This window comes from Ochotona princeps, chromosome 17 (assembly GCF_030435755.1).
Source record: "Ochotona princeps isolate mOchPri1 chromosome 17, mOchPri1.hap1, whole genome shotgun sequence".
In the NCBI taxonomy this organism is placed as follows: Eukaryota; Metazoa; Chordata; class Mammalia; order Lagomorpha; family Ochotonidae; genus Ochotona; species Ochotona princeps.
Window position 1 is genome coordinate 47,639,448 of NC_080848.1, and position 71,144 is coordinate 47,710,591.

Genomic DNA, 71,144 nt, shown 5'->3' on the forward strand with positions numbered 1-71,144 from the left:
GGTGTCAGGAATTCCAGCACTTGCTCCGTTCCCTACTGCTTCCAAGATGTATTAGTAGGAAGCTGTATTTGCCATAGAATAGCCAAGATCCAGCAGGTATGGACCACCAGTGTCCTAAGTGAGGGCTTGGGCCCGGCACGGTAGCCTAATGGCTGAAGTCCTTGTCTTGAACATGCTGGGATCCCCTATGGGCGCTGGTTCTAATTCTGGTGGCCCTGCTTCCCATTCAGCTCCCAAAGCCTTGGGACCCACCATCCATGTGGGAGACTCGGAAGAGGCTCCGGGATCCTGGTTTTGGATTGGTATAGCTCTGGCCATTACGGCCACTTGGGGAGTGAATCAACCGACGGAAGTCTTCCTCTCTGTCTCTTCTCTCTCTCTCTCTCTCTCTCTCTCTTAAATGTCTGTTAAAATCCTCGCCCCCTCCCTTTTAAAAAATGTTTCTACTATAGACAAAAAATGACAAGTTTTCATGAGGCAAATGATTTGTTAATTAACTTCATGGAATCTTTCCATCACAACTCAAAATAGCAACTCATTAGAACACATACGTTTGTCAATTTAAAAATTTAAAAAATTGAGTGCATTAGAAAAAAGCCCTACATATGTACACACAAATACAGCATTCTAAACTTTCTTGCAAACCTACCAAACCAGTCTTCCAGGGTGTGGCCCAGGAGAATCTGTGTTGGTAACCAATCAGCTCTAACTGATTTGGAAATATCCTCCAGGGAGTGACATTTGGGAAGACAGGGTTGTGACAGGAGAGAGAGAGAGAGAGAGAGAGAGAGAGAGAGAGAGAGAGAGAGAGAATTGAGAAACACTGGACAAGAGCCAGAGACTTGATCAGGGCGTAGAAGAAAGTTTCCCTCTGAAAGCTTGCAGGTTTAGGGCGTCAGGTGTTGGGTGACATGTGGCTGAAAGGCTGGTCTGTGGATGTGGCAGCGGGAACAGAGAGCCTCACAGGTGTGTTCGTAGATCTGCGCGCATGTGACTGAATTCACACGCACATTTTCATATGCATTTTCTACCAAATGCACTCCCACCATTGAAACTGTCCCCCCTCCCCGATTTGCTCTGCAACTCCAGTCTTTCTTTTTTAAAATATTTATTTATTTTTATTGCAAAGTCAGAGATATATATCTGGAGAGAGCGAGAGTGAGAGAGAAGAGGAGAGACAGAGAGGAAGATCTTTCATCCAATGATTCACTCCCCAAGTGACTGCAACGGCTGGAGCTGAGCCGATGCGAAGCCAGAAGCCAGGAGCTATTCTGGGTCTCCCATGCGGGTGCAGGGTCCAAGGCTTTGGGTCATTCTTGACTGCTTTCCCAGGCCACGAGGAGGGAACTGGATGGGAAGTGCAGCTGGGATATGAACCGGTGCTCAGTTGGGATCCTGACACATGCAAGGCAAGGATTTAACCACTAGGGTATTGCACCAGGCCCCCATGCTCATCTTTATTAACAGAATTTTTCTCAAATGTATGGAATCACTCTGCTCTGTTTTGCCTCCCGTCCGAACCCCTCCCAAAGCCACCGAATGGCACATCGTGTCTGCACTCCACTCAGCAAGAAAGCTGGAAGGGAAAGGCCAGATGGAGAGAGAAGGTGAGAGAAGAAGACAGAGGCAGAGGCAGAGACCCTGGAGCATCGCGATGCCAGACATGTGAGTTGACATGTTGCAGGAAGTGGGTATTCCCAGCCCAGCCGCTCTCGCTTGGTGCCATGTAGATCAGACACATCGCCCGCCAGCGCCTTTTCTGAATTCTGGACCCTGAAGTGAGATACAGACATTTTGTGGGAGCCACACAAGTCCAGCTTGGGGTGCTGTGCTCTGCAGGCCTGGGGCACAGGCTGCGGGAACCTGTGGAGAAGGTGCCAGGAGAGCAGCACATGGCCAGACATAGTCACAGCCTCCGATAACTGCTCTCCCACCAGGGGACCTCCCTGAAAGTGTTCCTTTCATGGTCTAGACAAGCCTGGAACAGCATTAGGAAACTGAGGAAGACCTAGGTGGGCAGGTGTTTGGGATAGCAGGTAAGGTGCTAGTTAAGATGCTCCCGCTCGGAGTGAGAGCAACCTGGGAGGGAAATAGTGGGCTCCTCCCTCCTGGGTTACCACTCCCATGGGAGGGCACGAAAACTGGGATGGGGGGCTGGGGTGGCTAGACAGAGAGGCACTCAACAACAGCCATGAGGGCTGGATAGTTGAGCTGGTTAGATAGAACTAAGCTTCAATACCCATTGACATGTACAAGAGCCAAATGGGATGTGGGACAGACTGGACTAGCCTGCTACACATACTGGCAAACCAGGGTAGCGGCGGGCCTGGTGGGGGTTATTGCGGGTCGCTCTGATGAGGCTGCAGCTCCCACTGGTTTACGTGAAGGCCAAGTATGTGCTGGGCAGAACCAGGATGGACTGCAACATCCATTGGTTCCAGTGGAAGTCGGGACTGAAAACAGAACCAACCCAGCAATTGCAACTACCAGCTGATTGGGGGTGATGGACTGTGCTGGACCCTGTGCTTGCTAGAACACACAAGAATCTGGTCTGGGAATACCTCAAAGTTTCTTTGGGGATCTCCCCAATCGAACTGCTGGACTCAGAACCCTAACCAAGAAAAGACAGAAGACAGAACAAGTCAATCAACCACCTCAGCTATATGTTGGCAGCGAAATACTGGGCAAACAGAGACTCTAAGATGGACTATGTCGATCAGTGGATTCTTCAATGACCTCATCGTGCTCGGAGTGGCGAGATTGGCAGCGATTCATAACTGGTGAGCCATCAAAACCACTTGAGCAAGTATCTCAGAGCATGCCTCACATCCAGGACTTGGGGTGGGTGGGAAACTGGGTGGGGCTTCTCCCTCAATATTCCCCTTTACCTCAGATACATGAAGGAAGCAATGTGGAAACAGTAGTCTTACCCCTTCCCTATAGTCCTTGAACCTTTTTTTCCCTAATTAACTATGTAAAGATTGTTAAAAATATAATAAAAAATCAAATTAGAAAAAAAAAAAAAAGATGCTCCCGCTCTGTATCAGAGTGTCTGGGGTCCAGTTCCACCCCTGTGCCCAGTCCCACCTTTCTGCTAACACAGATAGGCAGCTGTGATGGTTCAAGTAGCTGGTTTCCTGCTTCCCATATGGGAAATCTGAACTGAGCTCCCAGCACTGAATGCTGGCTGTTACTGGCATTTGGGGAGTGAACCAGTAGATGGGTCCTCTCTCTCTCTCTCTCTCTTTCTCCCTTCCTCCTCCTCTCATCTGTTTCTCTGCTTCATGTAGAGCCATCATGTCAAAAGGCATTAAGAACCAATTTGCCAAGCTCTGACAAGCTAGAGAAGGTGCAATTTGGGCAACAGAGCTGCAGGCACCAGTGTTGTGGCATAGTGGGTTAGGCTGCATGGCTAACATAACATGTGAGCGCCTGTTTGAGTCCTGGTTGCTCCCTTTCCCACCCAGCTCCTTGTAAATGCACCTGGGAAGGCAGCAGAAGATTGCCCAAGCGCTTGGGCCCCTGCCACCCACACGGAAGACCCGGGAGGAATTCTTGGTTCCTGGCTTTGGACTGAATCAAGCCCCAGCCATTGGGAAGTGATTTGGGGGGTAAGTAAACTGCAGATGGAAGGTCTCTCTTTCTTTCTGCAACTCTAGCTTGCAAAGTAATAGTGAGGAACTCTTTGAAAAACAACTTCAAAGTATTCACAGTAGTCCTTCCTTATCTGTGGTTTTCCCTCTTTGGTTTCGGTCACCCGCAGTCAACCAAAACTATGAAGTAGAAAGTTCCAGAAGGACATAGCTCAGAAGGCTTCAATTGCACTCTGATGTGTGCGATCTGTCCACCCAGGACATGAATCATTGCTTTGTCTGGGGTCCCCCAGGCAACCTGCACCACCAGCCCATTTGCCAAGTTGGTAGACAGCCCTGGACAGTGCCGATGGTCTCTTAACTCTGTGTTACCTAATGATGGCTCCTAAGAGCAGGCTGACAACTTTACTGGAGCAGTTTGCCATAACTGTTCTTTTTTTTTTTTAAAGATTTATTTATTTTTATTTGAAAGGCAGATGTACAGAGAAGAGGAGAGACAGAGAGGAACATCTTCCATCCACTGGTTCACTCCTCAAGCAGCCTCAACGGTCAGAGCTTAACTGTTCCGAAGCCAGGAGTCAAGAACCTCCTCCGGGTCTCCCACTTGGGTGCAGGGTCCCAGGGCTTTGGGCCGTCCTCGACTGCTTTCCCAGGCCACAAGTAGGGAGCTGGATGAAATTAGAACCAGTGCCTATATGGGGTCCTGACGCGAGAACTTAAGCCACTAGGCTACCATGTGAGACCCAATTGTTCTATCGTATCATTAGTCATTGCTGGAAGACAGCTGTGTGCCTAATGTATACATACAGCTTTGTCATGGGTTTGTCTTTTTAAAGGAAAATTCATAACATAAATAGAGTAGCATGCTATCTGAGGTTTCAGGCATGCCCTGCAGGTCGTGGAGAGTATCCCCTCTGAATAAGGGGGTGCTACTGAAAACCTGGAGGTTCACTGCAGAAGCCCTGTAACTTTAGCCCTTTCTGGAGCTTGCACGAATCCTGCTTATTTCTTGGAAAAACAGTAAGTGAAGGAGGAACAATGCGACGTGTACTGTACTTTTGCAAGACCAAGATCATTGATGCCTTCCCACTTACATATTCCAGGCAAAAAATGAAGAGGGACTGAGCGAACGACATCTTCGTCACCTGCAGTTACTCATGAAATAATTCTGCGGTTGGTAGGTCACCAGCAGCTGCTGACGTCACAGCAGAAGACACAGCTCCGAACTGCATGCCTCCTGAATCTTACAGTACATCTACGGACAAACAAACTCGGGCACACTCAAGGCTTCGGATCTGATGGCCGAGTTAGAGGGGAACTGAGGAACTTGCAAGAGGATCATTGTAGAGACGGACTTAGCACACTCCTCACTGTGGAGCAGGCAGTTTCTTGGTGGATGGAAAGCCTCAGCATTTGAGAGAGAGACTTGGGAGGTGGGTCCACCAGCTGCAACATGTGGATCTCACTGGAGCTCTTTCTCTCTATAACCCCTCATGGACTTTTCATTACTCAAAGATCCCACCAAGCTTCGGCCAATGGTCAGTTCTTGCCCTGCCTCCAGTCTGGATGTCCAAGACAGAATGGCCCTGGCCCTCTTGCTGTTCCATATTTCCTGAGTTGAGTCCATATTCCCACCTCCCCACCACCCTTGACTTACTCCATTGGACATACGGGACCATGGGAGTGTCCACTAGGGAGTGGTGATGAGTGATGGATCCGGGTCCCCCAAAACCAGCATAGGCACCCAGGGGGAGAATTAACAGACCTCCGACCAAATACATTTTTCTCTGGTTTTCATATACAATGTGAATGTGCAGGTATAAACAGACAAAAACGATAGAATGTACACGTAAATGAAGGAGCAAAGTGGGAATGTTCTAGGACAGGTGCCTGTGGGCTGGACACCCTGGGGTGGCAAGTGCAAAGACCTTGAAGCTCAGGGCACTGAACTGGAAGCTTAGCAGTTAGGTGGGCCCTGGTCTAAGTCCTGGGTCCCGGAGGCAACAAACGCAATGTCCAAGGTGGCATCCGGGTGTGTAGAGTACGTCCCACCTTCTTTATTCATTCTCTCCAGAACTGGCTCCCGTATCAAGGTTCCTGCCCATGTCAGCCTTCTCATCTCATCCATTCAGACACACATGCTAACCTCTGGAATTGTCTACCCTTATAGACATGTCCTGGTTAATGCTCAGCCAGTCCCCTAGGTGTGCCTTACTTCAGCCAACTGGTAATTCAGGCAATTCCACTGAACCAGAGATAATAAGCCAGGGCCTGTGTGCCCGGTGACCACCTCCCCCCGCCAGGGCTTGTGTGCCCCGTGACCACCTCCCCCCACCGGCACCGGGATGGGGACAGGAGGGAGAGCTGGGTTGAGGGCTCTGGACTGAGTGGCCTCTCCTGTGGAACCAGCCTACAGAGATGCCCCGGAAATCCTCCTCTTAGCCATTCATGTGGTACCTTGTCCTTGGCCTCTTCCACCCACAAACTGTGTGTCCACTAGGGCTGTGATTTGATAGTTGGAGACCAATCTGCAAAGCCACATGGCTGCTGATTGGAGATGGGGCCTCTGGAGGGTGACTGGTAGAGGAATCAAGGGGGGAAATGAATTTGCTGTGAACATGAGCCATTTCTGGTGCACCTGCGCTTGTCCCACCACGGGAAGTCTGCCACCATGCTGTGACCCTCACTGAAGGTCAGGCATATGCCAGCGCCGTGTTCCTGGACGTCTCCCATTCCAGGACTGCAAAAGAGGAGTCAAAAGTGTCTGTTCCTTTTAAATTACCAGCCGCAAGAACCAGGCTGAGACAGTGGGCAACTCATCTAGCTTCTGCACCCCCTCAATGTTATCGTTTTGTGCGATGGGGACTTAGAGCTCAAGGAGCCTGCTTTTCAGGCTTGTCTTAAACCCTTCCTTCAGGCATTGAACATCACACAGAGAGTGGATTTTAGTGCCTGCTGCTGGCAGGGCCTGGATATGGGGGACCCTGAGCCCAGCTCTGGGGGCCTAAGCTGCTTGATTCATTCTGCCCAAACGAGGGGACGGGTGGGAGGTGGCAGGGAGGACGACAGGGAAAAGGCAGGCAGGGTGCACCAAGGGGTTCTGATAGTGTTGAGGTCCAGTCCCTAAGTCCCAAGGCACACCTGCTCGGCTCACTCACCCATGCCCACAGGCAGTAGAAACTGGTTGTGAGTGCAGGCGCACGTTGTGCTGACTCGTGGGGGAAATCTGCTGCCCTGTGCACCTCCCTAAAGCTCACAGCCAAAGGCCTGGCAAGCCCGGTGGGAGGAAAAATACCCTGGGTTGTAGATTTCCTTTTTCCAGGCTTGGAGTCCTGCCACGAACAGCAGACAGACAGACGTGGTTATCATCACGGCTTCCTGAAAGCAGCATGGGGAAGCACCGGCAGGTGTTGGGAGTGATGTCCCCTCAGGTGGCTCTCTAATCATCATCCTGACCCACTGCAGGTGTAATGTTAGGGCTCTAAGCAGGTTAAGGAGTCACTTCCAGTGTCAGGGAGCTTGCAAATTTTCTAGCGGGGCTCTTAAGTCCACCTGCCACACTTCAAACCCGCTCCTGCCCCTGGCCATTTGTGTACCCACCTCTCTGCTCTCCACTCCCTCATGCACGCATATCCATCAGCTTTGCTAGGATGGAGGACAAGAATCATATTAGAATGGCCCAATCTAGCTTCCTCCTCCTCACCCAGGCAGACCCCAGAGCATTGTTTTACTTTTATTTTTTTAATTGATTACATTGCATTATGTGACACAGTTTTATAGGCACAGGGATCCTCCCCACCCCACCCCACCCTCCCCCCGTGGTGGATTCCTCCACCTTATTGCATTACCACAGTTCAAGTTCAGTTGAGATTCTTTCATTTCAAGCATCTACCAAGCATAAAGTCCAGCATCTTATTGTCCAGATAAGTTCAACAGTTTCTTGGGGAGACCATCTCTGGTCTGAAGGTAGAGCTGGCAGAGTATCATCCCATTCAATTAAAAGCCCTGACATAACATCAGTAACAATTTATAACGTTATGGAATTAGTTGACATGGTATTGAGTAACCAATATATTAAAAGAGAAAAAAAAGAATGCAAGTTCTGAACCACATCCTGTGACTTCTACATTGACATTTCAATTATTAGTTTATATACAACTGGGTTCTATACACCTTAAAATGGCTATAGATTACTATTCAGCTGTCTCATGTCTATTTTAATTTTAGTGTTTAGCAGTTCATAGCATTGAAGCATGATTTTGCTGAACCTGGTTGTGTTTCATGTAGTCTAACTCTATAACTCTAACAAGACATATGTCAACAGTTTAGGTGAACAGTTTTAGGAGGGGTGTGGAGAGAAATCTTCAATACTCCAGTGAGGAGTAGCTAATCTTTGTGTCCCACCCAATGAGTTATAAGTGCATCCCCACTGTTTCCTGTCTGTTTCTAAGCTTCCTCTATCTATTCTAGTTTTTTGTTTGTTTGCTTGTTCGTTTTGAGGGGTTTCTGGAGCGAACCTGATGGTCATTACGAGAGAGAGTGGGGACCCAAAGTCGGAACCAGGCAAGGACCAGGGAAAGCTCCTCTCCCTAGTCCCGAAGGAAGTTTACTGTTCTTCTGTTTCTGCGGACTGCTCAGTGCTCCTGGTTGTTGTTCCGATGACCTCAGATCCTGCAAGGCAGGATTTGGGCTTCTTCCATCCCATGTAGTAGATCCAAATGGGGGTGGGTGACCTCAGAGTTCTTGGCCTCCGAAGGCACTCCATTTCTCCGTGGTCTCCTTGGCAGTTGGGATGTAGTCCTCGGTGCTCTTACTGGCAGTCCTTGGTGAGGATCTGGGAGTCTTCAGCGTTGGGATATAAGCCTGCTCCTGTCCGCCTGTTCCACTCTACCACAGAGCATTGTTGGAAGTCCAGGCCACAATGCCTTCCGTGACTTTGTTCATGATACTTCCCTGGATCCAAGTCCCCTTCACTGAAGGGGAAAGGAGCTTGCTTTTAGGGCTGAATGGGGGCTGGTATTGAGACACAATGAGTTAAACCTGTGATTGCTGCATTCCAATAGGTGCTGGTTCTGATCCCAGATACTCCACTTCCCGTCCAACTCCCTGCTAATACATCCGGGAAGGCAATGAAAAATGTCCCAAGTGCTTGGATCCCTGTGTTCATGTGGGAGACCTGGATGGAGTGCTTGGCTCCTGGTTTCAGCTTGATCCAGACTGCTGACTGCTACTGCCAACCGGGGAGCGAATCAGCAGGTGGATGATCTCTGTTCCTCTCCATGTGTCTCTGTCACTCAAAGAAATAAAACGAAGGAAAAATAAAAAAAGAGGCTGAGGGGTTTGCTTTCCATGTGCAGGGACAAAGACACTTTAGGTCAAGGGCAGGGATTAGAGGGATGGGGGAGTGGTTTTGGAGGAGAAGATCAAGGAACCCGGAAGACAGGGAGAAATGTCTCAAGGGAATGCCCAGTGCAGCTTGATGGCTCGGCAACTCCCAGTTGTCTTCAGCTGCCAGATATCACCACCCACTCTGCACTGTGTCCTCGTTGAATTTGGATAATCGATCAGGATTTTGGGGAGTTGCAGGCAAAACAGGCTTGAAGATGTGCCTTCCGCCCATTCTCAACCATGCATGTGTCCACGGGGAGTGGGTAAAGTTGGCTGAGTCTTGAATAGCCCATGGGTATGTCCACGGTTCTTGCTGGCAGAATTCTGGGAGCATAGAGGCCCAGCCTGGGCATCCACTCACATCTACTAGGGACGTAATAGCTGGCATGCAGGGGCCTGTCTCTACAGAGCCTGAGAGACACATGACCCTGGCCCTAAAGAAGTGGACCACTAGCTTCGTTTCGCTCTCACTGCAAGTGCCTCATAGGATCTGCTTTAGAGCTCAGAGATCCCTGATCATGCAGTGCCTGGGCCATAGCCCGGCACCTACTAGGTATTCACACTCCTTGGGGACCAAAAACACTGCCACCAGCCACATCTGGACTTGAGCAATGCCTCCTTTTGGAGCCTGTTGAAGTCACCAAGGAGGCAGAGAAACAGCTAGAAGATGCAGAGGAAGGAAGCCCAGCAACCGCTGATGTCACAGTGCCCCCATTCAGCCTGGGACCTGGCTTCCCAATCACACCCAGGAGGCAAGGCAAGAAAAGGATGGCTGGTGGTAGCAGGCAGAGGATCCAGGGGACAGTGGGGTCGAAGGCACAGGGGACAGCTGGAGACAAACTGAGCGTCTGGCGGGCGAGCCAAGAAAGCATGGGGAAGCACGGTAACCTCTCAGGTAATGGCGGCTGGGGGAGCAGGGCAAGTCCAGGGGGAAGGTCGAAGGCACACACCCAACCACCAGGGGTTCACACCCTTCTTGGGAGTACCTGCTTGTGAAAGGATCCCCCAAACCTCTGCGGTCCCCAGTCCTGGTCGCCAACACCCGGGACTCTGTAGATGTACTGATATTCAACCCTGGTTGCCTACCCCCAATCTCTGAAATTCTGATTTCCTTTGTCTGCAGAGGGCGCAGGCCTTGGGGATGCTAACAAATGGTTTTACTGGTTAATCAGGGCTGACAAGCAGGAAAACCAACCAGCCAGGCATACGTGAAAGTATACTTGCTGTCATGGTAATGAAATTCCCACTGTTGGGTATTTCCTAAAGCAAAGAGCCTTATTTGGGTCACAGTTTTACAGGCAGGAAGACCAAGACTGTCTGACCCCATTGGCTTGTCTTCCCATGAATCTGTCCTTGGTGGCAGCACAGTGTAGCAGGTGCCAGCTTGGTGGGAGAGCACACAAGAGCCATCCATCCATCCATCCATTGCATGGTGGACAGGAAGGAGCAGGGCCCATAGGGTCTGCCTCATTCCTTTGGTGACCTGCCACCAGGGTCTACCTCCCACAATGTCACCATATGGAGGATGGAGTTTCCAGCACAGGAATCCTTGGGGGACACACGCATACACTCGCTAGACCAGAACATCACAGCTCAGAGTCAAGCAGTGGCCCACTAGGATTGTCACATGCCTTTATTAGTCACAGCCGACTGTGGTTGGGGGGAAGCATTTGGCCTAGTGGTTAGGATGTCCATGGTCCCGTATCAGAATAGCTGGGTTTGATACTCACCTCCAGCGGAGCCTCTAGGGGGCGGAGCCATGATGGTGCATGTGACTGGGTCCCTGCCACCTGTGTGGGAGATCTAGGTGGGGTTCCCAATTCCTGCTTCTTCCTGGCCCCAGCCCTGCTCATTGTAGGCATGTGTGGGTAGAAACACACACACACACACACACTCTCTCCCCATTTATTTCCCTCTCAAGTAATTAAGTACAAGAAAACTCACAAAGGCATTGTTTACAAGCCGGAGCCACCCCACTGTCCTATAGAATCAGGCTGATGTCAGATCCATGGGAAATAGCCTAAATTCGCAGCCCCCTCCTACGGGGCTTCTTCTCCCCTCCCTGTTTGATCACACGCTTTGTTTCAGGAATGTAGTCTGTATGCTTGTTCCCAGGCTTGGGCAGGACTGCCCTCTCTAGCTGCTCCCTCAAAGCCTGAATGCTCTCCCTTGACCCATGCTGCCACACAGGCCTCATAGCCCTGTGGAGAACACCTGGTGCAGGCCCCGTGGGGTTTAGTTCTGGGCTGCTGCCTCTTCTCTATCATGGTGAGAGCCTGTGGCTGCCATATTGAGAGGGGGGTGTGTGTGTGTAGCATGGCATTTGTGTGTGTTGCTGTATGTATTACTGTGTGTGTTGGGGTGTTTGTGTGTCTGTGTGTTGTTGTGTGTGCTGGTACCTGAGTGTCTATATGCTGGTAGGTGTGTATTAACGCACCTAGATCTTGGTATGTGTTAGGGTGTAGGTCTGCCTGGGCCTAAATGTTGATGTGTGTGTTGGGGTGCAGGTGTCTGTGAGTTGATGTTTGCTGTGTATGTTAGGGGTGTATGGGGGTGCATGTGTCCGTGTGTTGGTGCCTGCATTGGTATGTGTATGTCTATATGTGTATGTTGGCATGTGTGTGCGTAGGTGTTAGGTGTATAGGTGTGTACATGTGCGTGCGTGCATGTGTGCGTACCCGTGCCCACTCATTCTTCCTGGGGCCCTCTCCAGCTATGTCTTTCCTTCCAGTTTGCCCACTGGCATCTGCTCAGCGCTGTCAGCAGCTCTGAGGATGGACGCAGGCTGCAGGGCCCCTGGGAGTGAGGCGAGAGCAGTCACTGCTATGGCCATTCCTTGGGGACTTCTGGCAAAGGCAAGGAGAAGGAAAGGAGAAGGAAGGAAGGCCAGAGGCCAAGGCAGGAATATTTCAGACAAGAGACTTGGGACGTTTGGAAAATGCTGGTGAATGGGGCTGAAACTGACCGCACAGGGTGGGAGGAGCTGGGGCCAGAGTGCAGGAGGAGGCTGGCAGAATGGACACTGATCGCATGCACACCCAGCCCAGGACTGTTACCCAGCGAGCAGGCTGCTGATGCTCCCAGCGTCCGGGGCTGTGGCTCAGGAGCCAGTAGCAGCCCAGCGAGGACGCAGACGCAAGCAACAGGCTTTGGAAAGGCAGCAAGTGCTGACACCTCCCAGTTAGACACTGCCTCTCAAGCATGCGTGTGTCATGTCCACTTTCTCACTGGACTTGGTGGCAGGTGCCAAGCCAAGGCCAGGAGTTGGCTGTGCCTCTGAACAGGCGCCAGGATGCGTTCTGGACCTCTCCAACTTGGCCCATGGGCCTCCACCATCCTTATCCCCAACCCCTTCTTCAAGGTCATCAGCACTTCACCAGAGGAAAGACAAGGCCAGGAGAGGTCGACAGTTTGCCCCGCATCTCCCAGTTTGGCAACTGCCAGAAGCAAGACTTGAACCTGGCCCTGTTTGCCACCAATGTTCAAGCTCTGAGATTCCATGTCAGACCCCTCCTGAATAGTAGTGGGTTCCCAGTGTGCTGTTCCACCTCTGATGGTGTCGCCTGATGATCCTTGCAGTATTGCTTTGCCTGCTCTTCTCTCCTGCCTCCCTGCCTTGGATCTTTAGCTCACTGCACACTGGCCAGCCAGTTCATCTCAACCCAGAGTTTTATCTACTATCGGCCCCTGGGCTGGACCCTAGCCCTGGAACCAGTACTTCCTGAGCTCCACTCACTTCCCCGGTCAAGTGCCAGTTATCTTCAGCCTATCTGTAACTCTGATAGAAGGACTCAGAAGAGGGGGTTGAGAAGCAGGCATTTGAGTTGGGCTTTGTCAAGGCCATGTTCAGTGGTCCCTGGTGAGTGGAACCTTTCGTAGAAATGGCTGGGGGAACAGCATCTGTGGCTCAGCCATGGTGGAAGCGAAGGTTGACAAAGTCACCGTGGAGTGTCAGACATCAGAAATGTGCAGTCGGGTAGACTTGCTGCCCGGCACATTTGACCTCCACTGACTTTCAGTTTTCATTCTTAATTCTTAAAATCGATGTTTATTTTACCTTTGTGATTTTCTTAAGGTTTTTAGGAATAGGGGAAGAGGGACTTAGGTTTTAAACGTTTCTTTTTGATCTTAGAGAGACCGGGGCCAACACGCTAATGGCACCCTCCAGTTAGTGGCTGACGACCACGCCCATCTTTGTTGGTGCAGTTCTGGGTTCTCGGTTCTGCACCCTACCACTTGGCCCATTGCTTCAGTGACTCTCACAGAAACTCCAACAACCTCTCTCCCACCCCTAGGGCACACAGAGTCCTGCCCTGTTTCCAATCACACCTGAGACTTCTGCCAGGCCCAGTCCCTTCATCTCAGGCTCCTAATGGACACTAAATAGACTTACTCATCCCTACTACTCCAAAGCCAACCCCTACCTACACTCGCGCCCACAACCACCTCCACACCTTTGCTGGTAGCCCCATGGTCATGGGCGGGTCATGGCTCACATCCAGCAATTCCAGGCAATCTTCTGTTCCCTTCTGGTAGCAGTTGTTGGTCCATTTCCACTCCCTGCCATTCTATTCTCCTGCTCTTCATCCTTTGACTTTGAAAATCTACATGAACCTGTGCAAAGCCTCAATAGGTTAATCCTCCACCTTGCAAGGATCCCATATGGGCACTGATATGTGTCCTAACTGCTCCACTTCCCGTCCAGCTCCCTGCTTCTTATTTCCTGAGCAATACAGTCCAGCATTGGTCGGCATGGCGTTGCCTCGGGTTCAGTGCTGTGATGCAGGGATGATCTAACATATACAGGAGGATGTGCATGATTCTACACACATGCCATGCCAGCTTCTGTAGGGTACCTGAGCATTGATGGATTTGGGGGTTCTTGCTGGAGGGTAGAAGGGTGTCTTTGCATCATCCTGTGGCTCTTTAATCTCTCAAGTTCTTGGTCCCCTTGGTTTCTAAGGGTGGGGTAGGGGATAGGGAGTAATGTTTCAAGGGCTCATGGACCAGAACACAGAGAGGCTGGTGCTGTGGTGTTGTAGGTTAAGCTGCCACCTGCAGTGTCGGCATCTGACATGGACTCTGGTTTGAGTCCCAGCTGTACCACTTCTGATCCAGCTTCCTGCTAATGTACCTGGGGAAGCAACAGAGCATGGTCCAATCCTTGGGCTCCTTGCACCCATATGGGAGACCTAGAAGAAATTCCCGGCACGTGGCTTTGGCCTAATGCAGCCCTTGCTATTGCAGCCATTTGGAAAGTAAATCAGCAGAAGGAAGATCTCTCTCTCTCTAAAGAGAACTCAGACACAAAGCTTGTCTTAGATAAAAGCTGGAAGGAAGGGGGCTGAGCGAGAGTTTTTGGCTGGGCTGCTACGTTCCGGTAACCTTGCAGTGCCAATAAGGAATGGAAGTACACTTCTTAGGTGGAAAACTATAGGTTTCCGCCAGGGGACTCTGTGCAGAACAGAGCCCACACTGCCACTCCCCGAGGCACCTGTGGGATCCAGAGGAGGTGGGCAGCACACAGCTCCAAGCAGGGCCTTGTGCTTTGTTTATACCCTCAGTGCCTGCTGCCCCCCTCTCTCCTGGCCACCTATACCCTTGGTGGCGGCCAGCATTTTGGAAGTCCCTTACGCGTCCCTTGCCCTTCTTCAGCCTGGGACTTGGGGCCGGTATGTGGGTTGCACTCCTCTCCAGTTCATCTTGGCTCTAGGCTTTAAGCTTCAGCGTTACAGAAATAGAGTTTAATTCCTCCCAGGACTCCAGCTCCTCTTGTCCTGAGGTGACCTGGCTCTCTCTCTCCTAGCACCTCGGCCAATATTTCTGTCTGACCATGATGCACCTCCCAGCAGTTTCTCAAGCGTGGCACCGGGGCAGGATTTTCAGCACGGGGGTGGGGGGGGGGGCACACAGTGATACAAACGGTTTCACGTCCAGCGTCCTTCTGGGACCCAGCGAAGAGCCCTCGGGCCAAGCAAATACTTTCTTTCTAGTCTCCAGAGCCAGAGGAAATGGGGTGGAGAAACGGAAGTAGTTAAGCAGTCGCAGTCAAGAGCTGTGCAAGTTGGAGACTGCATTCCATCCAGCGAGCAGCGCTCACAGGTTTTGGTTCAAACACTGGATCCTGGGCCTGAGTACAGAGCTTCCTTTCTTCCTCCCGGAAAAGCAACTCTTCACAATATGCTGGCAGGGAGAGGAAATGGCAGGTCCCATGGCAGTCCGGGGGTCCCTTGGCTTCCTCCGCCCTGCACAAGTTCAGGGTCAAGGCAGGGCTTTGCGGACAAGTAGAAAGTCCTGGAGGGGAGAGGAAGTTTGTGGGTTTGCCAAACTGCTGCTGCCAGCAGTGCCTGTGTTTCCATGGCAACGGAGGAGCACCCTGTACTGACCTCCTGGCCAGCCCCCCAGTGTGGCTTGTGCAACCACTCTCTCCTCCCTGCCCCCCGCCAGGGCTGCTGCCCCCCAGGCTGAGCCCCCAGAAGGGAAAAGCTGCTGGGCTTAGATCCCACTGGCTCGACATTCCAGCCCGATGAGGGAGAGAGCCTAGTGTTTACTCTGTACAATGTTTTCCTGTGTCTGCCGCGACTGGGTGTTAAGTCCTTCCAGATTTCTGGCTTCACGTCGTTGTCGTAACTCCAACAGGACAGAGGCGGGTGAGCCACACCACAGTTCCTTCTGGGCCTCCCTCTTGCCTGCGGACTTGGCGCCCCGTGGATGGTAGGATGGTAGGATGGTTAGCGCCACCCGCTTGCCTGCCTGCCTGCCCGCACTGGGGAACTGTGGGTGGCTGTGCCTGGGAGGGCTTTGTTTGAGTCTTCCGCAGGCTTGTGTTTCACACCCCCCCCCCCGCCCCCTTAGAGGGCAAAAGTTATTCTCTCTCTCTCTCTCTCTCTCTCTCTCTCTCTCTCTCTCTCTCTCTCTCTCTCGGCATCCAGAAACCTGAACAGGCTGAGTTCTTCAGATCAGCCTCGGCAGTGTTTTTGCCAGCGTTGGGATCAGCCCAGGAGTTGGCCTCATAAGGAATTCATTTGGTGGGAAGTTAAGAAACCTCAGTGCATTCCAGGCCCTGGGGTCCTCCCGCTGTGCGGGGTGGGGGTGGGGGTGGGACACCACATGAGGTCAGAGCCAGCAGGGTGCCTGGGTCCCTTAGACTCCAGCCTCTGTTTTCACCAAGGCACAAGGGGTTGGATGCAGAGCACCCTGGGGACCCACCCCTCTCGCAGCCGGTTAGATCTCTGCACTGCATTGTAGGTCACTTGCTGGTGATGACTCTGGGATTGTGTTATCTCCCAGGCACAAGGGGCAGAGCCAACAGTCTCATCTTCTTCCTGAGATGTTGATGAGTTAATGGCTTCTAACAGACTTGAGAGAACCAGGAGGACCAGTTGAAAGGTTCACTGTGTACAACGGGGAATTCTTCATCTTGGTATGCCTGGGGGCCATGTGATTTGGGGAGAGTTTTTGCAGGATTCTCCCCTGAGTGATTTGGACTCTGTGGGGTCTTCAGTGAAGCTCTGGGCTCTTAATCCTCATCACAGCAGCCTTCATTCAATGAGGGCACAGAGCAGGGACAGTACCGATATCCGCCCCATTCTGAACCCCCGTGCCTTCAACTTTAGAAACCATTCTCGGAATGTTTTCGTGGTCAAGGTGTGTGTGTACATGTGTCTATATGTATACAGGCCTATGTGTGTGTGCACGTGTGAGTGCTGGCACACATGCACAAGCAAGACAGGGAGACTTGCTGCACCCTCCCTGAATCTTAAGAACCTATGCAGAGGTCACACAGTGTTCCTGTAGTGAGGCTGGATAAAATACCTTCATGACAGGACCCGATGGTTTGGTCCGTGTGCTTTTGACAAAGCCATTTTGATCCCAAGGTCACTGACGCTTTGTCTTTGAAAGAAAACATGTGAATTCCAACTGCCCGCACCTCTCTGGTCTTAACATGCCTTACCCCAGCCCCAACCTGCACCCCTCTGGTGACATCAGTCCACCCACCACCAAAGATGGCCTGATGGACATTATTGCTGTTGTTGGCTATGGGCTCAGCAATGTTCCCTCTGTGAGTTACTTTTTACTTATTTATTTATTTTTGGTAGACATCGCCTTGTGCCTTAGAGATGGGAATGGAATGGGGAGGGAGGAACAATTCAGTGAATTTTCCCCACAGCTGCCAGAGTGGGAAACCTTCCCCCCTCTTAGTCTCATGGGTGGGACTTCCCCTTGGAATGTCTGGTGGGGGCCTTGTGTTGGTGAACTCTTCCTGTGTCTAAAAACAAAACAAAATGCTACTCCCACCCAAACTTAGTCACAGAAACACTTTTTATGCCATCAAGTCTGTGGGTCATGGATTACATGCATGTGGCTTGACAGCCTGTCTCAGGCTCAGGGTTTGCCCACGGAACTGCAGTCATGATTTTGGCTAAGGTTGTGGTCTCATCTGAAGGCTGGACAGGAGGAAGATCCATGTTCAAGTTCACTCTCTTGGTCATGGGCAAGATTCAGTTGTCACAGACTGGTGGATTTTGCCCAGAAACATTCTTTGGATCTTGGCCTCATGGGCCTCCTCAGGGGCAGCTGGTATCCTTCAGAATGCATGCATGAATGAGAGAGAAAAAGGGGACTCATTGGGTCATAGCAGCATTCCGTTTGTTAGGAGTGGGGGTCATTAGAAATAACTCACACTCAAGGGGAGGAGCATTCACAAGGCTCTGAACTTCAGGAGCCTTCTCAAGGGCTGCCTACCACGGGCCTTCTGTGATCAGCCACTGTTGAAGTCTTTGCATCTGTTTTATTGTGGGTCCTCACACCCCTATCATTCTGAGAAGCAGTGGGTTGTAGGGGGAAAGATAGGACAGAGGATTGCTGGCCTAGCATTCTAGGCTCTTCTCAGGGATAAATAGCTGTGTTTCTAAATCAGGTACACAGAACCTTCACTTTCCCTTCCCGCCCCACTTCTGCTCCAAGGACTGCAGACAAACCCAAGACAGCATCCACTCTCATGGCCCCCTCTCTTGGGTCTTTGTTGGGATCCTGCCACTCTCTTGGGTTTGATCTCCATTTTAACTAGGCTGCCAATGTCATTTTAGCTTTGTCAGGATGAGCCCCTAGTCATGAACCAGAGAACAAAGTTTGCACAGGTGGTTCAGGCTTCCTTGTCTTGTCCTCCAAACAATGGCAGACATGAAATACTTCCATCTGCATTAATGGGTCATCACAACATTCCGTCTTGGATATGAGGAACTGACACTTAGAAAGATTAAGGAACTTGATGCAGATTAGGTGCACCAAGTTGAGTTTGGATTTCCTAATTTTTTTTCTTTTTAAAGATTGATTTTGTTTACTTGAAAGTCAGAGCCACAGAGAGAGGGAGAGAGCGAGGGCAAGAGAGAGGAATGTTCCATCCACTGGCTCATTGCCTTGATGATGGCAGCAATGGTCAGAGGTGGGCCAAAGCCAGGAGCAAGGAGCTTCTTCCAGTCTCCCATACTGGTGTCAGGGGCTTAAGCGCCTGTACTATCCTCTGCTGCTTTCCCAGGTGCTTTAGCTAAAAGTTGGTTAGAAGTGGACAAGCCGGGATGCACACTTTTGTCCATATGGGATGCCAGTATTACAGTCTGTGGCACACATCTGGATTTCAAAGCCAGTTCTTCCATTCTGTCCTCCATCCTGCATCCCCGTTAGCATTGCTTGCATATCTACGTGTCCAGATTATTTTCAGTAGGCATCTGGAAAAAAACTTGTTGACCTGGTTTTGTTCATGAAGTCACTCTGTCCACAGCTGCAGTGATCTGAGGCAAGAGTGGTTGTAAAGAACATCAAAGGTGTGCAGGGGTCACGGCAGACATGGCTGGTGACCCTGGAGAGTTCTACAGACGCATGTGTGTAGATGTGGTCTGTCGGCATCTCCTGGTGCCAGTGACTAAATGGGTGTCCTTTTCAGGGCTATGAACATGCAGGTAGACATATGAGTGGAGAACGATGCCTTAGACGGCGCCTGAGCTCAGTAATGAGCTAGGTCCTACACTCAGTGCTTACATGAGCTATCTCACTGCATCTTCATGCAGAGCCAAGGGCAGCACTTCTTACCCACCTCTGTTTTACAGGGGAGAACACTGAGACCCACGAAGCTAAGGCATCTTCCTCCCATTCACACGGCTAAGTCATTGGCCTCCCCCGAACACATGGTTTTAGTTCCAGGCCACATTTCCCTCAGAACATCACCTAATGAGTGCAGCTTAACCATATGGGGAACCATATGGGAAAACTCTGCTGTTGACTGGCTCCTTTATGGATGGAAGTATGCACACAGTCGGACTGCAGTTAGGACAGTAAGGAGAAAGCCAACTTTCTCGCAATACTGCACGCAGGTGTCTCTCAAAAGCTAGACTTCGAGTGGGGAGAAGGTGATCCTACAACGCCCTCTGTGAAACGTGAAGGGCCTGTTCCCAGATTTCAGAAGCATTTGCTTCATTTCCCAGCTCTGCCAAGAACACACATTGAAGTCCTTCCTGTTTTACTGGTGTTTTGACTGAACAAACATCTCTTTTGTTGGCACTTGAGCACTTCTGGCATGTTACCCAAGCATGTTTTCCATGTGATGGCAGTTAAGTTTCATCACATGCTATCTGTATGTTTGCCTGCCTAGAAACATCCCTTTGAAACTAATCATTACAGATTTCTCCCCAATGTTAAGTGACCTCTCAGAAAGGGGAAGTTGCAATTTTCATTTTTAATCTCAGCAGGCCCAGATGTCCTATGTGTTCAGCTGTCCATTGGCCCTGAAGTCATGCACTCTGGTTTACATTCAGTGCAGTATTGACCGTTTACCTTCCTTCTGTGTTTCTCAAAACCCTAGAACCATGAACAGCGTCAGGGACTTGCGGCAGCTTCCATCTGAGAGGAGTGAGCAAGAGAGGAGATCATTCCAAGGTAAGCTGGGCTATCGTCTGTCCTCACTGCTGGGAGACCACATGTGTGCCAAGAGTGGAGTGGAATGCAGAGAGATTGCTTTTACGACTTAAGAAACACCATTTAAGGAAAGGAGAGAGACCTGCGCCAATGAAATAATTCACTATTCAATAGATGTTCCTGAGAGATAGGGTACAAACGAGATACTGAGGAGCACAGAATGGGGCACTTGGAGGCATGGAGCAGGATCCTAGAGGGAAGGGTTGTTGGAGTCATCTTGGAAAGACAGACAAAGGGAGCAGAGAGTGGGCGCTGCCTGCACACGTGTGGGATTGTTCTGATGGAAGGAAGCAAACCCGCTGTGAAAAGCCACAGCCACTAACAACACGTGGAGGATGCCCCCCTGCTGTAGTCACTGCGTGTACAGATCCAGTCATGCTCAGTGTGAATGCAGGAACCACAGCCCCACTTTGGAACACATGGGAAAGGACATGGAGGTTTGGTAGAAAAATGAAGGAGGATTCGAGTTGGAATTTGGTACACTGAAGGCCCATTGAGTTTTTTAGTATCAGATGGGATTTCATCGCACCTGTCAGTAATGCCTGAATCCAAAGCAAAGGCAATAGTGTGTGTGGAGGACAAAAGAGAGTGTGGAGAGCAATAGAGGATGATAGGGCGTTTGAACCACAAGTGTGTGTGGCATGTACGTTTACATGTATGTGTTTGCACGAATAGGCATGTATGTACATCTACCACCATGACTGTCTTATGTCTGTGGGTGTATGTGGAATATACATGTAAGTATATACATGTGAGAGTATAGGCTTGCCTTGTAGTTGTGAATATTTATACCAGTGTCTATGTGAATTTCTTCCTGTGTATGAATACATGTGACTGTGTGCACATATTGTTGAATGCACTGTAGTGCACATTTGTGCAAGTTATGTGTGCATGTTTGTGTGCATGGATGCCTTTTTTACATGTAGCACACATGTGGGTGCTTGTACACATGTGTTTGCATGTGTGCACATGGATGTTTGTGGAGACTGTGTAGAGCGAGTCTTGTTGGTAGATGCTTGATTTGGGGCGTGTTTGTGGAACTAGATCCTACCGGGTCTTGTGCCCTGGTGCCAAGGGCTTTGCATCCTGTCTTTCTGGCAGTGAAAACATTGTAGAAGAGTATGTTGTGAGCAGAGCTGCTCCCTCAGTTGGCTTTTGCTGCACAGGGCCTTGCATCTACTGTTGCACTCAGCACACAACCATCAGTCAGCCAACATCTGTGGGCCACATGAACGAGTATGTTTAGAACTGGTTATTCTTATAGCTGCTGTAGGGAGAGAAATGAAGTACAGGTAAGAAGACACGCTCGGGGAGTGGAGTCCAAACTGGGGTGTCAAACGGAGGGAAGTGCTGAGTCCCCGCGTGGAGGGCGGAGCGGGTCAGGAGTCTTGTCGGCAAAAGCAGGCCATTAAGGCAGAGGCAGTGTGGGTAGATAATAGTCACTACCATAATGTAATGGAACTGGAGAAACAATGTAGAAGGCAGTTGAAAAGAATAATCTAGTCTCAGAGAGGAGGTGTGTCCTAGGGACATATTTTGGTAATTATCAAGGTCCCAGTGGTACTGGAGACACTAAGTGATAAGGTTTGGGATTGGGGAGGGGGGCGGGAGGTGAGGAACACTTCCAGGTGCCAGAAGAGTAATGTTGATGTTCAGAAAGGCACCTTGAAGGGATTGTTCTCATCCACTCATACAGAAAGCCACCTTCTTGATTCATTTGCTTCTCCGGGACTAATTAGTGATGGTTCCAAATCCACGGGTACTCCCTTGCACAGCGCTGGAGACACTGTGCAAACCTTGGGAGGTGTTTCCCACACTTGCTTGCTTTCTGAGAAAAAAAAAGACATCTTTATTGGGATATAATGAATCTAGGAAAATCTTCACATGTTGGATGTTTACAATGTGATGGGTTTGGGCCAAGGTATGTATGCTTCCATGAGACGATCACCACAATCAAAGTGGCAGATATTGCCTCCAAGACTCTGTGTTTCCTTTAAGAAATGGTGAGATTGTCCTAGAGTCTTTAAGCACACAGTGCTACGCAGCTAACTACAGGCAACTACAGGTACAACAGCTCTCTAGAGCTGACTCTATTTGCATAACTGAATCTTTATACTCAATGGATGATCTCCCCCATCTGCTTCTCTCACAGTCCTTGGCACAGCCATTGTTCTAATCTCTGTATCTAGGAGTTTCAACTACTCTAGGTACAACAAGTAAAGTGGAATTAGACACTCCTCTTCTGAACCTGGCTTACACAGCTCAGGGACTTAGCTAAGAACACCTATGATTTTTTTTTGTATAGGATTCATAATAAGGCCAGAATGGCTTCAATCAATGAGGGAGGATGAGGATAAGGGGTTATCTGTTCCCTGAACGATTTAGCCTTGCTGTGCTTTCATATCATGACTTAGTTTGCTTTTCATGGTCCTTGGGTCTCCCTAGCCATCTCCCCTCAAATAAATGAGAATCCAGTTGGCTGGAGTAGGGTGTATCTGGTTGTCCAGAGGGGATTCTTGGTAGCTTTGAGGGTGTATAGTAGCTTTCTTTCCACCCCAATGCCATTGCCCTGCCATCACACTGCAACACGCCCAGCCTCCCCATCCATCTTCCTGGAACATCACAATGCATGAAGCGCTTCTGAGGACAATCTCCTTGACCACAGCAGATGGTGGCCACAGGGAGCTGATTGTTTTTAACTTCTTACCTCACTAGTCTATGACTGGAGGAGTCATCGGAGGCATTGGGGCTGAGAGGATGACTTCTGCCACAGTTCTGTGATCTGCAGTCGACCTCACTTTGGCATTGGGAGCCAGCTCACTCACAGTGGCCCCCTTCTTGGTGGACTGAATTGCAGTGGGTGGCAGACATTGGAGCTGATGGATCAGAATCCTAGAGACCACAGGAGAAAACATCTTACCTGCTCTTCATCCATGAAGACAAGGGGGTTGGAGCAGAGTGGCTTTGGAAGTCTTGAGGTCTTTAGGGGATTAGAAGCATCAGCAAACAGAATTTTCTGACACCTGGCTGCCCTGAGGGGGCATGAGTTAGTCCTGTCTCTTAAAGGACATTGCCCATCTTTTAATGCAGCTAAAATCCGAAATACCTTAAGATCCCAGAATGGAGGCAGGGCTATCTGGTTCATTCATGTGATATTCTCCTGAATATTCATAAAGAATCTTTTAAAAATATTCATATTATTTTTATTGGAAAGTCTGATATACAGAGAGGAGCAAAGATAGGGAAGAAGATCTTCTGTCCAATGATTCACTCCCCAAGTGGCTGAAATGTCAGAGCTGATCGATCCAAAGCCAGAAGCCAGGAGCTTCTTCCGGGTCTCCCACGTGGGTGCAGGGTCCTAAAGCTCTGGGTTGTCCTCCACTGTTTTTCCAGGCCACAAGCAGCAAGTTGGATGGGAAGCGGGATTACTGGGATTTGAACTGGTACCCATATGGGATCCCAGCACATGCAAGGTGAGGGGACTTTAGCCACCAGGCTGCCTCACCAGGCCCCTCATGAAGAATCTTGAGTCAAATGAGACAATATGGCAACAGGGTGGAACCACAGTGAAGGATGGCACATATATGTCTGTTGTGGGATCCCAACCATGTGATAACTGAGTGGGATGACAGATTTGTTCACAAAGCTCATGCTTTCTCCAAGCTTCTGTAACATTGTTGTATTACCTCCACTTTAAAAACACATGCAGCACAGTATTGACGTGGAGCTCTGTTACGTGATGACATGGGCAAGCTCACGGCCGCATCTTGCCTGGACTGCTTTCCCATGAGTCAGGGTGATTGGTCTGAATTCTTCCTCATAGACTTTTAGTCGCTGTGATGGCTAAGTAGGGGAGGAGCATGGGAGGACGCTGCTAATGGTTTGGAGTTTGGCTCTGCACAGCATTGGAGTAAGTTTCTTTTATTCTATTCTTTCTTTTTAAAAGATTTATTTATGTTCATTGGAAAGGCAAATGTACAAAGAAAAGGAGAGACAAAAATCCTTCATCCTCTGGTTTACATCCGAAATGACTGCAATAGCTGGAGCTGAGCTGATCCAAAGACAGGAGCCTGGAGCTTCTTCTGGGTCTCCTACGTGGGTGCAGGGTGCAAGGCTTTGCGTCATCCTCTGTTACTTTGCCGGGCCATAAGCAGGGAGCTGCTCTTGTCCCAGTAGAGCAGCTGGGACAGAAACAGGTGCTATATGGAATGCCAGCATTGCAAGGAGGAAGATTAGCCAGCCAAGCTGTCGGGCTGGTCCAAGTTTGCCTTATGTTACCTGCCGATCTCAGCGGTACCCAGGATCCATCCTCAAGCTTGCCCACACCCATTTTGTCCTCTAATTCTGCCACTTCCTTTTGCTTAGTTTCCCCTTTGGAAGTTGCTCAAGATCTCTGATTATCTTTGGACATGCACGAATAGCATGCATGATGAAGTGCAGACTCCTAATTTTCAGGGTGGCAATTTAGATGTTTGGACTGTGGCCCCACCAGGCCACTGTGAGTTTTCTAGTACCTCACGAGTGAAGGCCATCCATCCTGGGACCCAAGACTAGAGTTCAAGGTGGTATGCAGGTGCTTACTCACCTTCTGGCAAGAACTAAGAAAACCACGTGCTACCAAGGACAAGCTGGAGTAGCTGAGTCTGCTTAGAAGGTGTCAAGTTGAATGTTTTTGTTTCTAGGGAAATTCTCAAATGCAAAGCTCTCTCTGCTAAACAAACACTGGATGGGATTCCCAGTGCTGTGAACATTTAAAAACCAGGTGGTCTGATTCACTGATTGAGTCCAGTCCTGGGAAATGTCTTGGTTGCCTCCGCCAACGTGGCCTCTTGGTTTATACTACCTCCATTGTCCCTGTGGAGTGGGATTTCCTTTTGCTGATTGATTGGGCATTGTGCTGTCAGGGAAAGAGAGAGAGAGAGAGAGAGAGAGAAAGAGAGAATCTCTGAGAACAAATTGCTTCAAGCTTTTCACCTTTGCCTTCCTGATTTGGAGGTTGTAAGATTTCTTGCTGCCAATTTTCCCCCCACGTTTTTCCTATACATCTTGCCAGCCAATGAGTCTATCCTAAAACATCCGTAGGAAACTTGAGAAGCTACCTCTGATGATGCATGTTTGGCTTGTCCTGGAAATTTCAGCTTTATTTGGAGCTTGCTCTCTGGCTAATAGGGCCACACGTATTTTGGGCTTAATGGGTCCTTCTATTGCATCTTAGCAGGAATGAAATATTTATGATGGAATCTCCCTTGGGCAAACATAAAATTCAGAAGAAACCGTTGCACTTGCTCTGGTATCCAAGGCCTAATGCATATTCCTGAAGCGAGTGTATCCAGTGTTGGTTCAGTCGGTTCAATATTGGAGTCCCTGAGGAGAAAACACACCATGTATCATTTGCCTCCCAAGAGGAGAAAGTGGGGGCTACACAGCAGGGAGAAAGTGGGGGTGTTCCGAGAGGAACACATCACGCAGGAGTGGCAAACACCATAGCTGACACTGGAAACATACCCACTGCCCAATGCCCTTGTCCTAGAATGCTAACAACGTCATTTCCCTTCCTCTTGAACCTGTTTCTTGACCCTGTTCTCCCTTCCCAGACCGAGTTAGGAGACTGGTGGACACAGTCCCAAGGAGTGTCCCTAGTACCTAGTTCAGTATCTGGCCCGTGGGGTTGCCCAGTGCCCACTGGCAAGAGCAGCTGGAGGCGTAGGTTTTGCCCAACACATTTTTTTTTCTGCTCTTGTTTTTCACAACAATGCTTAGTCTTTGGTTAGTTTACTGTCAGTGTGGGAAGCCAGCTGGGAGGACCCTTGTCGTGTGAGATCTGCCAGCAGGAGGTGAGGGTGGGGAAGCCCGCACTGGGCTGTGGGTTGAATTCAGGACTTGGGCCTGGTAGATGTGCAGTGGTTGGTGTTTCAGACAGACTTGTCCAGTGTGCGTGTTTGTGTATGTTTGTGTATAGAGGCTACATGGCCATCGGGACTTGCACTCTGTTTCCAATGTGGGAATTTGAAGTACCTGCACCTATTACCAGAAAAGCCCGATAGCTTCTGTCCTCAGCTTAATATAGACAAAAAAAGCCAGGAACTGCTTGCAAACAGAAATGTTCATTTGCAAAGGAACCAGGTGAGCAGGGAAAGAAGGGGAAAGAGGAAAGTACCTCCCAAGAGAAAGCCGGTGGGTGGGGCGCCACTGGAAAGGAGAGAGGGAGAGACACCAAAGGCTTTTACCCACCTACAGGTGAAAGGTTCCCCACTGGTGGTCTCTTAGCCAGTTAGGAAATGGGTGGGCAATGCTTGTGCCACCCACTTGAAGGTGTGACCAGGATTTCAGCAGGCTTGGATGGTCTCACAACATGCATGCAGCACCACACACAGAGTATGGAAGGCATCCCCTCCTCCCCAATGTGAGCCCCAAATGCATCGGCTATAAAGGATAAATCAACTGGTCAGTTGTGATCAGATTGTCATGAGTGACAGCTGCTCTCCTGGAAAGGAGGCCTGACCTAGAAGGTACCACCACCAACTGCATTCAGGTGGCTTTCCAGCAGCACCTCTTCTTTGAGTGGGTAGGATTTGGGGAGGGGAGAAGGTGACCAGGGTCATGTTGTTGCGTGGGAGGACACAGAGAATCTCTTCTTCCCTGAAGGACAAACCTGTCCCTCCCCATCGCTGGTACTCTCTGTCTTAGCAGTTCTTGGGTCCCTAGCGTCCCCAGTTGTGCAGCGTCACGAAGGGCACATTCTATGTATCTCCCATGTACATTGCTGCTCCCGCTGGCCCATTAGCAGAGATGGGGCTGAGGCAAGGGTTTCCATAGCAGCCAAGGAGGTGTTGGGTGTGCGTGCATGCCTGCGTGCCTCTGTGTATGCAACATCTCCCCTGGCAGCCAAGTGCATTGAGCCTATAGAAGCAGATGGTGCCAGTCTTCTGGCAGTCATCTGGAATGGAGATGGGCCAAAATAACTGAGGAGTGGCCCCTGGGAAGCAGGGGAAAAAAGGAGAGATGGGGAGGAAGCGGAGGGTAAGATGCAGAGCTGAGACGAAGACTTGCGTTAGTGGTTCCAGTGTGAGAAAATGGGATTCCCCTGGGGGAAGGAGTGGGAACAGAAGGCTCTTAGGCATGGCTCTAGGAAGGAAGTGCAAAGTAGATGAGCTGTGTGTAAGGGCACAAGCCTGAAGCTTGGAGCAGCCCAGAAGGCAGAGGCTACCCAGAGGGTGCTCCCAACAACTCCTGGAGAGTGGAATTGAAAAATGAGTTATTGTAGCTCAAGTAAAGCCTTGGAGTTCAGGGTTAGTTAGGTCTGGCCTGTCCTGGAGCACTAGGATCCTGATGTTGGCTTGTTCTTCAGAGAGTGGGAGCTGTGGAAAGCCGAGGCTGATTGCAGCAGGAGATCCGGCTACAGTATCCTCTGGGGATCACACCCCCAAGCTGATGTGTTTGATTCGGAACCCGCTCAGGTGCTGAGCTTGTTTCTAATTCCTCTGGATGCTATACCAAATGAATGAGTGAGTGAATGAATGGCTTCCTGGTTAACTGTGGCGAGAGGATGCTGTACATTCAGTCTCTCTTGGACAGACTTGCAGGATGAGTTAGCACATAACCTGACGTGTTCCATATACTCATCCACTAGCCTTCCCTAGGATCCATGAAAATCCTTCTGCAAGGTGGTTTCCTTTTAGATAAGGAGGCAACTTGTGGTCATAGACACAGAAGCGAGAGCATTAACCTTGGGTGTGGATTCCACCCACAGCCATGGGCTCCCTTAGCTCAGTCCTTAAAGCCTTTGCTTCTCCACCTTGGATTTGAGTCACTTCCTGTGTTGCCAGGTGGGCGTGGTGCAGATGCTCCGTGACTGTTGTATGTGTGAAACCCACTGAGATACAATACTGAACTTTCACAGTAAAGCATTCATGAACAGAGTTTGTGCCTTAGGCGCTGCACAGTGGCACAACAGAGTAATCCTCCCTGTTATGCCAGCATCCTGTATGGGTCCCTGTTCATGTCCCAGCTGCTCTGCTTCTGATCCAGCTCCCTGCTTGTGGCCTGGAAAAGAGGTGGAGGAAGACACAAGTTTTTGGGCCCTTATGTACCTATGGGAAACCCAGAAGTAGCTCTTGGCTCCTGGCTTTGGATTGGCTCAGCTCCAGCTGTTGTGGCCACCTGGGGAGTGAACCAGCATATGGAAGATCTTTCCCTCGGTTTCTCCTTCTCTCTGTAATATCTGCCTTCCAATAAAAATAAATAAATCTTTAAGAAAAAGTTTGTGCCAAAGAACTGTAAAGGCTGAAAAGGGACTGAGTCAATTTTGTCCTCAGACCAATTTCCTTTCTCTAATAGAAACATTTCCAAACAGGAGGAACATTTTCTGAATAGGAGGAACATTTCAGAAAAATTTTAAACATGGCATTAAAAGACAAATTCATTTTGGTGTGAAACAGTTTTGAAAAATCATGTATTTGTTTCATAATATGCATTTTCTGGGAACTTTCAGAATGTCTGAGTTTCACAGTTGTTCACCCAAACTTATTTTTATAATTCTATTTTCCACACATATTAAAAAAAATGTTTACTTTCATCTACTTGGCAGGCAGGGAGATACACACAGACCTTCCATCTGCTGGTTTACTCACTCCCCACTTGCCCCCAGCAGTCAGGGCTGGGCCAAGCCAAAGCCAGAAGCCTGGAATTTTGTCTGGGCATCCCATGTTGGCGGGGGTGTCCAAGTACTGGAGCCATCATCTGCTGCCTTCCAGAATGTATTGGCAGGAAGCTGCATGACAAGTGGAGTAGCTGGGAGTTGAATGGGTACTCTGGTGTGGGCTGCAGGCATCCCAAGCAGAGGCTTAAGCTGCACGCCACAATGCCTGCATTTAACCTGCCCCTCCTACCCTTGTAGGAACCTCCCTCATACCTTACACACAGTCTTTTAAAAAATCTAAAGTCTACAATAGAAGTTAGTTCCTAAACGCTGCTGGGTGTTGGAGTCACCAGGGAAGTTTTTGATTCCTCTGCTGATCCCAATCCAGCATTGGGAGTGGGAGATGGCCTTCTAGTGGGTTAAAAATCCCCAAGGGATTCCAGCGGCCAGCAAAGTGTGGGGGTGAGAGAACTGAGGTCCTAAGAGGTGAAGGGCCATGTTTATAGGGTCACACAGGTTATGATGGGTGCCAGGTGAGTGGCATGCCTTTGAATGAGCTAGGCATATCAGACTAGATGCTGGTGAACTGGGTGGGCTGAGAGATTGGGTGGAGGTGGGTTGAGCACAGGCCTTTGTGTGCCCTAGGAGAAGCAAGAAAGCCACTTGAGTGTTAGCCCCCCACCCCGGCCCTGCCAACAATACGCTTTCTGTCTGCAGACTACTGGTTTGCATTTCATCTGGAGGGAGACAAAATGGAATCTTTGTGCTAAAACTGAAGGAAGTGAGGAAAGCCCACAGCTTGTCTTCAGACTTAAGGTCAACTCTTTGTGTCCTGCTGTTTTGCAACAAACAAGTCCTTCCCAGGAGTTCTGAGCCAGTCTCAAGAATTCCCTCCCCTGGTTTGATTTCATGACTTCCTAGTCACTGCATCAGCAGGTATGAGAACAGCCCCCCAGCCTGTAGAATTCATTGCCCTCTGAGCCACCCGGGGCTGTTGTGTGGGTCCCCACAAGGAAGGGGGAGTAACAATGAGAGGCGCCAGGTTATCCTAAGAGTTTTCAGATGAGTTCATAGGAAATGTGTAGTATCAAAAAAGCAGTGCATGGATTTCCAAGTGTCTGCAACCATGCCTTCTGTTTTTCCGTGAACAGCTTGAGAAAAAAAAAAAAAAAAAAAAAAAAAGAAAACCAAGTCAGAGAGAGAGAGAGACAGAGCAAGAGAGAGAGAGTTGAGGAGCTGGTGTTGAAACCAGGCAATTCACTACTAACCATGAACTTCTCTGAGGTTTCGGACAAAAATGAAAGGCATGATTTCAGATCCCCCTCCACATAACTGAGTTCCCACCATCAGATGTGAGTGACCTGTCCCGTCTCACAAGTGGAGACAAGTGAAATGTCCAACAGCTTGATAAATACGAAAGCTAAGTGGAGTTAACCTTCACTGGAGGTAGACAGGATTTGGAAGTCGAAGGCAGAGAGGTAATCTCCAAAAAAAATCTTACACGAGGGACATCATGGAAAAACTGTGTGTGGATTCCAATGTTCTTTTGTACCCAAACCAACTTGTCTTTTAATACCATCTTATCCATCCATCCTTTGAAGAACTCTTATATGCTGAATAACTTGGAATGGGCCAGCTTAAATTCTAGGAGCTCACCGATAGGCCTTAGAAGAAGAGAGATGGTGCTTTTGGGGCGGCTAGCATTGTGGAATACTGGGTTAAGCTTCTGCTTATGGCATTGGCATCCCATCTGGTCTCCAGTTCAAGTCCCAGATGCTCTACTTCTGATTCAGCTCCCTGCTCATGGCCTGAGAAGGTAGTAGAGGATGGCCCAAAGCCTTGGTACCCTGCACCTGGGTGGATGGCTCAAGTGTTTGGCTCCACTGTACCCACGTCGGAGACCTGGAAGAAGCTCCAGGCTCCTCTTGGCTTTGGACTGGCTCAGCTCTGGCCTTTGAGGTCATTTAGGAAGTGAACCAGTGGATGGAAGATCTCTATCTTTCTGTCTTCTCTGTTTGTAACTCTCCCTTTCAAATAAAAATAGAAGTTAAAAAAAGAGAAATAAATGCTGTCATTTTGTTTTTTAATTACACGAAACTCCTTAGGTTAGGGGTACTATTTGAGCCATGTTCCTTCAGCGACCTTGGAAAAATAATGCTGTGAATTCTTTGGAAAACACAGTATTGTAAATTCTTGCCACTGAACGGATGCAGTATGACAGAAATCGCAACAGATTTGACAATAGCTAGTCATTTTTCAAGGAAAACAAACAAATCTTCTGGGTGCTGCGGTTTGTTAGGTCTGTGAGAACCAGATGCTGAAATGCATGTTTCTAAAATGAGTGCAATTCAAAGTTGTCCCTGTTTCTGGTGTACGCACTGGCATTCTTCAATAGTGGTCTGCTCTGGAAAAAGCAAGGCAGACAACCTGGGACTCATCAAGGGAGTGTTTCAGGCTTTAGTGAGTTAGCCCCACAGGTGTGGCAGCTGAAGGACTGAGGCCATCCTCTATGTGGGGGACTGCTCAGCTTGGGAGCCACAGCCCAATCCCATTCATGTCACTCCAGAGTGGCTTGGAGATGCAAAGTCTCATATCCCTCAAACAGCCCTACCGAGAGACTGTGTTAGGGTGGGGTCCAGGTCTCTGTGTTGTTCACTAGTGCTGTGGGTGGTTCTGGAACAAGTTCACATTCTCAAAGCATGGCCCAAGACCAGTGTTTGTGGGAGTGTCGTCTCCAACAGCCCAGGAGGAGTTGGGATAATCACTGCCTCTTTTTCCACCAGGTAGGGGGCATGTAATTGTGGACACACCTTGAGGTCCTTTTCAATGTTCAAAAGCCACGGGAATGGTGAAGCTGAATATGCAAAATAATGAGTTCTTGGGTAAGAGCTAAAATCTTGGAGCTGGAGTGAGCACGGGCAAGATGTCTTCAGGGAGTTCATGCCTTCTCACTAAGTGATCGCAGAGTCAGCTGATGCTTAAACGAACCATCCCTGTGGACGCACCTGAGAGTCTGAGAAGCATTGGTCACCGTTCTCTTTGATTTCCTACCTGCATGGCCATTAAGACTTTCTTCCCTATTTCAGCCTGCGCTCAAAGTCCCTGCTCCTGACTCCTGACAGCTGTCCATCTCTGTCCCCTCCGTCTCCCATCCCAGGCTGGCAAGTGCAGGTTGCAGGGTGAGATCTGTTTGTGAGCTCTGGCAGAAGAGGTGGCACAGCTTTGATATAGAGACTCCCCATGCCCCACCCCGATGGACCCACCTTCACACAGTCCCGAGGCCTGCCCAGTGCTCACTACTTCAATGGCAGATGACCAGAAAGCGGAACGCAGAGGACTGGCTATGGCAGTCAAGGTTTTAATGTACTTGAAAGGCAGAGTTACAGAGAGAAAGGGAGAGGCAGGGCGAGATTGTCCATCCAGTGGTTCACTCCCAGATGGCTGTAATGGCTAGGCGTGGACCAGGCCAAAGCCAGGAGTCAGGGACTTCATCTGGATCTCCCAAGTAGGTGCAAGAGCTCAAGGACGTGAGCTATCCTCTTCTGCTTTCCCAGGCCATTATCAGGGAGCTGGATTACCGGGCCAGCGGCTAGGACTCAAGCTGGTGCCCGTATAGGTGCCAGGTGCCACATGGCACCAGCCCCAATGTGTTTTTGTTTTTGTAAAGATTTATTATTTGAAAGGCAGATTTTCAGAGAGCGAGAAACAGAGAGGTCTGGTTCATTCCCCAGATGGTTGCTCAAGCGCATCAGCAGGGAACTAGATCAGAGGCAGAGCAGCCAAGATTCGAACCAGCACCCATATAGAAGTTGGCATGACAGGCAGATGCTTAGCTCACTACACCATGATGCCAGCCTTCTTGAGCACGGCCAGGCCTCCAAGGCCTTGTGGGGCTCACCTGCTTGCCTCCAGCTCCATGGAAGGCATGATCTCGCCTTTGAGGAAGGAGGAGTCACTTTAGTCTCAGGCAGGGGTGGTTTCTAGTTACTTTCTTCTCTGGGAACTTGGAGGAGACCCAGCTAACAAATATCTTTTCTCAAAGGTATCTTGAATTACGATCTGAAGAACTGTATAAAAATCAAAGAGAGGTCTGATATAAAAAAGCTGAAGATACCAGAAGGTAAGAGGGGAGGGGCGGGGCGGTAGGGGGGCGCCTCTGCCATGCAAACTCTCTGGGTGGGAAGACTGGGACTGGGAAGAGGCAGGGCTGGGGGCAGGGCCACTCCTGCGGTGAGAGCAGAAGACAACAGCCCTCCTCTACTGAAGACAGCAGCCCACACTGGGAAGGCAGGAGGGAGATGCTCCCTTTGGCTCCAGGTGGCTTTTATGTTTTAACCTAGCCTTTGGCAGAGATGTCCAGGTTAATGCCGCCTGGCAGATCTTTGCATTTTGCATTTGCTGGGAGGAGCGGGGAGGAAGTCAGGTCTGTGCTTGGAAGCGCTGATGCACTTGTTTAGTGAGAGGTGAGGTCCCAGGTCTCCTCTTCCTTGGGCAGAACTGCTTGTGACTCCTGCAGGATCTGGAAGCCTCCTGCGGCACGTTCCTTACTGACAGACTTGCTCTCAGACCAACTCTGGCATTGTGCAAGGCAGCCTGGGACTGGCTGTGTACAACAGTCGCCTGTCACCTGCCAAGGACGTGTTCTAGCAGTCCCTGGCCAACGTATTGAAACCGTGGGTAGTACTCAACCTTATGTCCTGGGTGGGGGGAGGGTCTTCCAAAAAGATAACAGAAAATGTATTATGAAATAAAAAACCTGTACATGGGTCTAAAAATTGCTGCACCAAAGTAAGCGTATATTTTCATGAATCAAAGTATTTTCATACATTGTTTTTTTCCTTAAGGTTATTTGTGATAGAGTTTATAATTAGACACAACAAGAGACTAACAACAACATATAATGAAATAGAACTGACTTTAATGAAAAGCTATCAACAATCCGTGAATTTCTGGAATTTTCCATTTAATTGTGGGTTGCAGTTGATTAAGGGTAACCAAACCCACAGAAAGGGAAACCGTGAATAAAGGGGAAAGTTGTACTATACATCTCCACTTGCTCACTTACAGCACGCTTTCCCGACGAACTCACTTTGGAGTTGACAAGTTGAATATCTCAACTGCCCTCCCACGCTCCTATTTACATCAGCAAAGAAATGTGAACTTGGGGAGAGTATGTACTCTAGGGAAAGGAGACAGCTGCAGGAGACAAAGCAAGCCAAGTTCTGCTTGATGGAATAAAGTTGCAACTGATGCAAGGAAGGGGGCCACCTGCTCGGGAGATCTATGGAGTAATAGACAAATTTAAGGGGAGATTTTCTAGGAAAGTCGTAAAGTTCTAAACTTCCTAAACTTCTTGGTCATTGGCTCTAGAGGAAAAGCTTTGGGGGCTTTTGAGTCTGTTAAAGTTAAGTTCAAACCCTGAGCTAGGCGAGTCAGCCTCAGGGTTGTTAACTTGTAGTATTGGCCTTATAAGGCGTAGTAAGGAGGAAACGAAATACTGCAGGCCAGGAGACGTTAGCCAACAGTTTCGTAGCTGCCATGTACCGTGGGTCACGCCCGTGCTAAAAAAGCGTTACATAAATTAAAATCAGTGTCAGCTTTGCGTAAAGTAGCCTCAAGCCGGTCGAAGTGTTTGTGAAGTTGGTCTTAGGCCAGTCGCTGTTTTTACAGATGAGGTTGCTGAAGTGTGGAAAGGCTAAGAAACTTGCTCAGGAAGCTTGGCTGTACAGGGTGGGGGTGGGGTGGGGTGCAGTGTTGGAATCTGAAGCACTCTCTTCACATCCTTAACATCCATTATGGTCAGCCTCCCATGACCTTTGACCTGGCTGCAGGATTTACATCTGTAGTCTAAACTACATGCGAGCAGAGAATATTTTTAAAATTGCATCTTCATTGACCCCCCCCCCCCACACACACACGTTTTGCTTTCTTCTCATTATCCCCTAAATAACTCTGAGTAACAATTTACATAGTATTGGGTGCTGGAAGTCAGCCAAAGATGATTTACAGTATACGGGAAGATGTTTGTAGATTATAGGCAAAGATGAGGCTATTTCTGCAAGTTTGTGAAAAGTGAGGCTAAAATATAGCTTTGTTTTGGTGACAAGACCTTTTTGAAATTCATGTACATGTGAGAAGGGACGTCCAAAAAGTTCATGGAAAATACATATTAGAACAAATCACTGCGTGGACTTCAAACTTTTTGCACCCCAAAATAAACTTATCGCTTAAAAAAATGATGTGTTTAGTTATTTGAAAGAGAAGGAGAGAAAGAAGAGAAAGATTTTCCATCCATTGATTCACTTCCCAAATGGCGCCACATTTGCAGCCAGGAACCTGGAATTTTATCTAGGTCCTCCCACGTGAGTGGCTGGGGCCCATTACTTGAGCCATCATCCCTTGCCTTCCCAGTCTCGTTAGCAGGAAGTTGGATTGAAAGTGGAGTGGCCAGAACCCAAACTGTTGTACCTGTTATATAAGCCCTTGTGTCACACTATTGGCCTCAGGTTTGTCTATTAATTTCACTTTTCGTGTGACCTGTTACACTATTACTTGGGATGCCCACATCCCATGTAACTGCTTGGTTTCAATTCTCAGTTCCACCCTCCATTCTATCTTCCTGCTAATGTGCAGCTTCTGGGGTTTCAGCTCCCCACCACTCAAGGGGAAAACCTGGCAGTTTGAGTCTCTGGCTCCTGGCATTTGGCCTGACCCAGATCTGGCTGTTGCAGACAACATTTGGGGATCATACCAGTAGAGAAAAGATATCTTTGTTTTTCTCTTTCACATATATTTGTGTTGTACAAATAAATACAGAAGTTTGGGGTTAAACAATTTGTGCAAATATTTGTGATATGGATAGTTTGACTCCAAGTCCTCCTGCTCTTACCATTCTGTTGCCCTTGGAAAGAAAGTAAACAGTGATAGGGGTGGGGAGAGAGAGAGAGAGAGAGAGAGAGACTCGCATTACTTAGTTTACTTTCCAAGTGCTTGCAACAGCTGGGACTGTTCAGCCAGGCTAAAGCCAGGAGTCATGAACTCCATCCGGGTCTCTCCCACAGGTAGCAAGGACCCAAAATTTGAGCTACCACCTGCTGCTTTCCAGGATGTACATTGGCAAGAAGCTGGAATGGAGAGCAGAGGCAGGACTTGAACCCAGGTCCTCTGATGCAGGACTTGTGTCTCCCACTCAGTGGCATAACTGCTGCTCCCCTCCCCTGCTGTTGCTTCTTGAATGAGTTGACTCTCTGAATCCTCACCGTGTCTCCCAACTCAAGGTTGGATTTCACTGGGTTCCAGTGGCTTCTGAGTCCTCGGAGACTTGATCCGTCGCTCACATGAGCATCTCTAAAATCACCTGCTTCTACTGCCTTTATTGATAGGACTCACAGCAAACATTGGACTCCCCCTGGAGCTGGTGGAACAGCACGACCCTTGGCCCGCTTATGTCACATACACCTCCCCAATGGTAAAGAGACTTATCGTGAAAAGCAAGATGAGAGAACTGGAATACACCAACGCCTTCGAGAGCAAACACCGAGCGGGGAGGTCCAAAAAGCCCTCTGGCACCGGTCAGATGAAGAGGAGGTCATCCAAGTCCTTCGGTGAAGCCACGCTCCAGGATGCGCTGTCCCAGGCCATGTCACCTGTGGGGGGCGCCTCCTCTGCTGACGCACCGGAACCCATGGGCTTCCACCAGGATTCCAGCGACAGCCCCACAGCAGCCTACAACAAGATCATCTTCTCCTGCAAACCCATGACAAAGCTGCTTCCCTATAGCTTGCTGCTGACCAACAAGGAGAAACACATGAACGCTTAGCCACGGGGCCCGTGTAGTCATTATCTCCGGGGGAGGTGTACAGCAAATGTAGAGAAGCTCGGCTGCATTTGCATGTGTCACACATTTTACCTTGAACTTGTTCCTGTGTGGTCAGGGCCTGGCTTGTAGAAGCCATGGTGGTGTGTGTGTTCTGTGGGTAGGCCGTGTGGAATCCTCCCTTCTTGCCTTGCTGTCTGGTGGCATCCAGTGATGTCACGCTGTAGCTGTTGAGAAGCTAGCTGCCTGCAGGTGTAGTGGTCCATCGTTGAGGCACTAGAGATCAGTGAATGTAAGAGATTCAGGAGCAGGTAGCTGACCAACAGACTCCAGAATCTCAATGGAAGAAATACCTGTGGGGAGCAAAGGGAAGACACTTACTCAAGGGTAGGTGCTTGCAGAGGTGGCATTGCGGGGGCACTGTACCCCTGAACTCTGAGGAGGGGTCCCCAGTGGAGTGGGGGATTGGTACCCCTACCATGTGGCTCGTGTCTACAAGGGGGCACCCCTAGAGGCTGGCATGGAGAATGTTGCCTTCAGTTGCTTCTGGAAGAACTTTTCATTGCTTGGTGGACGAAAGGGATTGCTAGGGGAAGTGGATAAAGGTCAGTCAGTGAACAGAAGGCAAGCAGGCTGCAAGTGGGTGTTGAGCAAGTGACAGATTCGCAATTCCTTCTCTAGCCTCCTAGGCTCCCATTAGTGCTCCCTGGGGTAGAGCATTTCTCAGGCTGGGGGTGGGCAGAATGTAGACATGGGATCTGCAAGAGCCAATCCCAGGTCTCTAAGCTCAGAGTAGCAGAATGAATTCTGGTGCCACCAGCAAATTTGATTACAAACCAGGGCAGAGTCTTGGCCCTGAGAGATCCTCTTGTGTTCCTCCACTTGGATCCCTGAACCTCATGTTTAAGAGGTTTTGATCTTGAAGGTTTATAAATGGTGTGTGTGTGGTGGTGATGGGTTGGAGGAGAATGAAGGGGGGAGGTAAAGGGATGGTGATGCCTAGGCCCCAGCTTGTCAGAAGTCAGCTAGAATCGGTCCTCCCAAACCGCAGTTGTTGGGTTGTGAATTATTTTCCATCTCTAAGCCGAAAAGCTCTAACTTTTAAATACTGAGGGATTTGTTACAATAGGCAGACCGAGCTGGTCTTATGCTAATGTTCAGGAACATGGCTGACCTTACCCGAGGTTCTGTGTCTGTCTGTGCAAGGCGGGGCACACTGTGCACCTGGCTTCTTGCATGGAGCTGTAGAGGTTGCGATGTCCACATCTAGAAGTGCCGCTGGAAACAGACTTTGCTGTCCAGTGCATGAGAACCTTTGCGGATGATACCTAAAGAAAGCCCCTGGGAACTCTTCCTGGCTTTGGTGCAATGGAGTTGGGATGGCTGAGCCCATCAGGTGCTCCGGATCCCCTTCCGGGGTTCCCAGCCCTTGACTGGAATGAGTACTTACAAGGATATAGGAGATTTCTAGTGACTTGCAGTTACCGCTGCTTTGTGTGTGTATGTGTGTGTGTGTGTCTGCGTGTGTGTCCCTGGAATGTCTCTACGCCAAGGAAGTAGGTGCCAAATTCCACCAACAAGAAACCCTGCCTCTTCTCTCCTTCTATGGGTGTTTCCAGTCGGCATTTACTTAGAAAATGATGAGTTATAGGACTGCTGGGAGCATGAGCACTTTTAGGGTTTTGGGATGAAGATTTCTCCCAATCCCTCCCGGGGTGAAGTAGTGTGATTTCACAACCTCGGTGTGCTCTTTTCTAACAATTGATTGTTTTTTCATCATCTGAAAAGTGTGTATCCTTGAAATGAAAATGATTGTTTTCTAGATAGCTCAATTAAATGGATTTAATTCTCAGCCCTTTTTACTAACGCAGGGATGAGTCAAGGACCCGTTCAGACCTTGTGTCTGAACTCCTGATGCAGTTTGAAGAGAGGAAACGTGTGATACCTTTTTAAAATGGATTTTGTTATTACCATTTCCCATGATATAGTTTTGTAGGTATAGGAATTCCTCCCTCTCCTTCCTTCTCCCCCTTTCCTCCTCCTGTCATTTTCCCCATATTATCACAACATATAATCCTTTATAACAGTTACAAGTTTAATATTCTGCTACTTAAGTGCATCATGGTATCATACAAATAGACAAAGGTAGAAAATACAATATCGTACTGTTAAGGTGTATTTAACTGATTCATTGGGAGTTCTTTTCTTTGGGAGTAGACATGGCTCCTGCAACGTATCTTTACTTCCTGGTGCACTAGTCTCCATTATACACTTCATCTATGAGAATAGATGTGAATGCTTATTTATTTATAGATCCATTTGCTTTGTGTTTTGCATGAAGGTTGTCTTTGAACATATGACATTAGTTCTTTTGAGATAGCTTTTGGGATGGGGAATCCTACCCCAAGTTCAAGGTGAGGGATTCACCTCCAAGATGGTAGTTGGCTTTTGCTGGTGTTCTGCAGCAGTCTGGGGGCCTCCTCTTATTTATCTCCCCTACACATGGAATTTTCTGCTTAGTAGGAGAGCCGTTTCCATTAGCCTTCTCTGCTGCAGAATATGGATTGTGTTAGCTAGTCTGTGTTGCTCTGTAGCTAAGGCCCTGGTCCCGACACATCCCACACAGCTGTTGCTGAGTGGATTCTTCGGCTCCTGGCACATGGCATGGTATTTACAACCATTTGCAGATTCCGAGGTTGGTGTTCGGACAGTCGATGTCTAATTGCAGTGACATGCCGGAGCCTGCTTGACGCCGTTGGACACCAGTTCAATGTTCTGCAGCCTTCCTCAGCCATGGTTTGGGAGTCCCTCCAAGGTAGAAACCAAATGAAAAGTAGCTGCAGATATTGTTAGCAGTGGATCCAAACAAAACCATTTGATCTAGTCTTGCAGGCCGAGGCAACCACTGAAGGGGACCAGAAGCTCTATAAGTCTACAGCGGGCTGCTTTTTAAGTTGATGATTCTGTACGGTCCATGAACGATGCCATGATGGCTGTTGGCATTTCCCTTGGCTTCCTCATGCCCGTCTAGAGCTCCTTTGGAGCCAGACGATCAGTCACAGCTTGGTCATCATGAAGGCTGCCTTCATTACCCTTCTGTGGCCCCAGACCCTCAACCAGAGGACACAAACACCCCTTCATTCCCTGCGCCTTTTTTTTTTTAAAGGCCAGAGGGAACTGAAAATGTACTCTGAGGGTGAGGCTTCTGATCCTCGGGCCCTGATGGAGGTCCTTGGAGATATCAACAGGTTGAGTGAGGCAGAGGACACACAGACACACAGAGACACACAGACATAGACACAGCCACAGACACACAGACGTAGACACACACACACACACACACACACACACACACACACACACGTCAGGGTTCAGATGGTCTGTGTTGTAATCCCCTGCAGGAAGCAGATACAGAGAGCTGGGAGTGAACTGAAGACCTGGATCTTGAGTCCTTAGGGATGATACCCTCGGGTGACTGGCTCTGAACCTTGTGGGCCGTTTTGAACTTGAGCCATTTAATCCTAGAAGCTTTCCGGAATCATCTGAATTCTGCTGCTGTTCCCTGCCTTGGAGCTTGCATGTTAGCAGCAGCCAGATACCACAGATTGAGGAACTGGGTGGGGGGGTCTCAGAGGTCCGGGGAGGGACAAGTAAATGACTTTATTACAGTAAGAGGTCAGCAGAACTCTTCCATCTGATGGTTCACTCCCAAAATGCCTGGCAGAAGCCAGGCAGAACCAGAAATTTAGTCTGGGCCTCCCATGTGGATGGTGGGGACATGGTCATTGGAGCCATCCATTGCTGCCTGCTAGGAAGTTGGGGTCAGAAGCAGAGCTGAGACTTGAACTTGGGTACTTGAGCATGGGATGTGGGTCAAAAAGCAGGGTCTTAACTGCTGTGCCAAGCACCTGTCTTGACTATGTTCACTCCTACCTGGGAGTTGGGATTCCAAGTTGACCAGTTTCCCCTTAGTCTTTGGAAGGGGGCATCATTTCATGTGCCTCTCTTGTTCTTTGGTCACCATGTGTGCAGCGTGTCCACAGACACCCAAAAAACACGCAGCGAACACTTGCTTGTGTCAGGTGCATCAGCAGAGGCCCATCCGTGGACGTGGTAGACACAGCCAGGCCTCTTGTCCAGCCACAGAGATGCTAGAGCAGAGCTCTGTTGGATTTTCAGCTTGGATATGCATTGGACCTTGTGCAAATGAATTTGCTTTAGGCACATGACATGCTCGCTCAGTCTCCCGAAAAAGGGATTAGAGATGGGAGGTGTGGGGGGCAGGATTAGTGTGAGGACAGCTGCTCATAAAAGGGAGTGAGGTCATGGTGAATTTTTGGCCAAGTTGAATTCTAGTGTCCTGGCTAAGTTTTTAAACTTTGCAAAGCTGCCTTCGCTTTCACAGCCGGCCCCGACGTGCTTGTTTGTTTCCGTAGCGCCATGGAGCCGTTGCTAGCTCAGGCTGCCTGGCTTTGGGTTAGGGCATCCTGCTCCACACTCGTGGTGACAGCCTGGAGCCCGTGCCAAACATTTGCACACACTGTTTATTCCAGGGCGCTCACTTCCTGCCTGTCTTTCTTCTCCCGAGGGACTGGGCTGTGCAGCTATAAAAGAGACCAAGAGGCCCCTTCGCTGTCCTCTGCAGACCAGGGGCAAGGAACGGGTCCAAACCTGCAGCATCCGGTCTACCCCACCCCGGCTTTCCTAGCTCTTCACTTGTCTAACATTTCTTCTCCGCTCTACATTTGCTTTTTGAGGGGTGGTAGCGCTTCCTGCACACTGCACTGTGACTTTGGGATTGCCCTCATTTCCTACCTTCTTTGCTTCTTCCTTCCTCCTCGTGTGCTTCCCTTCCCTTGGGTCTTCGTAGGGGTTTCCCCTTGCTCTTCCCAGTAATTGCTAGCTGAAATTGTACTTGTTGCAAACAACTTGGGCTTCTCTTGAAGTTTCAAAGTGACCAAGGTGACTCTGATCTTCTAGACTTGAGTAGGATCATGCCTGAGTACTAAAATACTAAAGGGAGTATGAAAGTACTCAGATACCTCCGTCCTGAGGACAATGAGGAACTCCCTAGGACTTGCTGGGAAGTCCTGAGGAATATAGGCACCTGACCATTGTCACACTCACCTGTCTCCCAGGCTACCCACCTCATCCCAGATCACTGCTGCTGTCTTGTTTCACTTCAGGATAGCCAGCGGGTTCACTACAGCTTCCACAAGCAGAGCTCCGTCTGAGTTGTAACTGTTCCCAAATCTACCCCTTCCAGCTTGGGGACAGGGAACGCATGAGAGAGTGCAGTGTGGCTGCTGCCAGCAGTAGCTACCTTTCAGCGCCCCTGTCTTTGCTGATTCTGGCTGCTGAGACAAAATACCACTAGCTGCTTGGCTTATAATTGTTTCTGACAGTTTTGGGGGCTACAGAGTTCAAGGTCTTGGTGGCAGCAAATCAGGTGCCTGGTGCAATCCCATGACATCTTGACATCTTTGCTGGAGTGGGTGATTGAACTTCCATCAGTTTGTAAGTACACTAACGCCTTTTACAAGGGTCCCACTCTCATGCCTTAGCCACTACCTCCTTCCCCAACCCCAAAAGATCCTGCCTTGCAATACTCTTTTCTTGGGAGCCGAGGAGTTAAGTCTTCAGTATTTACCATTGAAGGACACAGACATGTGTGCCATGATGGTGTCTTATGTGTGAGTTTTCAGCCTTTTCACTTTCCTGACTTGGTGCCCCTCCCACTTCCTCTCAGTTGCTGAAGAGCCAGGTTGAGGCTGGCTCCTAAGCTCACATAAGCAGTCATAGCTATAGGCAGTGGCCCCTGTCCTGGATCAGCCTGGAGCTGGCAGAACTCAGAACTCCTCCGACAAGAACATGATACCGCCGCCTGCTCTTGGACACATGTGCACAGCCAATAAGCGTGCAATTCTGGCCTGGTTAGAACTAGAACTGGCACTTTTGAGGGCAGCTGTCTGCCTGGACGCTACCACACACACAGCCTGGAGCTAAGCCAGCCCACTGGGTTTGGGCTGAAGGTTCCAAGGGGCGGTGAGTGAGAGTGGGAGGTACTTGCTGACTAGGGTGGGGAACTAGGCAAGGTGTGTGTATAAGTTCTGCCATGTCAGGGGAAGACTTTTTTGCCCATTGCTACTTGCCAGACCTTACACACCGTTGTTACTGTGACAGACTATTCTCTATATGTCCATACACCTGCTGCAAAATTTTCTTCCACATACATACACACACATTGAGAGTGACCACAGGACAAATGCCACAACCAGGGGTCATTCAGTTACTACCTGTGCAGTCAGACTCCAGAAGGATCCCACTTGCTGTGTGCACCTGACGTTAGTAAGGAGGATTTTGTCTGGCAGGTGGTGAGTGGAGAGGGGGTGTTACTCTCTGGGGAAGCTTCATTGATGAAGAAACGGAGGTGGTATTACGAAAAAGATGTGGCCACAGATTCTTTGTCATTTTCATTTTAAGAGATAGAGCCTTCCCTACCTGTGATCTGGGAAAGCAGTCGAAGATGGCTCAGAGCTTTGGGACCCTGCACCTGCACAGGAGACCTGGAAGAAGCTCCTGGCTTTGGATTGGCTCAGCTCTTGCTTTTGTCGCCATTCGGGGAGTGAGCCAATGGGGAGAAGACTTTTCTGTCTCTCCGTCTGTCTGTAAATCTACTTTTTCAATAAAAAATAAATGAATTAATAAAAAGAGATGGAGCTTGATTGCTTGATTGTTCCCTTGAGTGTGGGACTGGACCTAGGACTGTGAGAAGATGGCAGAATAGATACCTGGCATCTCTGATCCTAGGTTACAAAGAAATTCCATGGTAGTCTTGGGTGCCTACTCTCTGCCTCTGATCACTGGCCCTGGGAAATGAGCAGACATGGCTCATGGAGACACCTCGTGGGGAGGGACTGATGTCTCCTGCCAAGAGCTCTTAAGGGCGGGGTGGCAGTGAGCTGGAAGGCAGATTCTCCCCCTGTGAACTGAAAACCTCAGCCCCAGTCCACAGGGACCCTGCAACCTCACAGGAGATCCTGAACAGGTCATAAAAAGCTAAGCTTCTGTTGGACACTATAGCTAAATGTATATGAAAGGAGATTCAAATGGAATTAAAAGACATTTATTTTGAAAAAATGTTCTGCACCTTAATTGTCGACAAATGTCTTGTTAGAGTTACAAGCCAGTCTAGATTATCCTAAAATCTGCCAAGATCAGCAAAATTATACTTCATCACAACAAATGGCTAAACACTAAAATGAAATAGACACGAGACAGCTGAATGGTACCTTATAGCCATTTTAAGGTATATAGCAGCCGGTCCTGTACATAAACTAAAATTGAAATGTCAATGAGCTAATCAGAGGTTATGGTTAAGAACGTGCTTTATTTATTTATTTATTTATTTTTTAACATACTGGTTACTCAAAACCATGTCAATTGCATAATGTTGCAAATTGCTGTTGATGTTATATTGGGACTCTTAATTGACTGGGATGATATTCTACCAGCTCTAACTTCGGACTAGAAATGGTCTCCCCAAGAAACTGTTCAGCCCATCTGGACAATAAGTAGCTGGACTCTATGCTTGGTATACATTTGCAAGGAAAGAATCTTGATTGAATTTGAACTGTAATACTGCATCAAGGTGGAGGGATCCACCAGGGGGGAGGGGTGTGGGGAGGGGTGGGGGGATTCCCAGAGCCTATGAAACTGTCACATAATGCAAAATAATTAATAAAAAAAAAAGAGGAAAGGGGAAAATCTGAACACATAATCTTTTACAAATTCAGTTAATTACATATGCATCATTTATTTCCTGTTTATACGTTGCATAATTAACTTTTGTAGTTATCTGATATCCTCAGGAAAACTGTTGATGGTGAATTTGATTGAAGTCAAAGAATGGAATTATAACATCCAATTAAAAAAAAAAAAAGATGTGCTGTTTAGTCCATGGTCAAAGAAGCTTTTGCTATGGCAATCACTACTCTGACCTTGTGGCCTCAAAGAACCCATGGGTGACATTTAAAAGAATGGCTGAGTCAGTGATCCACCAAATCTCATTTAAGCAAATTTAAACGGTATTTAATTTTCACATGTCACAAAAATATTATTTAGATTTTTTCAATCACTTAAATGTAAAAAAGTCATTTATAAATGCTGTGTAATAAGATGGAAATATTTGGCCTATTGGCCGTAGTTTTCACAGCTCTGCTTTTCTCTGTTTCGTTTAATTAGAATTCGCAGAAAAGTCCCCCAGTGTTTACCTGTAGACCCAATTAAAGAGTTTCACCAAATGAAACATACTTTAGAGTTATCCAAAGTGCTTCCGAAAAATATTGAAGATTTTTAGTGTATTATTGTAAGTTACTCTAAAAACTATTGCAGCAATTATTTAAAAAACTTTCAATGTGCTCATTTTTTTTCAGGGTGTTCATTTTAAAAACACATTATCAAGGAAGATTCCACAGGTGCTTACATTGTGGAACAGCTGGGCAAGGCTGTCAACTGCAATACTGGCATTCCATAGGTGTGACAGCTCATGGAGCGATCTAATTCCTTCCTAATAGCCTAGGAAAACAGTGAAAAATGACTCAAATGTTTGGCCTCTGTTACTCATGGGGGAGACCTGGAAGGGGTTCCTGGTTCCTGTGGCCTGTTGATACTGGCATCAGATGGATGCAGGCTGATGAGGGTAACTGAGGGGGAAATCAATGGTAAGAAAGGATAGAAAGCCCTCTCTCTCTCTCTCTCTCTCTCTCTCTCTCTCTCTCTCTCTTTCCTGCTCTTCCTTCTTTTTCTTCCCATTCCTCTCTTCTGTCTCTCTCCCATCTCTGTAACTCTGATTTAAAAATAAATGATTTTTTAAAAAAATCACAAAAATGATCAAAACTGCTTTTTCTCTGACTATAGGAATTCCAGAAAATTTCTGTTATCTGAGACCATTCTTTAGCTTATTTAAATGTGTGTGAAACCTCTGAAGCTATTGTCTTCTGAAAATAAAAGGAAACTACAGTTTGACATAGATTGGAGTGAGGCACTTCAAGAAAGGCAGAAGGAGCAAAAGGGATTGAAGTGGCTGATTGCCTTTCTTATTTTCCCAAGAGTCAAAGATGTGTTGTTTGCCATTAATTGTCTCAATGAGCTACTTTACCTGTTAATATTCTTCAAATAATATTATCATTCATGAAACAAACAAACAAAGAAGACATTTATTTTGGCACAAAAGCACTTTGAACTCCACATATAGTTGTATTTGTAAGTTTTTCACAAACTTTTTGAAGATGCCATATGTGCATGGATTTCAAAAAAATTTCTAGCACCAAAATAAACTTAATTTTGAATTCCATTTTTTACAGCTTTTTTTTGAATACCTTCCTATGTCCTGTTATAATTTCTTGATCCCATGGTCCCTGCTTTATAACCCTGACTGTCAACTCCAGTACAAGTTTCCCCACAAAAGACTTTTTACTGACTTGTAATAAAGCAACTTTGTCCTTTCTGCCTTGTTGGGAACACTGGTTTGGACCCATCTGAATTTGTGTCTCCTACAGACCTGTCCCCACTCCTTCTCACCCATCCTCCCCGCCCCCAAAGTCCTCCTTTTGATTTCTGCAGTTTCTAATTTTGGACTGATCAACAATTCTGCGAGATAAGTGTTTACCGTTTCAGGCTATCAAAGTTCAGAATGATTTGTTACATCGCAAAGGAACAATGGGTAATGAATTCCTAGGGGAAGCGAGCTGGCTTGTTCAAGACACGGAAAGGAACTCACAGTGGCTGGGGAGGCAGGAGCAGCAATGACGGTTTCAGACTTCATAGTAAAAACACAAATGTGACTCACTCCCTACACGCCCTCCCTACACGCATGCGCACGCACGTGTTCGTGCTTTTCCTGCTTGGTGATCTTGGGAATTGCTTCTCTTAGATCAGAGAATCACCTCATTCTTGTGAATGACGGTAGAGCATATGATGTGCGACTCTAAGTCTCTTCTTGTTTGTGCTTTGCTCATTAAAGTTATTGGGTTTATACTTCTGGTTCATGAGTCTTTGTAGATTAGCCCTTAGTTCATAAGATATCTTTCGACTATTTCCTCCAACACTCTACTTGTATTTTGGGATTTTAGTATGTGTGTATAGACGACATTTTATTTTACTTTTAAGGATTTATTTGTTTCTATTGGAGGGGCATGTTTAGAGAGAGAAGGAGGGACAGAAAGATCTTCCAGCTGCTGGTTCATTCCCCAAGTGGCCACAGTGTTCAGAGCTGAGCCGATCCAAAGCTAGGAGCCAGGTGCTCCCATGTGAGTACAGGATCCCAAGGCTTTGGGCCATCTTCTGCTGTTTTTCCAGGCCACAAGCAGGGACCTGTATTAGAAGTGGAGCAGTTGGGACTCAAACTGGCACCCATATGGGATCCTAGGGTGCTTGAAGGAGGAGGATTAGCCAGTTGAGCCACTGTGACAGGCCCTCAAAATCCTTTCCTCTAGCTCTTTCGTGTTGTGGATACAACAACATACAGCAAAATTTCATTGTCTGTAGCTAGCCCATTGTACAATGGATCTAGTGCCAGGAGCCAGAAGGTTCTTCTTGGTCTCTCATGTGGGTGCAGGGACTAGAGGACTTGAGCCATTCTCTGCTGCCTTCTCAGTCCATAAACAGGGAGCTGGATTGGAAGTGGAGCAACTGGGATATGAACTTGTGTCCGTATGGGCTGCTGACACTACAGGTGGGGGCTTTGCCTGATATGCCATGGTGCCAGCCCTTTGTCTTTTTAAAATATCCCATTTGTGCAATCATTCTTTTTTATTTCTGCAATGGCTGGAAATTGTCTGATACGTGAACACATTTCCAGTCTCTTTTGGGGGCTCTATTTTGGTTCATTGATCTGTTTCCTTATAGTTTTCATGAATGCAGCTTTAAAATCTCTTCTACTATCTGGTGAGAATAAATCTAGAAGCTTTCTTGAAGCTGACTCCCTTCCCCTGAGGCTGTAGCCCTGTTATGTTGTGCATTGGGTTACCTCAGCAAGATATAATGGGAGCTATCCAAAACTGAATTCACCAAGGCTGGTTCTATTGCATATCAGGTCAATGTTTGAGTCTGAGTTGCTCTATTTCTAATTCCAGCTCTCTGTTAATGTAGCTGAGAAAGCAGCAGAAGATGGCCCAAGTGCTTGGGCCGCTGTTACTCACGTGGAAGACCTAGATGGAGCTCTAGGCTTCAGCCTGGCCCAATCTTGGCTGTGGAATGAACTCCTGGATGCAAGATCTGCTTATTCCTCTCCCTTCCCTCATTTTGCCTTTCAAGGAAAGAAAGAAATCTTTACCCCAAATTGAATTTACCAATACATTTAGTGCCCTGGGTTTATATTCTTTTCACTCTAAGAAGATGACACAACAGAAAGAAGATGCAAATCAGTTGGTGGTTTAAGGAGGAGCCACTGGGCTGGAAATATGGGAGAGCAATGCCTGGCCAGAGCTGGTGTGCACAAGGCTCGTCTCTGCTCCTTCCCGAAGCTCTCTGGGGCTGCCTGAAGTCCCCTGCTTCCGTGGGAGCCTGGTATGAAGCTAATGTTTCCAGTGGGTGCCGTGTAGGAAGCAGAAACAGATATTTAAACATTTTTTCTCTCCTCTGTGCTTTTCTCACAGAATATTCTTGGCTCCCACAAAAACAAGCCCCGCATTGTGTGCCCCTGGCTTGGGCAGCTTGGCAAGGGAGCTGTCTGTAGCCTCATGAGAGAATGTCTTTGAGGAGCCCAGGAAGCTGGACTTGCTTCCTCCAAGACAGCCCCCTCCCCAGCATCCCACTACTACCAAGCCTTACCCTGACCCTAGCCTGGGTGAGCCGGTCTGAGCAGTCCTTTGGAAGCCTCTGTATGCACCCCTTACCCCAAGCATCCATCATCCAGAATGACTCAGGTATTCAGGCTGTGGGTGGGGGACACAGGGACTACAGCCTGAGCCCACCTCACATTTGCAGGTCCACCAGCAAGCACTGTACAGAGCTGGCCGCTCTCTGCTCCCCTTTCCAGCCATAATGATGTGCTTCTGAGGTGAACAAGCAGGTGCAGTGGATGGAAACATTGTAGCTTGAATACGGTGCAGGGGAGAAGGAAGTCAAGTGCCTTCAGCTCAGGGTGACCTGAGGACCCTCCTTGCCTGTTGAGTGCCAACCATAGCTTCCGAGACAAGTGGACACACTTGCCAGTGGCCTGCCATGTGAGGTGTCCGCATGGGTGCTGGAGCTGTCCTCTACCCTAGTTAGATGACCCTCCCCAGGATTGGGGGGCTTCAGCTCTGGCACCTCAAGGCCCTCCTGCCTGTCTCCTCACTCAGCCTCTTTTCAGTTCAGTGCTCTTTGTTGCAGAAGGTCCCTTTCTCATCTGTGCTGCCTCTGGCTCCTCAAACAGATCTGGAAAGTTGGGATAAAGGCCGAGAGAAGGATATACAGTCACCTCCTTTGGGAGACCCTGAGCCAGGACATGAGAGTGTGTGGAAGTTGCTGTGTGCCTGCAAAGGGACCAGAGACAGTGAGACATGGGTTCTTCTTCACTAGGCACTTGCTGGGAGCAGGGTGGCAAGGAGGCAGCAGCATGGGGAAGGGCAAGGTGAAGTACTCATTAGTCCACAATAGCTTGAAGTGGACCAGAGGTGAGGCAGAAATTGAGAAAAAGCAGAGGGAGCAGTAGAGGACTGGGGGACAGAGAAGTGGACAGGCACAACCGGGTGACGCTTGGAACTGAAGGCTATGGTGATGCAGATGATAAAATTTCACCAGGTGGGACTGGCATTGAGGCACAGTGGGTTCAGCCATTGCCGCCGATGCTAACATCTCATATGGGTGCTGATTCGAGTGCTGGCTGCTCCGTTTCTGATCCAATTGCCTGCTAATGCACCTGGGAAAGCAGGATGGCCCAAGTGCTTGGGTCTCTGCACTCACGTAGGAGACTCAGATGGAATTCCAGGCTCGTGGCTTCAGCCTGGCCAAATTCAGCTGGCTGTGCAGTCATTTGGAGAATGAACTAATTTCTCTCTCTCTCTCTCTCTCTCTCTCTCTCTCTCTCTCTCTCTCTCCCTGTAAGCTGGTCAAATCGATAAGTAAAGCTTTGAAAAACAGATTATCTGCAGAAAGGTTTAATGAAATCAACTCCTACGTTATGTGACCTGCAACTTTTGATGCATTTGAAAGATCACAGGAGATCCCCTGGGCCCTGGGAGAAATCTAAGGATGTGAATGATGTCAGAACTTTGCAGACCAAGGTGAGCGATGCACTAAGAGGGAGTGTGATGCATTGAGAAGCTGACAGGGCTGGGGTGGATTGGGGAGGTAAGGCAGTTGGAACCCCACACAGGTCTGGTTGCTGCAGGCACCTTGACTGAGCAGGGATCAGACCATGGAGGCTCCCGTGGGCTTTGCCCTGACCCTCCGGCATGGCTGCCTGTTTGGGGACAAGGCACAGATCATGCCCTGCAGAGCTGCATGCCTTCCCAGTGACAACAGGCAGCAGCTGGCTGGCAGCTGACCGAGATCTTGGAGTCCCTGGGGGGCATGTGGAATAAGCTCCTCACACGGAAAATGCCATTCCTCAGCTTTTTCACTCCCCAGAGTTGGCAGTGGGCTCTACAACGCAGCCGCCTCCCAGTGGGCAGCCAGTGGGCCCAGCCCCTCAGCACGGGGTGGTAGTAGTGAGCACAGTCCAGGGGCCACTCAGGGGGGCACTGTCTCCCCGGGGGCTCCTGGCCCCTGCGCACTGGGACCGTAGTTTCTCTTGTGGAAATGCTATCTTCCTGAGCAAGCGCCTCAGTGGGTATTTATAGACCAGGGTTCTACAGAGTCAAGGAGGGGAGATGGGAATTCACCCTGTGTTCTAGGTGCCCTGTCTGCCTGTCTACCTTGGCACACCCATGAGATAGCTCTTTTGCGCATGACCTTCAGCTGGGGACTCCCCACCCTTCTCAGCTATGCTGGAAACCCCTGGAGGGCAAAGGTAGGGCGCCTTTCCCAGCTCTTAGCAGTGCGCTTTGCTTCCAACCTCTGCAAAGAAGGAGTGAGTCGGCCACACAGTCAGCAGCCTCCGACGACCCTGTGCCTCCCAGCCACCCTGCTGGCCACCCACTGCACTCAAACCTAAGAGCGATTAGTCCCGCCCCCAGGGAGGCGAAATGTGGAGAAGACAGCCCTGTGTGTGTGTGTGCTTTCTCGGCAGGCTGGAAGTAGAGGCTGCTCGTGCTGTTCCTGGGAGGTGATGGGTCTCCTGCACGGTCAGCCAGGTCTGCTGAGCTTTTCTGTCCCTCTCTGGTTTCTCTGGGGGTAAAGAACCCATTGGCTCAGCTGGCTTTGCTCCCAGTCGTTGGGACACTGATTGACCTTAAACTATCTATGTCTTGCTTCTGACAGCAGGAGCTGCGTCTATCCAGGTCAAGTGCTCTCTACAGTGAGATGAAGGTGAGTTCATTTCCCATTAGGAATGAACCTGACTTTATGCAACAGTCACGGCCCTGCAAGTGAACTACAGAGAAGGCTCCCTGTCTGTGGGTTTAACCGATAGAACAGTGAAACTATTCGGGAACAAGCTGTCTTCCTGCACACGTGTAGTCCGTTGCCTGTCATAATTCCCTAAGCAATACAGTGTACCAACGATCTACTCATGAGGTTAAAATGTTATTTATAGTTTTTTTTAAAGATTTGTTTATTTAAGTTGAAAGAGTTACAGAGAGATGGAGAGACAAAGATCTTCCAACTACTGATTCACTCCCCAAGTGGCCACAATGGCTAGAGATAGGCTGATCCAAAGCCAGGAACCAGGATCTCACATGTGGGGTTAGGGATCCAAGAACCTGCGCTGCTGTCTCAGTTCATAAGCAGAGCGCTAGATGGGAAATGGGACAGCAGGGACAGGAATCAGTGCCCCTGTGGGGTGTCGGCACCACGGGCGGAGGCTTAATAAGATGTGCCACGGCACCTGCCCTGGGTGGGGTGGAGGTCTTCTGAGGATTGGGGAATGACTGTGATTTTCTGTGCATGGGGGCGTGTTAGCTAAGTCAGTGGCATGCATGCATGCATTGGCTTGTTATAATCATGGAGCTCTTTCTTCCAATGAAACCTTTTGGGGGAGCCTGCTGCCCTAATTGAGTGACAGCTGGATGACTTAGCTTGGAGACCGAGGGTAGATTTAGGTGGAGTGAGCTTCTCCCTCTCTCTGTTACCTCTTTCCAGGAACAGGCCACAGGAGCCTGTGCTGAAATCTGAGCATGCTGGGAGAGCTCGGCATGCCAACCACTGGGTTGAAGAAGCCCTGTAATTAAGACTCCTTAAAAGCACGATTTAACGTGTTTTCCAAATGCAAAATGCTATCCTCTGAGGCCACATCCCTCAGGACTCCATACCAGTAATTTGTGTTTTCATGGGAGCTTTTGGCTGCACCTGGGCGTCCAGGGGAGTTAGCTGGGGGCCTGGCTGTCTCTGTTGGAACAGAAGGCTCCTGCCTATGACCCAGCCCCAATCTCCACTGTGCTCAGGCCAAACCTTTCTGGAACCCCTGGGTCCACTGAGTTGTCCATCCTGAACCTTTTAGCCAAGTGACCTTGTGTGGCATTGGACTTTCAGCCTCTGAAACTGGGGTGGTGGAGGGGAGGCTGGGAAACGCCCCTTGTCGAGGCCTCCAGATGTGTCGTTCTTTCTTACAGCAGCCTTGGGAAATGGGAAACCAGAGGGTACCTGGTGTGCCACGTAGTCAGTCTGCATCGCAGGGCTTCCTGCACATCTTTCGACGGCATTTCCTATGAACTCATAAGGCCCAAACCTGTGCGTCATCTTTGCACAATCTGCACTGAAGTGCTTCTAGAAAGGGCACAAGATGCCTGTCCTTCATCAGACAGATTCTGCCCTGCTTTCCTGGGACCCTGGTGACACATTGGCAGCAGCTTCTCCACTCCCTACCCCACTCCCCCATGAGACATCTCAATGGTGCTGGTTGTCCCTCTGCTGTTCCTCCTCCTTGGAGGCATTTCAGTCTTATTTTGCACTTTGCACAAGATCCTCCTTGTGTTGGTGGTTGGTTGCACTCTTGGTTAGGTCGAGCTGTTAACCTTCCCCTGGCTGTTTTTGGTCCCTCCTCTGTCTTTTGTCTCAATGAGAGCAACAAAGGCAGGTCCTGGAATCAGCCTGACCTGACTGGAGAAGATACCTTGCTCATTTTTAATGGAAGGAGCTCACAGATGTCACCGGGTGCGCCTTTTTAAAAAACATGTATTTATTTATTGTGCCTGGCATGGTAGCCTAGTGGCTAAAGTCATCATCCATATAGGTGCTGGTCCACTTTGTATCTAGCTCCCTGCTTGTGGCCTGGGAAAGCAGTCGTGGACTGCCCAAAGCCTTGGAACCCTGCACCCACAGGGGAGACCTGGAAGAGGCTCCTGGCTCCTGGCTTCGGATCTGTTTGGCTCTGGCTGTTGGGGCCACTGCGGGAGTAAACCAGCAGATGGAAGATCTTTCTCTCTGTAAATCTGACTTGCTGATGGAGATAAATAAAATCTTAAAAATAAAACAATTTTAAAGAAAGATTTATTTATTTATCTTATCATTGTATCCATCTGTCATCTATCTATCATCTATCTATCCAAAAATGGGGCTAAGCACACGGTGTTTATATATTTAAAAGCATGGCGTTAAGTGCACACTATTTTGTAAGGTCTCCCATCTCTTCTAGGACTTCTTACAGTAGCATTTTCCAAAGCTGCTCAGGTCCCTGAGGAGGGGTCAGAGGGACAGGGTTTGGAGGAGGAAGCAGATACACGATGCCTGGGACAGGTGCCACTGTGGGTGGCCATACCTGGATAAGCAGGTGCTCTTGAAATATCGCCCACAGTTGGAGTAACCCGTCAAAGAATAATTCCTCACCTAATTTCTTTGGAATGCCTCATGGTTTACTTTATTCGAGGAAGTTCTCGATCCAGGCAGAGCTGACTGGTTGTAAACATTAGAGCCTCTACTACGTAGGCACATTCCCATTTTGAGTTTCAAAATCCTATAACTGCCCGTCAATCACCAGGAAGGACTGACTTATGAAGATGCCCCCACTCCCACAAGCCCCCCAAAAACCCCTTGGGGGATGCGGCCTGCAGGCCAAACTTTCAGGCTTGTTTTGTGGATGTGGGCTTTCAGTAGAGCTGGATGAATTTGAGGAACCACCCACAATTTTTTTTTTTTACCCAACTTTCTGGGATATATGCCTCACCACACAAAAATTTCCTATGAATTCCAGGGCCAAGAGGCAAAACAATGTGGCTTTTTCACAAACGGTTGGACCTCTCGGATCAGGGAGCAGTGGTGGAGGGGACATCACGCCTGGCGCAGAAGCATAGGGACAGGTGGACATGTTCTTTGTGGAGGTCAGGTGCACAGCCATGAAGCCGCAGGTGCCACATTCCCTTGTGAGGGTCATCGGGGAGCTCAAGCGTAGCGTGATGGAGGTACCGGGTGCCGTGACCCTGGGGGCTGGAACTGAACACTGAGGCAACTGCCCCTTTGACTACGCATTCCTGGCAGTCCATGCGCTTCCCGGCCAGCCTATGTGGATTTCAGGGCAAAGGAGCCAATGCCTCCTGGAATGTCCCCATGAGCAAATACTGACCTTCACCAGGCCACACTCTTCAATGACCAGTCAAGAGAGAACCTGAGCCTGGCACATGCTCTCACCCACTGTGTGTCTCCGAGTGACTCACTGGAGGCCTGCTAAGGTCAGCTCCTTTGGGTGGTACAGGTGGGATTCCTCCTTGCCTTTCTCAGTCTTCAGCAGCCTTCCTTCCTGCCAATGCGTTCAGGGCTATTTCAGTGGTATAACCGAGATGATCCTAGCATCCACTCTTCTTAATCTGTATAAGAAATCTTTGTGACTTTGTGCTTTTGAAAAATGCCTGCACCTGCCAATCCTACCCGCACCTCAGTAGATGCGATTCCCTGGAGCTGGGCTCAGCCCTTGACGCCCCCAGCTCCTTTCAGTTCTAGGAAATGGATACCTCCTTCTAGCTTTATAGCTCCCTAACCCCACATGTTTACTAACATGTCTGATCAAGGCTCAATCTGCAATAACAAGTGTCCTTGCACCTTTGGATAGGCACAAGAGGTCTGTGGAGGTTGTTGCATGCTTGGGGGGAGGCATGGGTGTGGGCATGAGTGCCAACCTCACTCCACTTCTCCCCATGGATCACGCCTCTGCTGACCCAGGAGCTGGAGGTATGGTTCTTATCACACGCCCAAAAGCTGCTTGCTTTTTTCGCATGCACGTAGTCTTTGATCTTTAGGCTGAAAGGACTTAAGTTTTAAATGTTAAGCGTATTTTAAAATTTGTGGTAAAACACACATAGCATCAAAATCTCAACCTAGCCATGCTGTAGCCTATGGTTTGCTGGCATTCATTGAATCTGCATTGTCTTGGAATCCTCAGCATTGCACACCGCCTGAACTTTTCCATCCTCCCCAACACTTCAGCCACTAAACACAAACTTCCTGTTTTTCCTCCTCCAGGTCCCGGCAATCACTATGCTACTTTTTACTTGATGATTCCTGGTGCCTCCTGTGAGTGGAGTCACGTAAGGTTCTCAAGGCTTAACCATGTTGGAATTGATGTCATGATTTCTCTCCTTTTGGAAGTGGGAGACTTGGGGCCCGCATGGTGGCATGGTAGGCCAGATGTCTGCCTGTGGTGCCAGGATCCCAAATGGGCACTCGTTGGTATCCTGGGCATTCCACTTCCAATGCATGTCCCTGCCTATGACCTAGGAAGGCAGTGGAGAATGACTCAAGTCCTTGGGCCCCTGATCCCGTATGGGAAACCCAGAAAAAGCTCCTGGCTCCTGGCTTTGGATTGGCCCAGCTCTGGCTGTTGAGGCCATTGGGGGGAATTAGCCAATAGATGGAAGATCTTTCTTTCTGTGTCTGTGTAATTCTGGCTTTCAAATTATTATAAAATAAATCTTTAGAAAATGAAAAAAAGGTGGAAGACATGCGCATGTCACATTTTGCCATTCATGCCTCCATGAACACTGAGGCTGTTTTACCTTAGGGCTCTGTGTCCAGTGCTGCTGTGGGTTGAGCCTAGGAATGCGATCCTGGACTTCAGGGTAATTGTAAATTCACATGCAGAGAACACAGGCGAGTGCCTAACTGCACAGCAGATTCCACACAATCCCATCACTTGTGTAGGTTCACAGTCCATCAGCAAAATCAAGATACAGAACAAAGCTTTCTGAAACCGGTGAGACCCTCGTCCTCAGGCTTGGGTGTTACGATCCATTTCTGTAGGGTGAGAAGTCATCAATGACTCAGCTCGCATCTGTTGACATTGTTGTTCTAGGTGTCTTGGCTGACACACCCAGGAGTGGTAATTGCAAGACCTCAGGCAGCATATCAGATCCCAGTCCATGTTAAACTCAGGGCTTCCAGGGCAGTGGAGAAGAGGAAGCTAGAGCTGCAAAACCGTGCCCTGGTCACTAACATTGGGTTTATGCCATCTGCTGCCACACTGTGAGTCAGGTTTCAGCCAGTGTCATTGGAATGCGATCTTCTTCAATGGCATGCTTTTCTACTAGACCAGTGCTTTCCATAAAAATAAAAATTGGAGTCACTCATGGGATTTTAAAGTAGTCATGGTGAAAAGAAAAAGGAAATCAATGAAATTAATTGTAATAGTGCATTGGTTTTAGTGCCTTAAAATTAACATCTTTTGAATGGGGGACCAATGCAAACATTGTCAAGGAGAAGGCATTTTACACTTGTTTTTTTTCGTACCAAATCTTGCCTGTCATATATTGCATTTATCGTGCACTTCATTTGGGATCAACTGCATTCCAAGGGCTCACTGACCCACATGGTTTGTTCCGCAAGCCCTGTGTGAGGACCTGTTGGCTAAGGAGATTTCTAATTCCAGCTGTCTGAGCATCTGCCTTGTTTATCAGCACTCAGGACAGCCATTTTGCCTTTGAGGGTCTTGTTTCTTGATACCTGTTTGGTAGCAGTCCTTGGGTTACTGCTTAGTGGCTCCATCATGGGAACTTGCCTTCAGGGCCAAAGAAGAAGAACCTGGTCCTGAGATGCGTGGTGACACCTTGTGGAGAAGGAGGAGGGATGGTCAGCTGACAATGACTTTTAAGGGAATTAAATTGGATTTTTATATTCCTGGAAAAGCATGGAATTCTGGAGTGTGGCACAGCTCCAAATGAACTGTGGGGATCATTTCTTGTATCCAATGGGCTTGGGAATCCCACATGAGTCATCTGGGCGTACCTCATGAGTCCTCCCTTGTAGGGGGGTGGTGGCTCTGACCCCCTGCTCCCCCTGCCAGGCAGTTCTCTCCAGCAGCGTTCTACCCGAGCATTGGTCTTGTCACCCACACCCAGCCAGCTTGAGAGATGGATGGAATACCAGCAGCCCACGAGCATTCTTTGTCAGCTAAAAATGCCCTGGCAGTGGAAGGCTGCATAAAAACTCTTCTGTCCACTGCAGCCTACACTTTTGTCATGGGGATATTTCTCCATACACTTATGCTCCCGAGAGAAGTGCAGATTTTCTGCAAAATGTGTGGCTTTGTGGGCTTGCAATTAATGGTTTTCTTGGAGAGGCCCTTCACACTGCTATTTGGAGCCTCACTCCCACCCTCCTGCCCACGCCCCAGCCAAGGCCAAACAGACACAGAGGGCATTATGATCTAGTGGGTCAGAAGTATGCACAAGGGTCTGTGTATTTTGCATATACTGGCATAAAAATAACAAATTATTTTAAGGGGAATGGCATTTGTTTCTTTTTAGTGTGGCTGACGTGGCTACTTGAAGATTTAACGGTGCCTGTGTTGACTTGCACCTTATTTCTAATGGACAGTGCACCTGTTAAGAGTTGATAGAGTTAGGACACACTGGACTGGAAACCCAGTGTCACTGGGGCCACTAACAGACCTGAAAGGCTTTGAGTCAATCCCTTCTGGGGGAATGGGGACTCAGTTTCCTCATCTGTAAACAGGAGAGTTAGATGGGGCAGTGTCTAACCTATACACAACTTGCAACTTTTCTGCCACCCAGGTAATATGAATATTTTGGGAGTAAAGGATGGCTGGGAACAACCCGTGTCTGTTCTACAGTCCAGTTGGTACTGTTCTGATGCAAGAATCAACAGCAGAGCGTGCGTGAATGGAACCGGCCATGATGAGCAGCATTCTTATGTATTCAACAGCTACCTCTCCCTCTGACTTCGGCAGGTCTACTCTCTCTCTTTGGAAACCTGAGATTCTGAGTCTCATCACATCCCCTTGCCCAGGAGGTACCTCACACATCCTCCTGGCAGCTAGCTCACAAAGGCAGGGTCCTGCTTCTCAGAAATCAGCGCTGGGACCGAGGGAGTCAAGGCATGCTCTGTTTCTTCCAGGAACACTTTCACAGAATGTCTCTTTGGAGCTGGAGAGAAGACAGCCTGCATCTGGGCTGCTGCACTGTCTATGCAGGCCAACACTGAAATAAATATTTCAGAGCAGCAAAGAGTGGAGCCAAATTACTCAGAGGCCTTCTATGTGCAGCACACAAGCTTGCAACTGCTCTCCCAACGCCTGGCTTCCTGGCTTGTCAGGGCCCCCTGCTTGCTGCTCTCTTCCTTGCTGGTATGCTTCTTGTGGTTGTTCACTTCCCCTGGGAGCCACAGCTGGCCTGGCATTCTTTTCCCCTTTTGCAAGACCTCCTACTTTTCTGTCCAGCTGGCCTCCCCCTGACTCCAGGGACTTGCCTTTCTTGGGTCCATCCAAGGTCCCTGTCTGTCGCAAAGACCCCTTTCTCCATGTGTAGCCCCTCTCTCCTGGACCATTGGCCTTAGCTCTTTGTCTGAGTCTGGTTGTCTTCACTGTGGCTCCATTCTCTGCCCCATGCTGCACCTGTTTCCTCTGAACATTGCTGCTGCCTTCTCAGGGCTTGCTTTTGGGATGCTGACTTCTGGCTGATAGACCTACATTAAGTTGGGGGTTTGCAGTTCCAAACTCCACTCTGACAGATGAGACTCCAACAGATAGAAGAGAAGTAGACAGGAACATTAGGCAGGAATTGATGGGTCATAAGATTTTTCACTGCTGCTGCCAGCCTTGCGTTATAACTCCACCCCTTACCCGTCTGAATATCTGTCTTCCCAAGATGCACCTGGGTCTTATGTGGGACCAGGTAGGAGAAGCCGCCATTACCGCCACATGGAAGTGAAACTCCACGTGGATGTGCCACGAAGCTGCAAACAGCCTCTCATGCATTAAAACAGCCCAAACTCTACTGTAGATTTAATTAGGGGATCACCACCTATCCAGTGACAGGGATTGTTATACACTGGAGCGGCCCTGTTTGGCTTCTGATTCTGGTGGGTCATTCTCTCTGACACTCTCTTCCTCTTCTTCTCCTTTTTAATATTTATTTATATGTTTTTATTTGATCGGCAGATTTACATAGAGGAGGAGAGGCAAAGGCAGAGAGAGAGAGCTTTCGTTTGCTGGCTTACTCCCCAAATAATCACAATGGCTGGAACTGAGCTGATCCAAAGCTAGGAGCCAGAAGCTTCTTCTGGGTCTGCCGTGTGGGTACAAGGTCCAAGGTCGTGGGCCATCCTTGGTTGATTTTTCAGGCCATAGGCAGGGAGCTGGATAGGAAGTGGAGCAGTCGGGACTTGAACTAGGGTCCGTATGGATTGCTGGCAGTGCAGGTGGAGGATTAGCCCACGATGCCACCACATTGGCCCTTCCATGCTCTCTTCTTATCACAAACAGCACTGCTGATCTCGGTCGGATTGTCTATATTCTGGAATGAATGTATAATCCCTTCTTAACTTTTAAATAAACCTGGTTCTTCCTCATGCCTCTGTTTTGAATTCTTGTGTTAATGAGGGTAAGAACTTGGAAGAAAAATGGAGCTACAGATTGCCAAGGTGGAAGGAGCAATAACCCATCAGCCTGGGCTGGCTCTTCTTCGTCGCTCTCTGGAGACATCCAGTGCTGCATATCTGTTATAATCCAAGGTGTCTTTTGATTTTCCTTGGGGAAATGGGAGCACATTACCTTTCCGATTATGATTCCGTACCTCCACACCCCAATGGGAACCCCCAGGACCAACACCAACCTCCAGGAAACACAGGACAGGTCAGAGTCCAACTCACTCTGCAACTTGCCCTGGTGGCAAATGGTGAGTGAAGGTCTATTCTGTACTGGCCCGAGCTCTGGCTGGTACGACCGTCTGGCTTTAGGTAGTCTATTCTGTACTGGCCCGAGCTCTGGCTGGTACGACCGTCTGGCTTTAGGTAGTCTATTCTGTACTGGCCCGAGCTCTGGCTGGTACGACCGTCTGGCTTTAGGTACTGGAGGGTGCTTGGTGACTCGCAGGGCCCAGGGACTATGTACACATCACCCATCATCACTCACAGTCCTCCCCAAAACTCAAATAATCAGATAAAATCTTTGAGTGTCCCCTTGGAGACCTGCCTTCCAGAGTGGCCGGTGTAGTGATGGGAGTGCAGAGCTACTTAGGGGACAAATAGCAAAGGCCAAAGGCCAGTGAAACTCCATCAATGTCACTTAGAAGGGCCAGAGGGTAAAGGGGAGGGACTGCAAGGGGTCTGTGACAACAACACTTTTGGGGGAAAGTGTATGGACAAGCAACTAAGCTTGAGAAGATTCATTGCTAGCCAGGGATGAAGACAAGCAATGGATGTGACAAGTGGCCTGGTTGTTGTCACAGCACCTCCCAGAGGCCCAGGAACGGCAGTCTCATATACCTCTGGAGGTGCAGGTAAAAGAGGGAATGCTCTCTGAGAAACTATTTAAGAAGTTGAAGACCACGCCCCACTTCCCATCCCAGCTCTCACTCTACACAGCCAGGTGGTTGTTGGACCAAAGCACCAGAAATCACTCTCCAGAAAGAGTCAAACAGAAGGTTTTCAGCTGAAGAGACATCAGGCATGATGAGCTAAGACTCAAATGGCCCTTTTGGAACTCTTCCTGCTGCTGCAAGCAGGAGGTGGTGATCCCGAGTTGATGCGGAGGAAAGAGACTTTATGATGGACAAGATGACTCACGGTGTGGTGGAGGAGGATGGTTTTGGTGGGAGCCTGGGCGGGATGGTGAGAGATGGGTGGGAATGACAAGTGAGCATGAGGTGGGTAGTGAGGGTGCCAGGCTAACCAAGCAAGACCCTCACTGGGTTCTTCCTCAAGAAACTGAAGTGATAGAAACCCTATGTGGGGAATGAAGGGACTCTTTTGTGCTGATGAATGTCTGCTGGGGAATCTGGAAAAGCCTGTGGCCAGGACCCCAAGAAAAAAACTACCAGGACCTTCCTCCTCATTGCCTCTTCCTGTTTGACACAGCTAGATAGGTGCCTGGACCACCTGCTGTTGGAGACCCCAGTAACTGCTCTTTGTGGAACGGGTGGCTTAAAGATTCTACAGTGCCAGAGACACCAGGCACAGCCAACCTTGATCATAATCTAGGGGGCTAGGATGGGAGCAGGTGCAGGGGTAGAAGTAAGAAAGAAACAGGCTGACAAGCTCTGCCTATGATCAAGGCAGAGGCTGGCCTGTCCCTGTCACTTAGCTCATTCATGTCTAAGGACATCACTGCATTTCATCAGTGCGCATGGTTCGGGACAGGTAAGACCATTGGAGGGAGGAGAACCAAGCTGCTGGGATTATTTGGAGGAATTCTAGCCAACCAGCGATTTGACTTCAAACAGAAGATACTCAGTCTGTGCAGAGGTTTCTCCAGCTCTTCAACAGCTTCCAGCGCTGAGTGCACTGCTCTCTGGCAGGGACTGTCTCGGGAGGCTGTGAGTCACCTCCCATACCTTCGGGCCTGCAGCCTCCCTCACACCCTTGCTAGCTCTTCCACCTGCTTCCATTCTGTCCTTCGGGGCCTGACTTTTCCTGCCTACCACTGATGCTGAGCTCCTCATCCCAGGTAGGTGAGGCGGCGGGCAGTGCTCAGTGATGCATGAGTGCCATTTGTCATTTGTGATGAAGGCTGAGATGGCTCAGCCTTTGCCTACGGGGTGGTGGGTGGGTGAGTCGGGAGGGACTCTGGTGGGTCATGTCACAGCTGGTTCTGTGGTCTTGGTGGGTGGGCGGAAGACACCAGTGACTTGGATCGTTTTCATTCTTTATCCGATTGTGAGGCAAGTTCAGTCCTGCAGCTGAGATGTTTCTTTCGCGGAGGGGCCCAGAGGGGATGGCAACGTGGTAATAGCACTGGGAGCCTCCCACATTTCGGCCTATTGTTTGATCTGGACATGAATTAATCATCTCTGCTACTGGCTTCTTATTACATCTACTTGAAAAGCAGAGAGAGAGAGAGAGAGAGAGAGAGAGAGAGAGAGAGAGAGAGAGAGACTGAGAGGGCAAAAGACATCTTTTATTTAATGTTTTAATTCTCCCAGTACCTACATTAGCCAGTATGGGCAAGTTCAAAGCCAGGAGCTCCATCCAGGTCACCCACATGAGGGGAAGAGGCCCAAAGCACATGATCTATTGTTAATCTTCTCCCAGGATACAGCAGCTGGATCACAAATGAAAAATATGGACTCGACCTAGGCACTACAATATAGGCTGCAGGTGTCACCATGCTGTGCCACAGTGCTTGCTCCTGGCCGTTTAAAATATGTGGTAAAAACACAGAGAGGGCCTGGTGCAGTAGCCTAGTAGTTAATTTTTTAAAAAATTTATTCATTAATTACATTGTATTATGTGACACAGTTTCATAGGTACTGGGATTCTCCCCACTAGTAGTTAAATTTTTGCCTTGCATGAGCTGAGATCCCATATGGGTGCTGGTATGCATCCTGGCTGCTTCACTTCCCATCCAGCTCCCTGCCTGTGGCCTGGGAAAGCAGTCGAGGAAGGCCCAAAGTCTTGAGACCCTGCACCTGTGTGGGAAACCCAGAAAAACCTCCTGGCTCCTGGTTTCAGATTGGCTCAGCACCTGCTGTTGTTACCACTTGAGGAGTGAACCAGCAGACGGAAGATCTTTCTCTCTGTATCTCTTGTCTCTGCAAATCTGCCTTTCCAATAAAAATAAGTAAATCTTTAGAAAAAGAGCCGCAGAGATAATTTACCTTATTAGCCACGTATTAAGTGTACGTTTCGGCAGTACCAAGTATGTTATTGGTGTTGAATTCTTCTGGGCTACAGAACCTTTCTTCTGGTTGCACTTTGTCAGCTGATGATGCCTTAGAACCCATTCTCCATGCAGGAGAGCCAGACTCTCGACCCCAGACCTGTGGCTCCTCTCAAACCTGCCCCGTTCAGCGAGGTAGACCGTTTCCTTCCTGGGCCACTGCTGCTGCTGTTGCCGCTGCTGCTGGGCTCCTATGGTCTCCCTGGACCGGGTTGCTGTCTGGCCCCTGTTCAGCTTACTTTAGCACATTCCAGAAGACTCTTTCCATCTCTGTGGGAGAACCCATCAAATATCTGAGAGGTCACCCAGTAGCAGAAATCCTACTGGCTCTATAGCCATTCACACGTAGACCCAAATTAAAAAAAAAAATAAGTATTTAGATTTTTAAAAAAGAATTATTTTTATCTGAAAGGCAGACTTACAGAGCAACAAGGAGACACAAACACACAGAGAAAATCTTCCATTTGCTGGTTCATTCCCAGTTGGCTGTAATGGCCAGAGCTGGATCATCTAGGTCTCCCATGTGAATGCAGGGGTCCTAAGCCCTTGGACCATCCTGTTTCTTCTCCAGGGACTTGGATTGCAAGTGCAGCAGCTGGTGCTCACACAGGATTGCTGGCATCACTGACAGAGGCTTAGCCTATTGCGTCATGGTGTTGGCCGCCCTCCCCAAACACCCACCCCTCTCCTCTTACCCTTCATATAATCTAGATTGATGCGACTCAGAGAAGATGAGCTGTATTCTCTGAGCCTCAGTTTTCTCTCCAACGAAACGGGAACTATGTTCTCAGGTTGTCTTGCAGTTGAGGAGCCAACCAACGTGGTTCCTGGAACATCAGGACCTCCGGAACTCATCACAGTGAAGTGACAAAGGAGACTTGGACTGCACGCCCTGGCGTCCCAGCTGCCTTCAGAGGCCCAGGCTCCCCTCTAGTTCCTTGCTGCCATCATCAGAGGTTGCGTTCTGCAGAGATTCCATAGTTTTCCATTTCTCTTTCAGAAACTGGTCCATGCTTGAGTCTGGCTCATGAGACTTTGGTGAATTGGAGGCAATAATTACCCATCCTCTGAATGTTTATCACACGACTGGAGAGTCTTTGGGTGTTGTTTATGTAATAGTCTATGATTATGTAACTGCGCACAGCCTGAGATGGAATGCAGACATGTCTGTCTGTGTCAGAGCTTGGGGGTGGGCTCTGGTCACAACAGCAGATGCACCGAAACCTGCAGGACAGCCTTGGCAGGGCTTCTCCTGAGCACGAGCTGCCAGATGTGATGAAGCTGCTTCTAATCACTGAGAAGGAGGGGGATTCTGGGTGGGTGTTATCCCTCAGCACAAGTTGTGGATGTGTGTCTGGGATCATGAAAAAGACACCATCTGAGAGTCAACATAGCATCAGCCTGCTGAGGATGCTCACCGACTGTGGTGCCGAGTTACTGCCCCATTGGTACCCACTGGTACAAAGCACAGAGTCTTGCCTGGTGGGTCCTTCTTGGTCAGTAGAGGATGTAATAAAACAGCCTAAGTGGCTTTAAGAGGGTGAGATGCATTGTGTGCTGGGAAGGTGGGGTCAGGTACTGACTTAGCCATTCAGGAGCCAGGCAGACGGCTTGTGGAGGGGTTGGGGTAGGAAAAAAGGCTGAACAGAACAGATGGTTCTGAGCAGTGGTGCAGCCAACCTTGATGGTTGATCCAGCAGCCCCTCTTCTAACCATATTAGAATGCTCAAATTAAAAGAAAAAAAAAAAGATTTATTGGGCCTAGTGCGGTAGCCTAGAGGCTAAAATCCTCGCCTTGCATGCACTGGGATTCCATATGAGTGCCAGTTCTAATACTGGTGGCCCCACTTCCTGTCCAGCTCCATGCTTGTGGCCTAGGAAAGCAGGTGAGGGTGGCCCAAAGCCTTGGGACCCTGCATCCATGTGGGAGAAACAGGGAAGGCTTCTGGTGCTTGGCTTCAGATAGATGCAGCTCTGGTTGTTGTGGCCACTTTGGGAGTGAGTCAATGGACTGAAGCTCTTCCTCTCGGTCTCTCCTCCTCTCTGTATATCTGAGTTTCCATAAAAAATAAAATAAGTCTTTTTAAAAATAGATTTATTTTATTTGAAAACATAGTTGCAGACACACACACACACACAAACACACAGACTGAGAAAGAAAGAAAGAGAGAGAGAGAGAGAGAGAGAGAGAGAGAGAGAGAGATGTTTCAAGATGTTTCATCTGCTGGTTCACCCCTCAAATGGCTGCAGCGGCCAGGACTGGAGCAAGCTGAAGGCAGGAGCCTGGAACTTCATCCCGGTCTCCCATGTGGGTGGCAGTGACTCCAGTATTTGAGCCATCCTCTGCATGAGCAGAGAGCTGGATTGGAAGTGGATCAGGAAGGACTCAAACCAGTGCCCATACTGGATGGCAGGAGACCCAGGCACTGTGCCACACTGCCAGCCCTGAGAATCTCCAGTTTTTAGCTGAAAATATAGTCATGTGGAGTCAAGATAGTTCCAGCCTTCTTTGCAGCTACATGTGAAAAGTGGCCATTTCCAGAACCTTCATTCTCTTTTTCTTCCTTGCTGCTCTCTGATTTGTGGTTTGTGGATATGAGAGGCTGCATATTGGATTATCCATGGATGATGGAGCAAGGAGCTTGATGGACCCTGGGCTTTCACATTTCCGTATGAGGAGAAATAAACCTTGGTGAAGTCTGCTCTCTGTGGTTCCTAACAAATCCTGACAAAGGGGTTGGGGGGGAGATTCAGATAAGTGGGGGTTGGAGAAGGAATATGGAGAAATGGAGGGGTGTGCTGGTGAGGAGAGGAAGAACTTGGGAAAAAACCCAGTGAGTGGAGGCCACATGAGTGTGAATGACAGCAGCGTTTGTGTGCAGGAAGGAGCCACAGGTATTTGGAATAAATATTTTTTGGCTTTAGGAAGAGGAGCCAGACTGCAACAAAGGCATGGGAACCTGTCATGCCTGTCATCTCTGGGTCCGAGAAGAGATGAGCCAGGATAGAGTCAAGGGAAGAAGGGATGGAGAGAGGAAATCCTTGGGTAGTGCCCCCAAACCATCCTTCAGGAAACGCTTCTTGTAAAGAGTTTTGTTGGGAAAGGAAGAAAAGAAAACCTATTGGTAGTTTTGACACAGAAAGAAGAGCAAAGGGGCGATCATTTACAAGGAAGGGTCCAGAATGAGACTTTGAGGACATCTGAAGTCAGGTCATCTATTACAAAAAGGGTTTCCGGAAAGTTCATTACATAAACAGGCATTAACAAACAAACAAACAAGCAAAAAAACAAACTGTGCTTGAATTTAACTTTTCCCCCCCATAAATCTAGTTTCTCTTTTCATTCATTTCCCCCCCATAAAAGTAGAATCCCATGGGACTGGCTTATGGCACAATCTGTTAAGTTGCTACCTGCAGTGCAGGCATCCCACTTAGAGAGCCAGTTTGGGTCTCAGCTGCTCCACTTGCACACCAGCTCTCTGCTATTGCATCTGAGAAAGCAGTGGAGGATGATCCAAGTACCTATTCCCCTGCCACTTCCATGGCAGATGGGATTCCAAGCACCTGGCTTGAGCCTGGTCCAGTCCTGGTCACTGTGGCCTTTCTGGGAGTGAACCTGCAGCTGGAAGATCTCTCTTCTCTATTACTGTTACCATGGCTCTCAAATAAACAAGTAAATCTTTTTTTTAAGGGACTGGTGCTGTTATAGCAGGTTAAGCTATTGCCTGCTGCACCAGCATTGCATATTGACACCAGTTCAAGTCCTGCTGCTCTACTTCCAAGCCAGTTTCCTGCTAATGTGCCTGGGAAAGCACTGGAGGATGACCCAAGTGGTTAGGCCCTTGTACTTATGAAACAGACCTGGATGAAGCTCCTGGCTCCTTATTTTGGTCTGGCTGTTGCAGTCATTGGGGGAACGAACCAGAAGATAGAAGATTTTTCTCCCTCTCTGTCCCTTCTACTCTGTAACTCTGCCTTGCTTATTTGCAAGTAAATCTTTAACAAGTAAGAAAATCAAATCCTATAGGCAATAGGATTCCACTGCTGACTTGTTTGCCATACGACTAGTCTTCATGATTAGTGGCCCACGAGTCATAAATATCTACTGACTAATTAAAAAAATTTGAGGTAATACTAAATCAAATTATCTGACATCCATCAGAGAAATCCTATCTGTTGCTTGTCATGAACAGGCAGAAGAGTGAGAAAAATCAGCAGAACAGCCTGTGGAGCCATTCTTGGAGAAGGGTGACAATCTCTCTGGGAATTAACAAAATTACAGGTGCCTGCTGTGTCAAGGATAAAGTTAGACAATGAGACTTACCTGTCAGGACCCACAGTCACCCAAGGTGCTTTGGGATCCAGTGGCCAAGCGTATTTTGTGGACACAAACTCAGAGCAATGCATAATAGTCTAAGAGTTGGCCTTGTATTGTGTGGGAGATGTATGTTCCACCTCAGGCTATAACAGTGTAAGCTTGGGGTACTTGCCTTTGTCAACCCCCATTACCCCCTTGCTATCTTTGACAGCACAAAGATCCATCAATGTGGACACACATTCTAATGACATCTAGATCATCCATCCACGGTTCTGAGCTTGTAGAATGTACTACATCACCTCTCTGGATTGTAGCTTTCTGCTCTGTAAGATAAAGGGTCCTGCCACACTCTGATAAAGCAAGCCTTTTCTATTGCTAAAACTCTAAATGCTGGAAACATCCTGCTATCTTGGGGTGGTCAGGGTAGAGAACAACACAACCACTTCTAAATCCAAGGGGATGTCCAGGATAATCATAGGACTGAATCAGGAACCAAAATCAAAGACTTCGCCCGCCCCTTATCTGTGGAGCTTGTGGATATAGCAGCCAGGGGCTGTCCCTGGCCATAATGTTGTGACAGCTTCCTTGGACTGATGGCATTGATTCGACTGCAAGTCATTGACACTGCTAGTCCCCTTGAGCCCGGATCAGCAACCCGGCCTGCATGGTTACTACACTTCCAATGGAACTTTCCAGAATGGGTGGACAGAAGCTTGAAACATTCTACATCTGGGTCCTTCACCTTTGTCAAGTAGGAGATGAGCAGATACCTTGTCCTAGTATGAAACTGTGTGCTTCTCATCCTTTGTTGCCTGAGAGTCACTCAACTCCCTCTCAAGCTCCCAAGAAGCAAGTGCCCACTACTCTGAGTGCCTCAGGAATGGAGGCAGTGCAATGTCTGCCACGTGTTACTGTCTAAAACATGGGAGTTATGGGAGATCAAGTCAGGCATTAAGGATGGAGGAGACCAACATAGGTTAGTGCAAAAGTTAAAGAGGCATGGAGGCAGCTCCAGAAGTGTGAAATCAAGGGCTGGCATCTACCCCTGGCTCCATCTCTCTTAGAAAGTTGCGTGTGTGGGTAGGAGAATTCTCCCATACTTACCACTTCTCATAGGCAAGATAACATCAAAGAAAAGTGAAAATAAGGGTGGGTTTTCCAATCTCATGCTTTCCCACAAAGGCCAACCCTTCAACTTTTATGTGGAGGCTGCTGAGTTCTGTGATTGCCAAGGTCCAGGAGTCTGTCCAGTATATCCCTCGGTCCCTGCACATCAGCCCTTCTCTTTCACTTAGAGAGCTGCAGCCCTGTTTAGTCTTGGCACTCTCTATACTCCTGCCAGCACCATCATCTCTCTCCAAAACAATGCATAGTCATGCATGCTGCAGCACTGCCAAATGGCAAACCCTCTCCACGTCTTCATTCAGCCTACAGGTGCAAGCTGGGATGTTGGGCTTTCTGAACACTTCTTGACCTAAACCTTGCCCATGGACGCACTTCATGGCATGGTCCATCTCCTTCACCATGAACCCTATTCTCACTCCACTCAGAGTTGCACACAATCCTTGCCACCTTCCCTCGACTTCTGGCTAGCCCAAGCCCCTGCCAACCACCCTGAGGTACCCCTTCTCAAGGTGTCACTATATGGCATGGAGCCCTCTGACCCCTATGTGCTTGCTTGTTCACATCTGGTGGAGAATCTCAACTTGTGAGCACATTTCTGTGTTCTTGTCCTAGAACCTTGCACGGTGTTGAGCGTTAACTGTGTGCCCAACATATCACTGTTAGGAAATGAATTCATTTAGGGAGCAAAGCACCACAGCAAGTCAACAGGTAGACATTTGTTGAATGTGTCAAGGACAGAAGGATAGGGATGGGCTAGAGACCTGAGAAAAAGAGGGAAAAGGTAGAGATAGAGTTTGGGTATTTTCAAAGAGGAATGGGAAATATTTTTCTCTCGCTGTTCCTCAAGTTTTGGTTGGAGTCTGAGGGGAGAGAAATATAATTCTGCACTTTGCCCAAACAAAGCCTTGGTTTTGTTATCTGTGATTGAGGGAGTGGATCCGCTGTTGGTGGGAGTGGAGCCAACAATGGCTTCTTTACCCTCCTAATCCTGGTGCCCCCATGAATTGAATTTGCCAGCTAGGATGTGGGTGTTGGGGGTGGTGGTGGGAATAGTTACCACTAGAGGAGTGAAAGTTACTCCAGGGGCAGAGATTATAGGAAATTCTGACACCAGGTTTTGAATTTTATCTTGTTCAAATGATTAAAAATATATGCAGGGGCCAGCATTGTGGCCCAGTGAGTTAAGCCTCTGCTTGTGGTGCTGGCATCCTATATCAGAGTACTCCTTTGGGTCCCAACTGTTCCTCTTCTGATCTAGCTTCTCGTTAATGTGTCTGGCAAGGAATGGAAGGTGTCTCAAGTACTTAAACCCTTTCCACCCAGGTGGGAGACCTGGATGGCATTCTAGTACCTAGCTTTGACCTGGGCAGCCCTGGCCATTGTGGCTATTTGGGGAATGAATCAGTGGATGGAAGATCTGTCTCTGTTTCTTACTCTCTGGTCCCTCAACCCCTGGCATTCTACTTTTCAAATATAAAATAATTTTTTTAAAAGTAAGGTATTCAATAGGTACCTGCATTGCACTAGATGAAGGTACTTTTGGCATCCAAAGATGAAGACAGTACGGTCTTGTTACAAATTCACAGTCCAGTGAAGAAATGTAAACATGCAGAGAGAGAGAGAGAGAGAGAGAGAGAGAGAGAGAGAGAGAGAGAGAGAGAGAGAGAATACAGACAGAACTCGAGCCACTAGGGAATGAAGAAGAAAGACTAAGTACTTTGTGATCAGGATCGGATGCATACAACAGACACCCTCAAGATGACAGTGGCTGACACCAGACTAGACCTACTTTCTTTCCTCTTGTACATAAAAAGTGTCCAGAGTGGGTGCTTCAAGCTGGCATGATGACTTCCAGGCATCAAAACACTGGGCTTTTATCTTCTGCTCCACTCTCTTGTGCACGCAGCTTCTTTGTTCTTGGATCCCAGAAGGTTAACTAGGCTCCAGCCAAGATATAACCATCCTGGCCACAGACAGAAGGCAAGATAAGCCCTCCCACTTCAGGCAGCTCTGATGGGTTTCTGCTTACTTTACAGGAAGTCTCCCACCGTATTCTTGCTTATGGCTCCTAGAAGTACCCTCCTCTCCTCTGCCTGCCCTCCCTTCCGTCTGGCATAGTTATTCCAAGACTGATTCGTATTGCTGCTTATTGTTCGCATTCTGTTGCTGAGTAGCATTCTCTTCTTTGGATGTGTCATAGTTTGGATATATCACAGTTTATCTGTTGATGAACATTTGGGTTGTTTTCAATGTTTAGCCATCAGGAATAGTACCATAAATAAACACTTGGGTGTAAGGTTTGTGTAGACACATGCTTTGTTCGCTTTGGGGGGTATGTATGGAGGAATGAATGTTTAGCCATATGGTAAGTGTCCGTATAATGTTTAAAAACAAGACTTCCAATTTCTAAATGTTCATTTGCAGCTGTAAGAAGCAATATCTGACCAGCTTTCCCTAACCGAGCTACTTTGTATGATTACAGTCTCATAAACAGGATGTTGACATTAATACAAGCCATTGATCTTGGTCAAACCTCCCCAGCTTGATTTGTATTTGTTTCTGCAGGTCTGTGCATTCTAGTCTATGCAATTTTATCCCACGCGTATGTTCATATTTCTGCCACCTTAGTTACAATATAAAACGTTGTATTTTCTGAGACTTCATCTAACACTATTTATTCATGGTCTTGAAAAGTGCAGCCTCTGCCCTCCCCTCTCCTCTTTTTAATTTTTTTTAAAGATTTATTTATTTTATTACAAAGTCAGATATACAGAGAGGAGAGACAGAGAGGAAGATCTTCTGTCCGATGATTCACTCCCCAAGTGAGCCACAACGGGCTGGTGCGCGCTGATCCGAAGCCGGGAACCAGGAGCCTCCTCTGGGTCTCCCACCCGGGTGCAGGGTCCCAAGGCCTTGGGCCGTCCTCGACTGCTTTCCCAGGCCAGAAGCAGGGAGCTGGATGGGAAGTGGAGCTGCCGGGACTAGAACCGGTGCCCATATGGGATCCCAGGGCATTCAAAGCGAGGACTTTAGCTGCTAGGCCACGCCGCCAGGCCCCCCTCTCCTCTTTTTAAAAAGATTTATTTAATTTTTACTTGAAAGAGTTGAAGAGA

At 48.7% G+C, this 71,144-nt stretch overlaps 1 protein-coding gene across 2 annotated transcripts; it reads left to right on the forward strand.

Moving 5' to 3' along the window:
- The first annotated feature begins 9,783 nt into the window (after nt 1-9,783).
- Nucleotides 9,784-36,448, forward strand: CDRT4 (CMT1A duplicated region transcript 4). 2 transcript variants are annotated; one of them, XM_012929729.3, is made up of 4 exons: nt 9,784-9,876; nt 19,840-19,913; nt 32,633-32,710; nt 35,973-36,448. In XM_012929729.3, the coding sequence occupies exons 2-4, from the start codon at nt 19,844-19,846 to the stop codon at nt 36,407-36,409; spliced, it is 585 nt and encodes a 194-aa protein (XP_012785183.3). In that variant the 5' UTR covers nt 9,784-9,876; nt 19,840-19,843; the 3' UTR covers nt 36,410-36,448. The 2 variants fall into 2 exon arrangements, with proteins under 2 accessions (XP_012785183.3, XP_058531755.1); XM_058675772.1 differs by lacking the exons at nt 9,784-9,876; nt 19,840-19,913 and adding an exon at nt 23,379-23,425.
- Nucleotides 36,449-71,144: the final 34,696 nt, after the last annotated feature.

Bases quoted from the DNA above. Each gene is read 5' to 3' on its own strand.
- CDRT4 (XM_012929729.3), top strand. From the start codon at position 19,844: ATGAACAGCGTCAGGGACTTGCGGCAGCTTCCATCTGAGAGGAGTGAG. The intron at 19,914-32,632 runs GTAAGCTGGGCT...CTTTTCTCAAAG, and splicing joins AGAGAGGAGATCATTCCAAG to GTATCTTGAATTACGATCTG. The intron at 32,711-35,972 runs GTAAGAGGGGAG...CTTTATTGATAG, and splicing joins AAAGCTGAAGATACCAGAAG to GACTCACAGCAAACATTGGA.